This window comes from Arvicola amphibius, chromosome 8 (genome assembly GCF_903992535.2).
Source record: "Arvicola amphibius chromosome 8, mArvAmp1.2, whole genome shotgun sequence".
Lineage (NCBI taxonomy): Eukaryota > Metazoa > Chordata > Mammalia > Rodentia > Cricetidae > Arvicola > Arvicola amphibius.
Window position 1 is genome coordinate 80,733,074 of NC_052054.1, and position 72,089 is coordinate 80,805,162.

Consider the following 72,089-nt stretch of genomic DNA (forward strand, 5'->3'; position numbering starts at 1 on the left):
GGTTTAATTAATAATCTCTGGTAATGGAGGTTGTAAAGTATGACAGTCAGTATCTGAGTTTTACCTTGAGATAGTGTGAAAAGCTTTTTGCTATTTTTTAAATTTTTAGCCTAAGAACCAGTTAATCCTAATTTATTAACCTTTTAGTATTACTAGCAGTCCCTTTCTTACTAATTGCTAAAGACATCTGTTTTTTTTTTTTTTACAATTAGTGATTTTTGTTGTAATCTTTTCTAGAACATATTTTATGATGGCTGCCTAGTTACCCATTGACATTAAAACTCACTCCCCTCTTTAGGGTCTCTGTTGACTAACCCAACTGTCAGGGCAAGGTTGTAAAAATTCCTTTGTTTAGAGCTAATGCTTGGTGCCCCTACTATAAAAAGTGGGTTTAGAAACCAGCCTTTTGCCACAGCCTAACAAACACCATCTCTGGCTGTGGTTTCAGCTTGCTGATAAACTTTTGTGCCCTGTGGTGGTTTTTGTTTGTTTGTTTGTTTTTATTTTTAAGTTTGCTTCTGGTTTTCCTAGGATCTGGTTTGTAGAATAAAGTTTGCTTCTGGTTTATTAGACTTGGTGGTGTTCTCATCTTTGCGTGACCCCCTGAACCCAACAGAGCCACAGCAGAACAGCTCTGGAGGGGAAGAGCCACAGTAGGACAGCTCTGGAGGCTGGAGCTGCAATGGGACATCTCAGCCCTGGAGGAAAGGTGTCCTAACTTACCAGGAAGCCAAGATACCTTAAGCTGGGGTGTAGTGGGAGATGGCCTTCCTGCAGGACATAGCAATCCTCTTTTTCTTCTGGAGAGCCACAACAGATGAGATCTGCTCTGTTCCTTTAAGGGAAGTCCTAGCAGAGCTATCTGCTTCTTCTATGGCAAAGATGTGACTTCTTTTGCTAATACTCTACTAAAGTGGAAGGCCCTGCAGAAATGTGGAAATCTCCTCTGGCTCCTTGAAAAGTCGTTACTTTTTCTTACTCAGACCCCCTTAGGGAGCGTCTTGGCAAGGTTCTTCTGTTCTTCTGTCCTGGTCACACCTGCTCAGGCTCCCTAGGGGAGCATCTCAGCATGGTTTTCAGCTCATTCCCCTAAGGAATGTTCTAGCCAGGCTCTCCTATTCTATGCCAAATGAAGATTGTCACCCAAGGCTCTTTTGTGAAAGAGATTTATTTGGGAAGGAGGAGTCCAGGAGGATGGTTGCTTCTGCCAGGGAGAGATAAACAGCAGCCTCTAACTGAACAGCAGACAAGCTTATATAGGGCTTCTTAGGGGCGGAGTTTTCCAAGGGAGAGGAAGGATTGGTTAATTTCCATGCTCAGGGATTGATTAGTTTAGTTGCTCAGGAGCATAAATGGCTCTGATTCCATGGCCAAACTGTGTTTCTATCACTGGTTCTTTTTAGCCTTTTGAGTTTTATCTTAGGACCAGGGCATATGTCTTTTACTGACTCTGATTCTATGGACAAAGTGTGTTTCTTTGAAACTGGTTTCAGAGTCAAGGCATGTTTCTTTGGTCCTGAGCTCAGGGATAAAGATGTTTCTTTCCCTGGCTCAGGTCTCAGATCCAGAGTGTGTTTCTCACAGACTCTGGGTTCAGAGTCAGGATGCTGAATGATTGGTTGGTTTACCTGTTCCAGTTGCCCCTTTTACCCTACAAAACTTCAATCAACATGTACACACACACATATGCATATATGTATATGCATATGTGTGTGTATTAATCTAATAATTTTGAAATAATAGGTATATCTTAAGAAAAGTCTTGAAAAGAAAAGAAAAGAATTATGAGATTAGTGGCAATAAATACTTTTTTAATTTTGTTTTTTCTTCTCTCCCATAGTAGGTGGCTCTTCTGACATGAGACAGATTTTGGATTTTCCTTCAACAAGCATGCTTAGAGGGAGCCATGCTCCCACTCCAAATTCAGGTTCAATATTTGATTGAATTGGAACTACAGAAAAACCATTTGCATTTGATGTTTGTAGAGAACAGCTGAAAGAAACATTTGGGATGATTTAGTAAATGTTGTCCTTTTGTAAATGTCATATACCAGTAGGCCAATTTACTCCTTTTCTTGGGACATTTTCTCTTGTTAATTTGTCCTTTTCTTTCAGATGTCTCTTTTGTCCAGTGGTCTTCAGATTCCTTAGTTGGATGCCTTCATTCTCCTGGAAAGAGAAGAAAACCAACCAGCAAATAAACAACAATGACAAAAACCCTGCCCCAACCCTTTCTTTGGGGACTTCCTCTTTTGGCAAGTTATACCTGATCAGAGGAAAATCATTTGTTAGTCTTATAGGTTAGTTTAAATTGAATGGTCACACTGGTTAATGAAGTATCACCTCTTCTAATCAAGATGTCTTGCTTGTTCAAATCTAATCTTTATCAATGTTGATGCTATCCATAGATTTTCTTCTCCTGTGGAAACAAAAGCAAAACCTTTTCTCCATTTAACACATAACCCGATTTCCATTCTGATGTCAACACATTTTTAAAGTATAAAGGCTGATTTAATTCAGTAGTTTTCTTCTATTATCCAATGTCTCTCTGTAGTTATCCTTTTTCATCAGCATTTAGAAAATTTAAGGCTAATAAAGCATCACACAATCTATTTCTGGAGTTTTATCATCCATTTTTGTTTATTAAGCATATCTTTCAGAGTTTGAGTTGATCTTACTTTATTATTTTATTTATTATTAGTTAGTTAGTTAGTTTGTTTGTTTGTTTATTTATTTATTTGGTCTTCCAAGAAAGGTTTTCTCTGTGGAACAATCCTAGATTTCTGGATCTCATTGGGCAGACCAGGCTGGCTTCAAACTCAAAGATATCTGCCTGCCTCTGCCGTTGGGGTTAAAAGTGAGTTACACCACCACCCAGCCAATTAAGTCTTTCTATAACTGCTTTTCCTATAGGATTGTGTGGCTACCTGTAATATTAATTACTAAGAAATATGCAAAAGACTTTCATTTAATAGAGACATGGTCTGAATCATTCAGTCTTAATTTGTACAGGTATATCCATGAAACTCATGATTACAAAAGCAGCCTTTTCAGAACTCAGAGCAGTTGCCCACTGAAATACTGAATATGTATCTATGTAGTGTACTTATTTTAATTTTCCAAGCTTGGCAAAATGAAATATATCCATTTGCCAAATTTAATTTCTTTGAGTACCCTTTGGATTAATTCCTGAAGGTAGTGGAGTCTGGTTATACAAGAAACAAGGAGAACATTTTATAGTTTCCTTGACTTGTTGCTAAGTGATGGATTTTTTTTACAAACCCTCCTATTGACATACTGGTTTTTTTTTTTTAAATAAAATTCTGAGGTTCCTAGCATATTTCCTACCAACAGTCTGTCAATTTGATCATTGCCTTGTGCTAGAGGACCTGGTAGACCTATATGGGATCTAATATCTGTTATATATGAGGGATTATTCCTATTTCTGATAATTTCTTGTAACGGAACAAATAACAAAATTAATTCTGAATCATCTGAAATAAATGCCTCACTGTCGATATGTGAAATAACAAATTGAGAGTCAGTAACTATATTAAGAGGTTCTGAAAAATCTAATAAAATCATGAAAATATATAATTCTGACTTTTGGACAAAATCATAAGGCCTTTGAGCCATTTTATTCAAATTTCCTGATTTATATCCTGCCTTTCCTGATTTGTTTGCATTAGTATAGAATGTAGGAACTCCTGAAATTGGTGTTCCTCATACAATGTGAAGAAGGATCCAGTTAGTTCTCTTTATTAAATGGATTCTCTTGCTTTTGTGATACTTGTTGTTAATCTCTCACAAAATATTAGTGCCAGCCTATAAAGAGGAAATTTCAGCATTAGTAAAAGTTAGTACAATTTATGCTGGGTTTATTCCTGTTAATTGCCAAAGTTTCAATTTTCCTTTTAGAATCAACTCAGAAACCTTTCTACATATGTCTTTATTTTTTTTAACTCAGTTTGTGTGGCAAAGACAATCCATCCATTCTAAGATATTATCTTTTCTCTGTATTAAAATTCCTATAGGGAATGCATAGAAAATAAAATAATCAGAATGTGATCAAGTTCAGGATCCAAACAATCCACATGTACATCCTGTGATTTTTTTTTTTTTTTTACCAAAGTCAATCCTCTTTTAGCTTCAGTTGATAATTTTCTCGGGCTATTGAAGTCCTTGTCACATTGTAGGTTTTGAAACAAATCACTCAGTTCTTGAACTGTTAATTCAATTGTGGACCATAGCCAGTTAGAGTCTCTCAGCAAAATTTGAAAGTCATTAAGAGTCCACAATTGGTCTCTTTTGATTTGTATCTTTTGGGATGAATTTTTTTGTAAACCTATTATATATCCCAGGCAATTAGCAGGATCTCCTCTATGTATTATTTTAGGAGCAATTTGTAATCCTTGACAAGGCAAAATTTTCTTCTTCACACATTTTCTCTAAAACATCTACATTTGAATCAGCCAGCAAGATATCATCCACAGGATGGTAAAGTACAGATTGAGTAAACTGTACACAAATCATTTCTAATGGATGTCATACTAATATTGGCACTGGGTGGGGCTTTGTAACATCCTTGTGGGAAAAGTTTCCACTGAATTCTCTTATCAGCCTGAGAATTATTATAAGTAAGCTTTGTGAAGGCAAATTTTTCTCTATCCTTTTCTTGCAAATGATCAACAAAAAAGCAGTCTTTTAAATCAGTAATTATAATAGACCATCCTTTATGTAATAAAGACAGGGGAAATCCAGGCTGTAAAATGCCCATTGGCTGAATCACCTTATTAATAGCTCTTAGATCTGTTACCATTTTCCAGATTTCTTTTTAAGAACAAATACAGGGGAATTCCAAGGAGTGGCCAATTCTTTGATAGGTTGAGCATTTACCTGCTCCTGTACCAGCTGTTCTAAGGCCTGTGAATTTCCTGATGTCAAAGGGCATTGTTCCACCCAGGTAGATTTGTCAGTGAAGCATTTTAAAGGTACAGGTGTTGGTAGTTTTGAAAGATCAGCAACTGCTGTGCTCTGTTTTGTACAGCCTAAATATTTGGTGTCTATTCTTTATAATACCTTTTAATATTTTACCCAGAACATGTGTTAGTTTATGGTTTGTTTCTGAGGTTGGAGGAATGTTAATCTGTGCATTCCAAATCATGTCCCCATTAAGTCATTGCTATAATAACCACATTTGACTTTAATTTTTGTCTGTATCCTTTTGACTGTATACATTCAACCCATCTCATGCTTGTTTTACCTGAGATAAAGTTCCAGTCCCTAAAAGCTGAATATTTACATACTGAAGAGGCCAATTTGGATGTCAAGATTCTGGTGCAATTTTTGTTACATCTTCCCCTGTGTCTATAAGACCCTCAATTATAATGTCAGTTACTTGCATTTTATCTTTGCTCTTTGATCAATTATAGAAGTTTGCTTAAAATATTTGCTTTATGCTTTCTCCTGAAATTTTTGTTTTATCTTCTAATGTTGTTCTACCATCCAGTCAGTACGGGATTTTTTGTTATTGTTTTGTTTTTATAATAGGCATTAGGTCTTTTAATTGCTCTGGGGAGGAGTTTTTTCTACAGTAACAGGGAATAATTGAACCAAATTTGACATGGGGTCTGTGAGAGGTCCCAACAAGACATTTCCCAATAGCAGAGGATTACCATGTCTGTCTCTTGTTGATATGCATACATTGGTCTAATATTGGTCTTTGCTGCACCTTCTGCATACTTCAGAAGGGAGGGGCCTTCTGTTTGGATTATTCCTAGAAAATACATTGTTTCTAGGAATGTACTGCCTATACCCCCTTTTTAAGTGACCTTGTTTACCACAAATAAACTTATTGTTGGTTTTTCTTCAAGTCTCTGGAAATTACCTCTCCTATCCAAGTATCATCATGGTTATGAGATTCAGTATTGACTGTATCTCAGATCCGTTTCTGTATGGCTGTTGATAATGCCTTTAAAGATCTAATTATGCTTCTGCATTGTGAGTTAGCATGCTTTCCTTTTTTGGTTTTCAAGACAGGGTTTTATTATGTAACAGTCCTGGCTGTCCAGGAATTTGGTTTGTAGATCAAACTAGTCTCAAACTCACTGAGACTCACTTGCTCCTGCATCCAAAGTCTTGGGATTAAAAGAGTGTGCAACCACTGCCTGTCCATGAATTAGCATTTTTAAAGCCCAAAGATTCAATTATTATTTTTCTAGTTTCTGAATTTGGTATTGTTGAATTAATGCTGAAGTCATTCTTTGTATAAAACCAGTAAAGCTTTGTTTTGGGCTCTGTAAAACTTTAGTAAATGACTCAGTTTTGGCATCCCAGGATTGGTTTCACATGAGTTCATAGAAAGAAGACTAACAGACACCTTAAGTATGTATTGCTCTTTGGAGATTTCAATACCTCTAGCCCTTCTTCAGTGTTCAATGGTCCTAGCCTCATCTTTCCACTAGGTCTTCCACTGTAATTGAGGAACAGGTTCCAATACTGCTGTAACCAAGTCTTTCCAGTTTTGTGGGACAGTTCTGGTACTGACCATGAATTTAATATTTGCTGCACAAAGGCTGGATACATACCATTTTTTACTATTATTTCCTTAATTTTCTCAACTCTAACATTTCCACAGGAATCTAGTCAGTTCTTGCATACCTTTGGGGATACTGTTATTTGGCAGTTGTTCCCATAAGGTGACTTAATAAATTAAGGTTGGTTGTTTGACAACCTTGGACTGTTCTTCTCTAATTTTATAATGTAATGGTATAGTTGGTTCTCCTTTAAATTCATCTGTCTGTGTTTGAATATCTGTATTACCTGTTTTAATAAGATTTTCTAAGACTTGTAACTTGTCAATTATAATTCCACTATCTTCTTTAGCAACTAGTTGTAGGACTTGTTTTTATCACTAGCAAATTTTCTAGGTTCTGGGTCTTGGCACATATATCAACAAACTTTTTAAGGATTAAAACATGAATTATCAGACCCATAATGTTTATAATTGACATCATGTAAATCCCATCTAAGTTAATTATTCCCCCATTTAATTGTTCCATTTTGAAACCATCCATTTTGAAATCATACAGTGACCTTACTCTCTCCATCCTAATAGTGTTTCCCATTTTTACATGGGAAAAACTCTTATTTTGAACTAATTTCCCCCTCTAAGAATTCCCACATCTCAAAAAATCTGCTGACAATGAAGTGGTGAAGTGTGAGACTGGGCTGCTCCTGCCTAGCACGTCTGAGCAGAGAGCACAGGCAGTACACATCACTGCTCCTGCATAGCACGTCTGAGCAGACAACACAGGCAGTACACATCACTGCTCCTGCATAGCACGTCTGAGCAGAGAGCACAGGCAGTACACATCACTGCTCCTGCATAGCACGTCTGAGCAGAGAGCACAGGCAGTACACATCACTGCTCCTGCATAGCATGTCTGAGCAGAGAGCACAGGCAGTACACATCACTGCTCCTGCATAGCATGTCTGAGCAGACAGCACAGGCAGTACACATCACTCAGAATTTGGGTAACTGATCCTATCTCACTGGGGAACTCCAGATGTTAACCTGAGAATTGTGAGGAGAAAAAAAATCAAATTCACAACTGTTCAAGTAAAGCAAGCTGTATTTTGGGATGTAGCTTAGACTGGGCAGGTGCCTGTCTCACCTTAAATTGGAATTGGAAAGAGCGGCTCCTGCTGGCCTCTTGGAGTCCTGTTTACAGGAGAAAGTGTTCCAAGGGTGTTAGAAATTCCAGTGAAAGGGAAGAACAAGGGTGTGGGATATGCATCATGTGGGTGACTTTGCAAGTTCAGTGCAGGTTGAAAAACATGTTTTACAGTTTACATCAGATCTAAGAAACAGCAACTTATTCTCTTCTACGAACAGAAACCTTAGAATCTTTAACTTGCAAGTACTTAGCATGGGACAGACAGGAACCTGCCGCTTAACTACAAATAGAAAACTTAACCTGTAAAGGACAAATAGGAACATATTCTTAACTGTCTTAACTGCAAACAGAGCCCTTCACCTATAAGGTATATTATTCCTGTTTTGGTCTCACATTCTGCATGGAAATAGAATGAGAAAGCTCTCCGAGAGGCTCATGTCTCTTGGGTGCAAATAAGAAGTGGGGTCTAAATATATCAACCTCTGGATCATGTTCTCTTGAACGTGGTGTTTTTCTGCTTCGGCTGCTTCTTCTATAGAATTCCAATAGTAACATCTTCCCTTCTAGGCTGGCTAGAGGAATAAAATGTCGTAATGTCAGCCCCATACCACAAGTTCTGGCCAGTGTTCCCTGACCCGGAATCTCCATCTTTGCTTTCTGTCTGTGTCCTGGTTTCCTAAGGTTTCAGAAGAAGATAGAAGGGAAAAGTCTTCCTGCTGAGAGTGATGATTTAGGTAAGGGGTTCGAATTCCTGTGAGTTACTTATTAAACACAGCTAATACTAAAGGTTATTTATAAAATGAAATTAAATAAATTGTGTTGAAAACAAGACAGAGTGCCTAGGAATGTGGCACAACTGCATAGCACCTCAGTAAATAGAAGGCTTGAGGCTAGAGTTTGCATCATAGCATTTAAAACAAATGTCAAGGCAACACAAGCTCTGAACTCCATTTTCCTGAGCTCTGTGCTCTAGCAGTTGTTTAGTGTGATGCATTTGCTGGTTGAAACACTATATAATGACATGTATCTCAACTGCTGCTCAGTGGCATGTGTTGCAGCCATGACATTGGCCATCATGGATATATTTGTACTTTAGTCAAGAGCAATCAGCATTAATTAGAAGCACCTTGGCCCCTGCAATGCTGTTGCTAAGCCTTGATCCACAGCTCTGACCCCAACTCTCCTCACTCCTTTTGCTGATCCTAATCAGCTCTGAGAGGCAGTCAAGTCCAGGCAGAGATTCTTCTCCCCCAGGATAATAAGGAAACAGGTTTAGAGAGAAGCAGACAGAACCCATTGAGTGTCACATATAGAAACAATAACCCTGACTCTGCTGGTTTTAGTCATGGAGATTTTACTATGGATTCATGTGGAGGAGCTCAAGAGGACACATACGCACACACACACACACACACACACACACACATACACACACCATTTGAGTTAGGCATGTATGTCAGCAACATGGCAGAAAGGCAGTTACCTGATGGGAACAGAACTTTGAAGAAGTGAACTAGCCCAGTGTCCCACAAAAAGAGTATTTGGGATCTGATAAAAGACAAAGATGGAAGAGAATAAAAATAAAAACCAGAATAGAGGATTGTTACATCTTTATATGTGAGGATTTAAAAATTAGGCAGACATAACATAACCTCATTGTTGCCCTAAGGGACTGTATACCCTAGTTTTATTTGGGGGGGGTAGTTTTTGGTTTTATTTTTTGTTTTCTTTTTTTTTAATGATTGCATCCCCAAGAGATAGTCAAACATGGTTCTACCTGCCCATTGCACAGATAAATAAACAGATAAATGAACAGTGACCTAGAAGACATGAGTGATTTGGCAAAGGTCACCTATCTAGAGAATGGTAGAACCAATGCCAGGGCCTAGCTATTTGCCACTTTGGTGATGCTGAATCTGCCATGTTTATCACATGTTTCATTGTATAAGTTCAAGATAATGGCTGTATCTCTGCTCTAACCAAAACTACTCCTACTGCTCAGAGCTGGGCCAATTCCACACATGTCATGAGACCACCCCAGAGGTCAGCATGAAGAAAAGTCAAACTCTAGAGATTTCATTCTGACTCAGACCTGACACAGACCTGACTCAGACCTGAAGGGGAAGATGGTGAGCTTGGAGAAAGGAGAAGGCAGCAGATCCACAGCTCTCACTACAGGGATGCCTTAATTGGCCCCCAGATGGCAGTGCCTCATTAATGAACCATGTGAGAACTGGCTCATTTGGTAAATGAGTACTTCAAAATTTTTCAGGTTTTGTATCTGGAGAAGGAAGGAAAGGTGACCATGACAAGCAGTGAAATGACGTGGCCACAGGAAGGGGCTGGCAGGTGTCTGCAGAGAATGTCACCCCATGTACTTTGTTCTATATTCTTGAAAACTACTATAATTAAATTTTCTGTCCTTGCAGTAGGAAGAGTTAATGAGTGCTGTTTTTTATTGATTTTTATTGAGCTCTACATTTTTCTCTGCTCCCTTCCCTGCCTCTCCACTCTCCTCAACCCTATCTCAAGGTCCCCATGCTCCCAATTTACTCAGGACATCTTGTCTTTTTCTAGTTCCCATGTAGAGTAGATCTATCTATGTTTCTCTTAGGGTCCTCATTGTTGTCTGTGTTCCTGGGATTGTGATTTGTGGGCTGGTTTTCTTTGCTTTATGTTTAAAAACCACTTACAAGTGAGCACATGTGATGATTGTCTTAGTGAGTGCTTTAACTGCTTTATTGCAGTGTTTTGTTTAAAAGGAGCAGGCTGTGGTTTATTAATGTAGTTAAAAAGAAATCTAGTGAAGAAGAATAATGCTAAAAAGAAATCCCACACTAGCTCAGAAATGAGTAGAATAAAGGGTTATTTATTTAGGGGTAGGCTCACAGATCACAGTCCTCTGCACAGACAGGGAGCAGGAACCGAATCCAGCAGCCAGAAGCTTTACCTAGGCGTTTTTAGTATGAGACCACGATCAAGTGGGCTGATAACTGAAAGGCTACTGGCTGAAGGAGTTCCTACAGCATCTCCCTGTTTTGTTTAAGTAAGAGAGTTCTAAGCCTAATACAAAATTATATACAATAAGAACAAATATCAAGTATAAAAATTAGAATTACAACCAGCATAAACTATATCAAGCAAGAAACATGTGATAAATGTTTCAATAATTACCCAATCCTAAGGAGTCTAAGACTTGTATTAGAAATAACTTGGCCAAGTCATGAGAGGAAAGTAACTACAACTAGCTAGTCTTCAACCCCATCAAAGACCTGAGAAGGGAGATAATATTACTTGAGTAAACAGGAAGTTCAATCAAGCAACTCCTGAAATGTGTCATAAATGACAGAGACAACTGGCTACCTGGGCCATCACTCAAAGTCTCAATTGCAACATTGGAGCAGCCAACTTTAGCTAAGACCTGTAGTAACTGACAGACCATGTTCAGAGGCAGAAAAAATTTCAAAACCATCTTACCCTCTTGGCAAGATTTGACAGTCTTTTTTTTTTCCTTGGATCCTGCTTGTCCTGTCCCAACATGGTGCATTTTGTCAGTAGGGGTCAGTGCATGGGCAGTTCCTTGCCCAAAAGCCAGTTTGCCAAGAAGAAAACAGCTTTAATCAGAGTATTCAAGTGAAGTGTGCTCAACATTGTCTCAGGAATACATCGCTTCTGCTAGGAGCATTTATGTCTCACTCTAACAGAACCCTAAATTATTGAAATGCCATACTCTACAGCTCTTTGAAGTGGTTGGAGATTACCTTTCTATGCAGAACACAATCTCTATATATCTAAAGAACCTGATTAGTCTAACTAAAAGTATGACAAATATGAATGACTATTGACCTATAATTCTTAATACCTATATAGCTTAAAGACTAAGACTTCATATTAGAATATTAAACAGTCTTTAAACAAGTGTGCAACAAATGAGGACAATGACCTCATAATGTAAAAAATGTATAAGTATCTTGATCAGAGGTAGAAATATATAGTGCATTATGATACATTTATCCTAAAATTATGTTGGGGCAGCTAGCCCAATCCCTGCGTTCAGGGGCGTGGCTGCCCCAGCGGAGTAGCATACCCCTTAAATAGGATTGGTTCTCCCCTGCATACCTTCTGCTCCGCTGGACCCTTGGTTCTGTAAGTTTCCTTATTTTCCCTTGTATTAAAACTGATTTATTATAAAGGACTATCGTGGTTATTCCCTAACCCCTATAACCGCTGGTACCTTTACCACTACATTTGGCGCTCCAACGTGGTGACTAAATTCACTTACGTGGGGCAGAATGCGGCCGAGGGTCGCTCCGGCCCCGCAGCCGGTCGTTGGGAGTCCCACAAGCGCGCGTTCCCCCTCCCTCCCAGACGAAACCGCGGCTCGCTCCTGCGCTCCGCCACTGGCCTTTGAGAGCCGCACTCCTCCTCCCCCCACCTCAGGGCGCCGGGTTGCCCGCCAAATTGTTTGTGAAGCTCTTGTAGATACTCAATGTTGATATCAAGCTAGCAGATCGCTACCCACTCGCCCGCCAGCTGTTTGTGCAGCTTTTGCCGAGGTTCACCGTTGATTTTAAGGTACCGGAACATCGCCGCTGCTTCCCCAGCTACTGTGCTCTGCGCGGGACGCCATCTTTGGTTTCCCAAAACACGTGAAACTCGGGGCACTGCGCCATCTAGTGGCAGACAACGGTAATTACAGGTAATTTTTCATTTGATAAAAATCAAGCATTTAGATTGAAAATGTCTGATAATATCACTATTAAAGGATTCTATAATTTGTTTAATTACACGATGACTGAATTTTTGAGCGATACAGATATGGTTTCCCTTGGCTGGATATTTACAGGGCTTGGTATCTTCTTTATTTTTGTTTGTTTCATTACAACGTGGTTGGAAGATAAAAAGGAGATAGAGTCCTTACAGGCAGGAGCTAAAAAACTAAACAAGGACATAACTGGTTTGGAAAACACTAATAAACAGCTTGAAAAGACGGTTGCAGCTCTCGAGGAAAGGAATAATAGACTTTCCTCTGAGATGGCTTTGTTACTTGAGAAATTTGGAACTTTCGAGGAGAAGTTTGAATTTCATGAGGAAAGGAATAACAGATCTCTCTCTGAGATGGCCTTATCACTTGAGAGGAAAATGCAAGGTATGGAGTCAGGAACAGCGGATCTGAATCATAAGTTACAATCCCTGTCGGTAGAAACTGAAACATTATCTGAGAAGATTCGAACCATTGAATGTATTAACAAGACTTTATCAAAGAGCTATGAAAGATTGCTGGACAGAATTTCAATACAAGATGGCACCATTCATGCCATGAAAATTCTGTCCAAGGATGAGACGTTATCGGTGTTGGACAAACTTCATACCCTTGAATCCTCTATGAAAGCTTTGGAACATAATACTGGGCAAGAGATTGAGGCATTGCAGAAGGCAATGGTAAATAGATTTGAAAAGATCGAGGAAATTATGGACTCTCATGAACAGGAGCAAATAGTACAAAAGAAAGTCCCAACCCCATCGATAAATAGAACTCTCCGGGATAGCTTCAATAGAACTCTACCTATTTTCCCAGTGATAACTACAGAAAAGGTGACTGGTTCTAAAAACCCTAAGATCATCAAGGAGTATACATGGGAACCCATCCGTATGAATGATCTGAAAGAAATTAAACAAGCTGTTATGAATTTTGGGATGCATAGCTCCTTTGTTAAGGAGATGCTAAAGTCTTGGTCCCTTACAATTAACCCCACCCCTAGGGACTGGTTGGACCTAGTCTCAGCTGTTTTAGAGAACGGACATCAGTTGAGCTGGAGGTGCATGTTTAGACAAGAGGCTAGGCTTTTAGAACAGCAGGAAAGATCAAAGGGAGTTGACATCACCCTAGATCAAATTATGGGTGAAGGACTTTATTCTGATCCTCTAGAACAAGCTAATTATGATGAACCCACTCTATCCATATGTACTACCGCAGCCTTGAAGGCTTGGGACAGGGTTCAAGACCCAAGACAGAGAACGGAATCATATATCAGAGTTAAACAAGGCCCGAGAGAACCATTTGTTGAGTTTTTACATAGACTAACTAAAGCTGTACAAATAGGAATATCTGACCCAGAAGCAAGGCAGGTAATAATTGAGTCCTTGGCTTATGAGAATGCCAATGTAGAGTGCAAAAGGGTTTTGACGCCTCTAAAGATCAGATCAGCACCCCTGGAGGAATGGGTCTTACATACAATGAATATTGAATTGAATGAGCTTCACGCCGATACGTGGGTAGAAGAAGCCATTGCCAACGGTAGAAGGAGATATCAAAATACCAAGTGTTTTAATTGTGGCAGAATGGGACATATGAAACAGAATTGCAGACAAAGGACTTACAGAAATAATAATAATAATAATGCCTTTTCCAGGAATAACAGGAATAGAAGGCCTCAGCCTTCAGGGTTATGTAGGAGATGTGGGAAAGGTAGACATTGGGACAGCGAATGCAAATCATCAAGAGATAGGCAAGGAAATCCGCTGCAGGCGGGAAACGCCATAGGGGGCCTCTCACAGGCCCCCATGGCGAATGTGGTCCAGTCATTTCCCGTTACAACGGAGAACATGCCTTGTCAGGACAATTAGAAATCCCCATGTCTGCTGTTGGAAGCAAAAATAGCCCAAAAGATGAATTACGTGTATTTTGGCAAACTTCTATAAGTGATCAAAGACCAAAGTTAAGAGTGTGTGTAAATGGCATTTTCATTACTGGCCTGCTGGACACAGGAGCGGATGTTAGTATCATTACTCCAGAATCTTGGCATCCGTATTGGCCACTACAGGATGTAAATGTTCGACTTTTGGGAATTGGGACCCTATCTCGAGTAAGGCAAAGCACGAGATGGGTCGAATGCATCGGTCCTGAGGGACAGATAGGAAAATTAAGGCCATATGTAGCTAATATTGCAGTAAATTTATGGGGTCGTGACCTATTGCAGCAATGGAATACTCAAATTAACATTCCTGCTGCCTCTAGAGCATATATTTCTGAGGAAAACATCAAAAGGTATTACAGATGGCGAAAACCAGCCATTCGGGCTGTACAAGAACACAAACCAATGGATGCCCCTCCAGAATCACCAACGGCCCTACCTCTAAAATGGTTGACTGAGAAACCGATATGGACAAAACAATGGCCTTTATCTGAGGAAAAGTTGCAAGCTTTAGAACAGCTAGTATAAGAGCAATTGGATGCTCAACATATAGAAGAATCTACCAGCCCTTGGAATTCTCCTGTATTTGTGGTTAAGAAAAAATCTGGTAAATGGAGAATGGTGACGGATCTCAGAGCTATAAACAGGATTACTCAACCTATGGGCTCTCTGCAATCTGGACTTCCTTTGCCTTCTTTATTACCAAAAGGATGGCCTCTCATAGTTATTGATTTGAAGGACTGTTTCTTCACCATACCTTTACAAGAAAAAGATAGAGAAAAGTTTGCCTTCACAGTGCCTACTTATAATAACTCTCAACCTACCAAGAGATACCAGTGGACCGTCCTCCCACAGGGCATGTTGAACTCTCCTACCCTGTGCCAATACTTTGTGAATCAACCATTACAAATAATACGCAAGATGTTTCCCAAATCCATTGTTTATCATTATGTGGATGACATCTTATTGTCTGATTCAAACATGGATACCTTAGAGAGACTGTTTGAAGAGGTAAAAATAGTTCTACCTAAATGGGGATTACAGATTGCTCCCGAAAAAAATTCAGAGAGGAGATTCTGTTGATTATCTAGGTTATAGAATAGGTTTACAAAAAATTAAGACACAAAAGGCACAAATTAGAAGAGATCAACTGCAAACTCTTAATGACTTTCAAAGGTTGTTGGGAGACATTTCCAGCCTTCGACCGGCCGTTGGGATAACACCTGATATGATAATTCACTTAAACAAAACCTTAGATGGGGAAAGAGACCTAAACAGTCCCAGAGAATTAACAGCTGAAGCAGAAAAAGAACTGACAATGGTTGAAGAAAGATTGCAAGAAGCACATGTGGATAGGGTGAATCCAGAACTCAGTTGTATTCTCGTTATATTGCCTTCAAAAATTTTTCCTACAGGAATTTTAATGCAAAGAGATGATATTATCTTAGAGTGGATCTTTCTACCTCATAAGCCAAGTAAGAAATTAAAAACCTATGTGGAAAAGGTTTCTGAACTAATCATAAAAGGCAAATTGAGACTTCGTCAACTAGCAGGCATAGACCCAGCAGAAATCATAGTGCCTTTCACCGCTGATGAGATACGAAAATTGTGGGAAGATAATGAACCATGGCAAAGAGCTTGTGCTAACTTTTTAGGAGAAATTAATAACAACTATCCAAAAAGCAAAAGGCTTAACTTTATAAAGAGAACTTCTTGGATTCTTCCTCGAATTGTCCGTGATGCTCCAATAACTGGAGCCCGCACGTTTTATACTGATGCTAATAAATCAGGGAAGGCAGGCTACAAATCAGAAGACTTGAGCAAGGTGGAACAAAGTCCTTACGATTCTGTCCAAAAGGCAGAGTTATTTGCCATTCTTATGGTGCGAAGGGATTTTAAGGAACCTCTTAACATTATTACTGACTCACAATATGCAGAAAGAGTTATCTTACATATTGAAACTGCTGAATTCATACCTGATGATACTGAACTAACCTCATTGTTTATCCAGGTACAAGAAATGATCAGGAACAGACTTTGCCCTATGTATATAACACACATCCGATCCCATACGGGTCTGCCAGGTCCTTTAGCACGTGGCAATGCAGATATTGATCAGTTATTGATTGGTAGTGTGCTGCAGGCTTCCGAATTTCATGAAAAGCATCATGTCAATAGCAAAGGCTTGAAGAAAGAGTTTTCTATTACATGGCAACAAGCTAAGGAGATTGTAAAGAAATGCCCTACTTGCTCTTTCTATAACCAAGCACCACTGCCTGCAGGGGCTAATCCAAAGGGCACCAAAAGGAATGAAATCTGGCAGATGGATGTGTTCCATTTTGCAGAATTTGGAAAATTAAAATATGTACATCATACCATTGACACTTATTCAGGATTCCAATGGGCAACTGCTTTAAGCTCAGAAAAGGCCGATTCAGTAATCACTCACTTATTAGAAGTCATGGCCATCATGGGTATACCTGCACAAATAAAGACGGATAATGGTCCAGCTTATGTCTCTAGAAAAATGAAACGGTTTTTTGCCTATTACAATATTAAGCATGTTACAGGCATACCCTACAATCCTACAGGTCAAGCAGTCATTGAAAGATCAAATAGGACTATAAAGGATATGTTAAACAAGCAAAAGGGGGTGGAGAATACCCCCAGAAATAGATTACATAATGCTTTACTAACTTTGAATTTTCTCAACGCTAATGAGAAGGGGACAACGGCTGCAGAAAGACATTGGATAATGGAAAAGTCTGTTGAATTAAATCAACCAGTTTATTTCAAGGATGTGCTAACCTCACAATGGAAGCCAGGGGATGTGCTGCGTTGGGGAAGGGGTTTTGCTCTTGTCTCCACAGGAGAAGAAAAATCGTGGATACCATCAAAGTTAATAAAGGTTCGGTTTGAAGAGGAGAAGCCCCTTGGAAAAGAAAAATAACAATTCATGCACAAGGATGGTGAACATACTGATGGTAAGAGACCTATAGTTCGAGGGCAGGGTTCTTTTCTTATCCCCACAGGAAGACGCTCACCTTCAAAGGACCTGAGGGACCCTGGATACCTTGAATATTGATGAATTGGAACCAATTGCTACCCAACAAGGATCAGCATTAACATTGGGTAAGCTCTGTGAGTATAAAAAACAATTTTTGAATGTGTGTCAATATGCATTTCTTCATAGATATTTAGAGCTGGTTTCTTGGAGTTGGACTCTGGCCCAGTCCCTCTCCAATTCCAAGCTTGTTTATAAGAGATTTCTCAGAGTTTCTGTCTCAGGTTAGGAGTCAAATTATGAGACAGAATATTAATAACAATAATGTTGATAATGGTACCAATATATTTGCCTTCTTTGCCTTCATTCACATCTATGGTTGTCTTTAATGCACCTTTCATTGAAGATATGCACGTATACGTCTGTATGTGTCTTCGTAGATAATGCTTATCTCTCTTGCAACAAACGACAAAAATTTTTCTTCAGTAATCTTTGCAGTTTCCAGGATGAAGACGGGGCCCCGCGACATCAACTCCAACTGGTTATTATGACGTCATGTTTTTGTAGCGCTAATATTTGGCCTGTTTTTTGGTACCAATTGCACAGAACACTTTTGAATGGTGCACATTTTTGACAACATTCTGGCCTCATTTTCTAAAAAAATTCAGAGGCTGGACACATTTTTCCTAGATGAAATGTTACCCTGGGTATTCTACCATCATTTGCTTTCACAGGAACCCCTGGGAAGAAAAGTCGCCCCTATGTCAGCTGGAAGCAATCTTGGATGACGACGCCCCCCCTCCCAACAAAGTTTACCCTCAGGTTTAGGGACACTAATTGGTGGCTGGTATAGGGTGGTCGGGTTGTGGAAGGCTTTATATGGACTCAGGGGTATAAATTATGTGTATATATATATATATGTATATATATATACACACATATGTATATATATATAAATATATTAAAAAAGGGGGGGATTAACTGGTGATCTGAAGGAATAATTGATTTTTGTGAGTTATTGTTTTTTAAAAAAACTCTATGAGTGTTGATTCTTGTATATTGATATATTGAACATTGTATGAGAGTAAGATATTACCTCTGTTTGAAACAATTGTTATATTGACATTGTTTACTATATTGCAATGTACATCTCTACCTCTGATACTATTTATGTAATGACATTGTTTACTATATTGCAATGTACATTTCTACCTCAGATATTATTTATGTAATGACCCTGTTTACATTTGGAAATCATTGTCTTCATTTATTGCACAGTTGTCTATTCTATTAGTCATACAGTTACATAAGTGTTGAGAATTATATGTTGGTCATATTTACATTTAGGACAATCAGGTTTTTTAGACACATAGAGGTTGTATTTAGTATAGATAGCATAATCTTCAACCTCTTTGAAGAGCTGTAGAACATGGCCTTTAATCTAACCTAGAGTTTTGTATTTATGAGACACAATCACTCCTGGCAACAATGCTCTACTCCCAAGAGAACGTTGAGCACCAAAGACACTCCACTGGGAGTTTGTCTTCTACTTGGCAGAACTGGCTTTGGGGCAAAGAAAAGCCCATACCTCCATTACTGACTAAACTACGAAATATCCATAAGTGGATAAAACAGAATTGTCTTATCTTGCCAAGACAGGATAGGATTGTTCTACTAAAGGCTCCTTGCCGTTGTATAATGGTATGTCAGGTTTTTTCAGGCCTCAGGCAAAGTTGGTTGCCTCAACATTGCTATCAAGACTTCGTGTGGTTGCCCAGGTAGTCAATTGTCTCTGTCTTCTGTTGCACATTTTGGAAGTTTCTCGTTTGTGCTTCCTGGTTGCTTTGGTAATTTTACTCTCCTTCTCAGATCTTTGATGGGGTTGAAGATTAGATAATGGTAGCTACCTTCTAGATTATTTAGACTTCCCAAAGTAGAGTGATTAGAAAAAGTTTTTGTTATATACTCCTCGCCTGATATTATTTACTTCTTGTAATTTTATATGATCTGTTCCCATTGTATATAGTCGTATTTGGTTTCTGAATCTGTCTTATTTAGACAAAAGGGGGAGATGTTGGGGCAGCTGGCCCAATCCCTGCGTTCAGGGGCGTGGCTGCCCCAGCGGAGTAGGATATCCCTTAAATAGGATGGGGGCGCCGGAAGGAGCCCCGTTTGGTTCTTCCCTGCGTACCTTCTGCTCCGCTGGACCCTTGGTTCTGTAAGTTTCCTTATTTTCCCTTGTATTAAAACTGATTTATTATAAAGGACTATCGTGGTTATTCCCTAACCCCTATAACCGCTGGTACCTTTGCCGGTACATTTGGCGCGTACAGGATCTAAGAGACGAGAAAGCACAAAGCACCCAGTGAAGGTTGGTGCTGAAGGGCTATGCCCGAAGGACGCTTGAGTCCAAGAGATAATGAAGACCCCACTCGTGAGGAATGGCTGAAGGTGACTGTTGGCCAAAGGGGCAGCCATAGACCTGAAGGTGGTGGCTGGGGGTACCTTTGCTTCAAAGGACACCAGAGCATGCCAGATGATCCACAGTCACTCCCACGGATCCAGGGAAGCGTTTATGCCGACCAGAGGAAGGGAAACTCACTGATTGAAGCTGTTGTTGTACCCAGCAGACAAGTAGCTGGAAAGTGAGCTATTGTTCAGGGTCCCACATGCCTCACACAGCCAGCCCATAGGTGGGAGGGACCGCCAGGAGCACCTGCGAAGTAAGCTTGCAACATACAAAAATCCGCCAGTGTAATCCTTCACATAAACAAACTGAAAAAAAAAACCCACATGATAATCTCATTAGATGCTGAAAAAGCCTTTGACAAAATCCAACACCCCTTCATGATAAAGGTCTTGGAGAGATCAGGGAATGCAAGGGACATTCCTAAACATAATAAAGGCAATGTACAGCAAGTCAACAGTCGACATCAAACTAAATGGAGAGAAACTCAAAGCGATTTCACTAAAACCAGGAAGAAGACAAGGATAACCACTCTCTCCATATCTGTCCAATATAGTACTCAAAGTCCTAGCTAGAGCAATAAGACAACAAAAGGAGATCAAGGGGATAAAAATTGTAAAGGAAGAAATTAAACTTTTACTATTTTCTGATGATATGATAGTATACATGAGTGATCCAAAAAATTCTACCAGGAAACTCCTATGGCTAATAAATACTTTCAGTAATGTGACAGGATTCAAGACTAACTAAAAAAATCGGTAGCCCTCCTAAATACAAATGATAAAGGGGCTGAGAACGAAATCAGAGAAACATCACAATTCACAATAGCCACAAAACACATAAAATACCTTGGAGTAACTCTAACCAAACAAGTGGAAGACCTGTGTGACAAGAACTTTAAGTCTTTGAAGAAAGAAATTAAAGATGACACCAGAAAATGGAAAGATCTTCCATGCTCAAAGATAGGTAGAATTAACATAGTAAAAAAAAATAAATGTCAATATTACCAAAAGCAATCTACAGATTCAGTGCAATACTCATCAAAATCCCAGCACAATTCTTCACAGAACTTGAAAGAACAACATTAAATTTCATGTGGAGAAACAAAAAACCCAGTATAGCCTAAACAACCCTGGACAATAGAGAAACATCTATGTGGAGGCATCACCTTCTGTGCTTCACACTCTACTACAGAGCTACAGTACTGAAAACAGCCTAGCGTTGGCAGAAAAACAGAGAGAAGGACCAATGGAACCGAATCCAAGATTAATTAATATTAATCCACACACCTTCGAGCACATGTTTTTTTTTAACAAAGAAGCTAAAAGTATAAAATGGAAAAAAGAAAACATCTTCAACAAATGGTGCTGGCATATTGACATGTAGAAGAATGCAAAGAGATCCATGAACAAAACTCAAGGACAAATGGATCAAAGACCTCAATATAAATCCAACCACACTGAACCTGATAGAAGAGAAAGTGGGAAGTATACTTGGAAGCATTGGCACAGGAGACCACTTCCTAAATATAAACCCAGTAGCACAGACACTGAGAACAACAATTAATAAATGGGACCTCCTGAAATTGAGAAGTTTCTGTAAGGCAAAAGATATGGTAAATAAGACAAACTGGCTGCCTACAGAATACTTCACCAACCCTACATCTGACAGAGGGTTGATCTCCAAAATATACAAAGAACTCAAGAAACTAGACATCAAACTACCAAAAAGATCCAATTAAAAAGTGGAGTACATATCTAAACAGAGAATTCTCAACAGAAGAATCTCAAATGGCTGAAAGACACTTAAGGAAATGCTCAACATCTGTACTCATTAGGAAAATGTAAATCAAAACAGCTCTGAGATATATACTGATCAGAATGGCTAAAATTAAAAACTGATGACAGCTTATGCTGGAGAGGATGGAGTAAGGGGAACACTCCTCCATTGCTGGTGGGAGTGTAAACTTGTACAACCATGGGATAATAGATTGGTATGAACTTACACTAATAATAATAGTGAGTAATAGAGTGAATACTTGTGAGTTATTATTTATAGACAATTATATTGGTATAGACTCTGGTATATTGATACAAAGTTAAATTATATTGAATATTGTATGCATGCATGCTTCTACCTCTGTATAAAACATTTTATATAGATATATATTTAGCATATTGCAATGTACATTTCTGCCTCTTATCAAAATACTTACACATTGTTTACATTTGGAGGTCATTATCCTCATTTATTGTAGTTTTTATCATCTTAGTCTTTAAGTTATATAGGTATTAGGAATTATAGATCAATAGTCATCTATGTTTGTCATACTTATAGTTAGACTAATAAGGTTCTTTAGAAACAAAGAAATTATATTCTGCATAGATAGACAATCTTCAACCACTTCAAAGAGCTGTAGAAAATGGAATTTAAATAACTTAGAGTTCTGTTGAAGTGAGACACGATTGCTCCTGGCAGCACCGATCTATTCCCAAGAAAATGTTGAACACCAAAGACACTCCAATTGGAGCTTGTTTTCTTCTTGGCAAAAACTGGCCTTTGGGCAAAGAAATGTTCATACCTCAACCACTGACAAGATATATAGTATCCGGAAATGGATAAAAAGGACTGTCAAATCTTGCCAAGACAGGGTAAGATGGTTTTGAAAATGTTCTGTTAAATACTCTAGGCCTTAGCCAAAGTTGGTTGCTTCAATGTTACAAATGATTCTTGAGATGATTGCCCAGGTAGCCAGTTGTCTTTGTCATTTGTTGCACATTTTGGAAGCTGCTTGATTGCACTTTCTATTTACTCAAGTAATATTATTTCCCTTCTCCGATCTTAGATGGGGTTGAAGACTAGATAGTTACTTTCCTCTCATGACTTGGCCAAGTTATTTATCTTACAGGACTTAAATTAATTAGGATAGGATAACTACTGAATATATTTGTTCTTATTGTATATACTTTTGTATTAGGCTTAGAACTCTCTTATTTAAAGAAAAAGGGGAGGTGCTGTAGGAAGTATTACATCTTGTATTTGCCTGCCTACTGGGGTGTGGCCTCTTATACTATTTATGGGGAAGCTGAAGGTGTGTGCCCCCTTCTCTCTCATTCCCCTTGCTCTCTTCCAGCTGGCTCCTTTTTTGGATTGCGTGATTCAACCAGTCAAGCGGAGAATTCTGATTTGTGAGTTTACCCCTTAATAAATGACTATCTATTTCTCAATTCTGAGCTAGTGTGGGATTTCTTTTAAGCGTCCGACCACCATAACAATTGTGGAAGTCAGTATGACAATTTTTCAGAAAATTAGGAATCAATCTACCTCAAGACCACTTTTGGGCATATACCCAAAAAAAGCACACTCACAAGGACATTTGCTTAACTATGTTCATAGTAGCATTAGTCATAATGACCAGAATCTGTTTTGTTTTGTTTGTTTTTTGTTTGTTGAGACAGGGTTTCTCTGTAGCTTTGGAGCCTGTCCTGGAACTAGCTCTTGTAGACCAGGCTGGTCTCAAACTCACAGAGATTTGCCTGCCTCTGCCTCCTGAGTGCTGGGATTAAAAGCATGGGCCACCACCACCCGGATAATGGCCAAAATCTGGAAATAGCTAGATGCCTCTCAATCCGAAGAATGGAAAGAAAATGTGGTACATTTACACAGTGGAGTACTACACAGTGGTAAATAATAATAATAATAATAATAATAATAATAATAATGGCATCTTGAAATTTGCAGGCAAATGGATGGAACTAGAAAAAAACCATTCTGAGTGAGGTAACTGAGACCCAGAAAGTCAAATATAGTATGTACTCCCTCCTAAGTGGATATCAAACACAAAGCAAAGGACAACCAGCCTACAGTCTACAACCCCAGAGAAGCTAGAACCCTCATCAGAAACAGATGGAAGCAGGTGCAGAGATCAACTAGCCACTAGGTGGAGCTCCCGGAGTACAATCGAAGAGAGGGGGGAGCTGAGCGATAAGATGAACAAAAGGGTCAAGACCGTGATGGGAAACCCACAGAAACAGATGACCAAAACAAGTGGGAGCTCACTGACTCTGGACTGACAACTGGGGAACCTGCATAGGACCAAACTAGGCACCCTGAATGCAGGTGACAATGGTGTGACTTGGGCCGCACACGGGGCCACTGGCAGTGGGAGAAGCATCTAACCCCACTGCATGAACTATGGAGAGATACCTTGCTCAGCCTACACAGCAGGGTGGGACTTAGTCCTGCCTCAATGAGGTGATAGAACAGACTCCATTGACTTCCCAGGGAGTCCTTACCTTTTCTGAAGAGCAGATGGGACAGGGAAAGGTGGGGCAGCAGGAGAAGAGGAGGGGGAACTAGGATTGGTATGTAAAATGAAAAAAATCACTATAAGATCTCTATACGACTATTGTTTCCATTTTTAATTTTGATTTTTTTATATTTATTTATTATGTACATAATGTTCTGTCTGTGTGTATGGCCACAGGCCAGAAGAGGGCACTAGACCCCATTACAGATGGCTGTGAGCCACCATGTGGTGCTGGGAATTAAACTCAGGACCTTTGGAGGAGCAGGCAATGCTCTTAACCTCTGAGCCATCTCTCCAGCCCTTAATTTTGATTTTTTAAAAAATATTTTATTTTATGTGTTTTGTCTGTATGTATGTCTTTGTGAGGGTGTCAGATCCTTTGGAACTGGAGTTACAGACAGCTGTGAGCTGCCATGTGGGTGCTGGAAATTGAATCCAGGTCCTCTGGAAGAACAGTCAATATTTCTTTTGTGGGTTTTTTGTTTTGTTTTGTTTTTCTAGTCAGGGTTTCACTGTCTAGCCCTAGCTGTCCTGGAACTCGTTCTGTAGACCAGGCTGGCCTCGAACTCACTGAGATTCACCTGCCTCTGCCTCCAGAGCGCTGGCATTAAAGTTTGCGGGCGCCACCACTTCCTAGTACAACCAATATTCTTTTTTTAAAAAAATATTTATTTATTTATTTATTATGTATACAATATTCTTCCTGCATGTATGCCTGAAGGGCAGAAAAGGGCACCAGACCTCATTACCAATGGTTGTGAACCACCATGTGGTTGCCGGGAATTGAACTCAGTACCTTTGGAAGAGCAGGCAATGTTCTTAACCACTGAGCCATCTCTCCAACCCCCAATATTCTTAACTACTGAATCATCACTTGACTTTTCGAGACAGGGCTCCTCTGTGTAGTCCTGGCTGCCCTGGAACTCACATTCACATACCAATTAGAAATACAGCAGAGACAGGTGGATTTTTGCATTCAGAGCCAACCTGGTCTACATATTGAGCTCCAGAACAGCCAGGTGAAGCACAATTGATGAAAACTCAGAGAGATAAATTGGGGTTCAGCCTGAAGGTCACCTCTACCTCAGTCTGAAATGGCCATCCTGCCTCCAGGAATCTCGGAATGAGACTGAGAGCTTGTCTCCTCCTGTCTTATATTCCTCTCTAGGGCTGGGATTAAAGGCATGCACTGCCTGGTTTCTATGGCAACTAGCGTGGCTGCTGGGATTAAAGGTGTGTGTTACCACTGCCTGGTCTGTAAGGCTGACTAGTGGAGCTGTTTTACTTTTCTGATCCCCAGGCAAGCTTTATTTATTAAAACACTAATGAAATGCCCCTACAGCCAGGGCTCTACAGAGAAACCCTGTCTGAAGAAACAAAACAAAAAAGCAAATGAGAAAGAAGGAGGGAGGGAGAGAGAGGAAGGTCCACGCCCACGCTCGTCTCACTTCCTCCCAGAGTGCCTCCTGTTAAGAGCCAAGATGGCTTGGTGGTCCTTTCCCTGAGTTCCATCCCAGGACCCCATCTAGTACAACTGACATCTGCGAGCTGTCCTCTGACCTCCACAGCCAGGCCATGGCTCATGCACTGTGGCAGGTGACTCAACACACATAAATAAATACGTTTTAAAAAGTTTATTTCATTTTTATTATGAGTATGTGTGCCCATAATATAATGGGTGTGTACACAAGAGTGCAGATGCCCGCTGAGGCCACAAGAGGGCATTTGATCCCTGAAGCTGAGGACGCTATGGGCTCTGAGCTGGCAGGATCCACACTCACATCTCAGCTTCAATGCTAACAAGCTCTGACTGAGACCCACATGACTTGGGATATGTGGCCGTTCTTCAGGCCCATGTCCAAACTCTGGTAGAAAGACCAGTTAGGTCAGGTGAGAGGAAGCATGGCTGGGGATGCCTAGGAATCCAAGACCCTTTCCCTCAGCACAGCTCAGCAATCAAGCTTTAAGTTCCATAAACTTATAAACTGAAGTAAAATAGAAGTGGGTAACTGTCCCAAGTGTGTCCTCAGTCACCACCACCATAATCAGCACCCCAAGCCTGAAGGAACTCTCTATCATAAGAGAGTATCTGCTCCAGTGGGGTCATGCAGGGGTCATTGCCTGTGTGGCAGGCAGCGTCAGTTGGGGGCGGGAGACTGTGTGGCAGCCCTATGGGTAGCAGTTAGTGTAAGGGGAATGTGACAGGTGTCTGTGATACCAGTGCGTACACAGCAGACAGGTGAGGGGACACTGGGTGTGGCTGAGGACAGTGGCAGTTGGACACAGGCGGGCGTTTGACATTTGAACAGCTATCACTGCCGTCATTACCCTTCAGCTTGGGGAGATACCCCCGTGGTATGGGGACCAGAGAAGGAAGACTGGACAGAGGAATGGCCACCTGCTCCCAGGGGGTCGTTTGTGCACCCGAATCGACTTCATAGCCCATACCTCAGATTGTTTTTCAGATGTATTTATTTTGGGTTCACGTGTATGTCTGTGAACCATGTGTTTCCACTTCCAAGCAGAGGCCAGAAGAGGGCATCAGATCCCCTGGGACAGGTGTTAAAGCCAGCAGGATGTGGGCACTGGGAATTGAACCTGGATCCTCATAGAGGAGCAGCTGGCGCTTTTAACTACTGAGCTGCGTCTCCAGACCCAGGTCCTACATCTCTGAGCTGCAGTTCCCAGCCCTGCCCAGGTCTCTGAGCCCAGAGTAAACCCCACCCAGTGGGTCTCCTCAGACTTAGGTCTGTCTCTGCTTTAGGTGACTTCTCTGAAGCACTGCCAGATCACTGAAGGTCAGGACGAGTCCCTGCCCTAGTGTCTCCTCCCTACACTTAGGCCCATGTCATCTAGGGCTCCCCTGAACCTCACTTTCTCAGGAAGAAACCTTCGTGTGGCAAGCTTTACCCACTAAGCCCTCTCCCCAGCCCCTTGTTTATATTTTTGATAGAGGCTCTCGCTACACAGCCCAAGCTAGACTCAGTCTGCCAGCAATCAATCCCCATCTGGGTCTCTTGAGTGCCAGGATTCAAAGTGTATGCCACAGTGACAGCTTGTCTCTCTCTCTTCGTGTCATTCTCAGACCCTCAACCTCGCCAGCCTCCCTGCCCCCTTTCTGCACAAATACACACACACACACACACACAGCACACACATCAGCAATAAGCCAAGCACTCATGGGTCTGTGTCCCTGGGCATGAACCCGGCTCCACTACACACATGTAATTTGGCATACATGAACAAGTTTGATGTTTGTACATATGAACCCATTTCTAGGCCTTTGCACCCCACCTGTGGCTCCTCTGTTTGACTCAGTCTGAACTTGGATGTGTTAACCAATGGGAGACCAAGTGTTTGCTCTGAACCCTTTAGACACTGCAAAGGAAAGAATGGTCAGCCACGACTAACCCTGGCCTGGCGACCTCACTACCTATGGGGTAGACAGTGTCAAAGGGTAAGTGATTCAGATACATGGAAGTCCAACACTGACCAAAGGCACAGCTGGAGTTGCCAGGTGCCCACGTCAGAGGAGGGCAGCTGCGTTTGGCAGAGCGGGACGCTCCTGCCAACTTCCAGGCTGGGAGCATGGCTCTCACACTGCCTCCTCAGCACTAATCGCCACCAGGTCATGGCAGCTCAGGAGGCATTAGAGACGCGGCGGCTGGAGAGGGAGCCTGGAGAGCATGACAGAAACGGGGGTATTCAGGGAGCTCTGACAGGCCAAGCTCTGAAGGCTTTGATGAGGAAAACACAGGACTAGAAGCAGCTGCAGGCATTGAGAAACGCGTGTGAACGGAGCCTGCGGTAAGACAGCGGCTGCAGAGAAAGGACAGCACCGCTAAATTAAAGCCACGGTTCCACACGCTTTGACAAGGCATGGCGGTTCCATGGTCTGAGGACTCGGTCCAGGCAGTATAGGGAGGCCTGGCGACCAAGATGAGGCAGATGTGGACCGCTCCTGTGGCTGAAACCGTAGGGCCCATCTCCGTTTTGGACTCAGAGAAACAAGTGGGAGGCGGGCCACATGGAGGAACCACGCTCCAAATGAGAGGTAGAGGGGATGCAAACATAACAGTCAGATATCTTCGCAACTAGCTAGAGAAGGCTAAGCTGGGGCCGGGGACCTGACCCAGTGAGGGCTGGGAGTGTGACTGTGGTAGAGTGCTTAGCTCAAATTCAACAGGGTCTAGAGAGTTGGAGTGTGGCTCAGTGGTAGAGCCCCTGCCTAGAGTCCCCCAGTGAGGGGCAGGGATGTGTCTCGGGGGTAGAGCATTTGTCTAGCAGCATGTGGAAATCCAGGGGCTCCATATCCAGCACTTGAGTGGAAAAGTGAACAAAAATAAGTAACTGAGTTAGTCTCGCCAGAAGGTGAGCATCCTATTCCTGAAGTTTATCCTTTGGGTCCTACTGGGGTCATTTGCTCTAGGAAGAAGCCACTCAGGTTGCTGTCCCCATCTTTTTTTTTTTCTCATTTTTTTATTAAAAATTTCCATCTCCTCCCCTCCTCCTCCCCCTTCCCTCCCCTCCCTTCCACCAATACCCCCACTCCACCCCTCTCCAAGACAAAGAGCCATCAGGGTTCCCTTCACTATGTTAAGTCCAAGGTCCTCCCAGCTCCCCCTAAGTCCAGGAAGGTGAGCAACCAAACTGACAAGGCTCACAGTGAGCCCGTCCATGCTGTAGAGTTCATGCTCATTGCCATTGTCCTTGGTTTCTCAGTCCTTCTCCACCGTCAGCCGCATTCAGAGAGTCCGGTTTGGTCCCCTGTTCCATCAGTCCCATTCCAATTGGACTTGGTGGTCTCCCGTTAGATCTGTCCCACCATCTCAATGGGTAAACGCACTCCTCACGGTCCTGACATCCTTGCTCATGATCTCCCTCCTTTTGCTCCTCATCAGGACCTTGGGAGCTCAGTCCGGTGCTCCTATGTGTGGCTCTGTCATTCTCTTGAGTTCCTTATATATTTTAGAGATCAGACCTTTGTCAGTTGCAGGGTTGGTGAAGATCTTTTCCCAGTCAGTAGGCTGCCTTTGTGTCTTAGTGACAATGTCCTTTGCTTTACAGAAGCTGCTCAACTTCAGGAGGTCCCATTTATTCAATGTTGCCCTTAAAGTCTGTGCAGCTCGGGTTATGCATAGGAAACGGTTCCCTGTGCCCATTTGTTGTAGAGTACTTCCCACTTTCTCCTCTATCAAGCTCAATGTGTTCAAATTAATATTGAGGTCTTTAATCCATTTGGACTTGAGTTTTGTGCATGGTGATAGATATGGATCTACTTTCATTCTTCTACAGGTTGACATCCAGTTATGCCAGCACCATTTGTTGAAGATGCCCTCTTTCTTCCATTGTGTACTTTTGGCTCCTTTATCAAAAATCAGGTGTTCATAGGTTTGTGGTTTAAGATCCGGGTCTTCTATACGATTCCATTGGTCAACTTCTCTGTTTTTATGCCAATACCAAGCCGTTTTCAATACTGTAGCTTTGTAATAGAGTTTGAAGTCAGGGATGGTAATGCCTCCAGAAGAACCTTTATTGTATAAGATTTTTTTGGCTATCCTGGGTTTCTTGTTTTTCCATATAAAGTTGATTATTGTCCTCTCAATCTCTGTGAAGAATTTTACTGGGACCTTGATGCTGTCCCCATCTTTAGGCACACTTCCCGTGGTACCAAAAACAGTTTTAAGCAGCTAGGTTGTTTGCTTTCTCACACCACCAGGGGGCGCGCTATTCCCAGCCCTCAGCGCGGGAACCAAAGGTACCAGTTTCTCTACTGTTCAGTCCTATGCGGCCTGGTCTCTAGTTTGACAGAACAGAAACTGGAGAAAGCTACATGAAGATTAACATGAATGCAGTCAGTTTTCAGAGAAAGACTGGGAAACCTTTCCCCTGGCATCATCTACACACAGTGCATGAGCAGCGATCATACACAAAAAGCCTGTACACCAAGAGGTGGGAGGCTGTGGGGCTCTTTCCTCAGCTCACGAGCCACTTCTGTTTCCCCACCAAACATAGAAGGCACACCCTTTTCTTCATCTCTCCTGGTGGCTGCTCGGATTATCACCTAACCTGTACTGCCTACCTTAAACTCTAATTAAATTATCCTTGGGCTTCCTTCTGAGTCCACTTCTTCCTCTTTTTTAAAGATTTGTTTATTATGTATACAGTGTTCTGCCTATGTGTATGCCTGTAGACCAGAAGAGGGCACCAGATCTAATTTCAGATGGTTGTGAGACACCATGTAGCTGCTGGTAATTGAACTCAGGATCCCGAGTCCATTTCTAAACTTTTATTATGTTGGTTTTTCAAGACAGGGTTTCACTGTGTATCTTTGGAACCTGTCCTGGAACTTGCTCTGTAGACCAGGCTGGCCACAAACTCACAGGGATCCACCTGCCACTGCCTCCCAACGGCTGGGATTAAAGGCATGCACGTTACCATTACCTGGCCCATTACTAAACTTTTAAATTGAGATGAAGAACCCTAAAAGGGAAGCCTCAGTTTCCCTGGCAACAGTAGTGCTCAGTTCTGCCAAAGCTTTCACAAACTTTGGTCCAGAGGTTCTTGCAGGAGGCTCGGAGATTCAAGGCCAGCCTGGGTTACCACAAAGGGAGACCCTGACTCGAAATAAACAATTAACAAAACCAAAGCCACGCCACACCCAGCACTGACAACAAAGGATTCTGGCCAGGGTGGCACACAAGCATAGGTTCAATGTCTTCATTAACCAGCCTCAAAATCTTGCCAGTACTTCACAGTACCAGGAAGTACTCTCTCTCCAAAGAAAATCTAATTTACATCTGCCCTGCCTGAAGCTCACGAGGTCCCTTTCCCTAAGATGCTGACACTCCACGCCACACTGAAATCTGAAGCAGATGTGGCGACATTCTAGAACTCATGGAAAAACAGTTAAAACTACAAATGTCCTTAACACCGCCACTCTAGCTACGTGGTACAGGCCGTGTCCTTACCACCGTGGTACAGGCCGTGTCCTTACCGCCGTGGTACAGGCCGTGTCCTTACCGCCGTGGTACAGGCCGTGTCCTTAACATCGCAACTCTAGCTACGTGGTACAGGCCGTGTGCGCACATGAATCTGCTGTGACTAAGATAACACCCAACTTGGTCCAAGTTTTTAGAAGAAAACTATGTTCTTTTAAAGAAAATGCAAACATCCTCTGGGAGGGGGAAACTTAATTTAAGTCAAATCACATGGTTTTGTGGTAGAGCCGGATACAGTGTGCACAGATGCTCCCCGGAGTCGCAGGGAGCTCTGGTGGGCTCGCTCTCTGTGCCTGGGATTCGTTCAGGGTCTTCTGAGGTTGAGGATGCTAGAAAGGCACCACCCCTGCCAGGATCCAGAGAGGCAGAGACCTGTGGCTGAAAATACCCATCAAGGCCAAACCTGGTGTTTCCCAGGTGTCACTGGCCTGGCTGTGATTGCACACAAATAAGGCACCCTTCCCCCATGGCACCAAGGCCCTCCAAGCCCTGCCTCTGGGAGCTGAGGCCAGGCGGAGGAAGGTGGCCTATCCCAAGGCTGCAGGGTGCGGGTGTCCTGGAACCCAGCAGGGGAAGTGGCTTGAGGCACAGAAGGTGAATAAATAGAAGTCGCTTATTTGTCGCGGGGGTCCGGCCCCTGCGGAAGGGACAGCAGCTCGGTGGAAGGGAGAAGACAGGAGCGTGGGTCACCCTTCTCTCCGGATGGCTGCTTCTAAGAGCTCAGTCACATGCACAGCGGGCGAGAAGAACGGGCCCTGTCCGAGGCGCCTCAGGTGGCACCGGCAGCAGTGCTGCTCAACCATGGAGACCACAGTTCAGAACCCTGCACCCACAGAACAAGCCAGACTCCCAGACTCCTCTTAACTCCATTTCCAACTCTGCACTCCACACAGAGATATGGATACCCCCACATGTACAAATATAACTTTAAATTCAATAACAACAACAACAAAGTAACAGCCAACAGCCAGGTGCAGGAGCCATATCTATAATCGCAGGATTCCAGAGGCAGAGGCAGAAAGTCAAGGTCTAGGCCAGCCTGATCTACATAGCAAGACTCTCTCAAAGAAACAAGAGAACAAAATTCTGAACACATCTAGCAGACTAAACCCAGTAGGAGACTGGGCTTGAGTACAGCCTGGGCTATGAAAATAATTCCAAAGACTGCAGATCTAGCTCAGCAAGAGTTCTAACCGCATGCACTGGACCCGTGTGTTCCAGTGCAGACACACAGCAAATTCTAGGACAGCCAGAGCTGCTGTGGATAATCTTTTTGTACACTGTGAAGATGTGTCTTTGCCAAGGAGTCTTCTGATTGGTTTAATATGGAAACGAATGACCAATAGCTAGGCAGGAGAGAATAGGAAGGATTTCTGGGGAGAGAAGATGAGTACTGGCCATGCACAGACACCAGAGAGAGGCCTCTGGCGTAGCGTGTTGGACATACAGATGGAACAAAGGTAAAAGCCACATGGCAGAACAAAGATTAATAGAAGCAGGTTCATCTAAGTTATAAGAGCTATTTGGGGTAAAGGCTAAGCTAAGGCAAGCTCTCATAATTAGTAAGAAGTCTCTGTGTCATTATTTGGGGGCTAGAGGTCCAAGAAAGTCAGATGAGAAACCTTACTACACTTTGCACTGGTGGGGGTTCGTCAGCTGACCCTTTTCCCTGTCACTCTGTGGATCTATCAGGTTTATACCCTAATATCTGACTCCTGAGCTTTATTTATTAATTAATAAAACAATAAAAGAAGTGGTTATATTTGGCATGCAACATGTGTCATGACCACATGAACAGAAGTCATGTCAGCCAACTGTCACCTCAACCGTGGCCACCTGGGACTCCCCGCAACACATACAGCAATTGGCTGTCACTTGCATGAACTCTGGGGAGTGGTCAGCAACTTCCCAGAGCTGCTGCAGTAAATGTGGCTCCCAATGCTACCCGCCAGTGTGAGGCTGGGCTCTCAGTAAACAGAGGAGGGCTCTGCCACCTAGCAGTTCAAGCTTTGGTCCCCTGGTCAGAGAACACTACAGATGCTTAGGAAAGCCAGGTTTAGGCCGAAAAAAACCTCTAAATAGGTACAAAATACTTTAAGGTGTGTTTAAATGCTAAAGAAAGAAAAAAAATGGGCATAGACAGTCATAGAAAATAGTTTAAACATAATAGTCTTTAAAAAGAGTAATATGTGTGTGTGCGTGTGTGTGTGTGTCTGTGTGTGTGTGTGTGTCTGTGTGTGTGTGTGTGTAGCTACATAAGGATGAAAATAGACGGGGCATGTGGAACCTGTATGTTGCTTTGTTGACTTTGAACACTAATAAGCTAAAATCAACACTGCTGATAGACACTGGGTTATAACAAAAAACTGCTAAATGAAACCAACCTATATATTTTAAGAATGTCTTAACTTCAAAATGAAAATCAGGAAATATGTTGATTTGGGGGAGAGGTTATATCTTTGTTCATGGTCAGGAAAAGACTAAAAGCAAGTTAGATTCACGGATCTCTTTCTGAAAATAAAAGAGCAGGATATATGAATGATAAAATAAAAGGGTAAATTAATTGAATCTACTTTTAAACTAAAAAAAGCAATTACTAGTCTTAAATATTTTATGTTGGTATAGATCTTTGTATACTGATACAAATTTAAAGTTATTTTTGTTAGAACATACTGTATATATTTTCTACTGTTGTTTTAGGTATTGTACTGCAGTTCATTTTAAAATATAAGTTCTAGCCCTTAAAGACTATTATTACAAACTGTTTAGGATAATTTTAAAAATGTAGATTACTAGTTAGTCATCTATAACAATAAAACTTATAGTCATGTAGATATGTTTTCAAGAGATAATTTTTTTGTTTTTTGTTGTTTTTCTTTTCTTTTTTTGATTTTTTTCTTCAAGACAGGGTTTCTCTGTGTCACTTTGTTGCCTGCCCTGGAACTAGCTCTTATAGACCAGGCTGGCCTCGAATTCACAGAGATCCTCCTGCCTCTGCCTCCCGAGTGCTGGGATTAAAGGTGTGCATAACCACCGCCTGGCCTGATAATTGTTCTTACTATATAGTTTTACTGTGTTAGACAGAGTAAAACTTTATTTTAGACAAAAATGGGGAAATGTTGTGGATAATCTTTTTGTACACTGTAAAGATGTATCTTTCCCAAGGCACTTTCTTTTTCATTATTTTTTATTTATTTTATGTGCTTTGGTGTTTTGCCTACATGTATGTTTGTTTGAAGGTGTTAGATCCCCTGGAACTGGAGGTACAGATAGTTGTGAGCTATCATATGGATACTGGGAATTGAACCCAGGTCCTCTGGAGCAGTGCTCTTAAACACTGAGCCATCTCTCCAGCCCACCAAGGTGTCTTTTTATTGGTTTAATAGAGAACTGAATGACCAACAGCTAGGCAGGAGAGGACAGGCAGGATTTCTTGGGAGTCAGGGGAAGATGAATCTAGGTGCAGAGAGATGCTAATGAGAGGCAGAGCAAGCCAGATACACAGAATGGAAGAGAGGTAAAAGCTACATGGCAGAATGTAGATTAATAAAAGCAGGTTAATCTGAATTATGAGAGCTAATTGGGAAAAGCCTAAGTCAAAGGCCAAGCTTTCATAATTAAGAAGTCTGTGTCTCTATTTGCAGGCTGGTAGTCCAAGACAGTCCAACAAGAAAGCTTACTACACAGGGCTACACAGTAAGGCCATATTTCAAAAACCCACACAAACAAAGAAAGTGGGGGGAGGTGAAGCTTGGTCCCTTGTCCATGGAGGGGTGGTTGAACTGCCAAAGAGGCTTTGGTTCTTTGGTCAAGGGGACTTCAGAACCTTGACCTCCTTTTTTTTAAATACATGTATTATTGTTGTTGTTGTTTTGGTTTTAAGAAAGGGTTTCTCTGTGTAGCCCTGGCTGTCCTAGCCCTCACTCTGTAGACCAGGCTGGCCTGAACTCAGAGATCTGCATGCCTCCCGAATGCTGGGATTAAAGGTGTGCCACCACCACCTGGCTGCATGTATTATTTGTATGTGAAGTGGCTGCCATGGCTGCCTGTGGAGGTGAGGACAACTTGCAGACTCAGCTGTCTCTTCCACCACGTGGGTCCGAAGGAGGGTCCCGCCCCTGCTCCCACCCAGCTCGGCCAGCAACACAGTGCAGACTCACCAGGAAGTCCTCCTGGCAGTACACTTTCTCACCCACGTTATAGAAGGCCTTCCCGCGGAGTCGTCTCCCTGGAGGGGAAGGGGTGGGGGGGGATGGAAGCTGACACAGGGAACAGAGCCTGGCTGAGTGTCAGCACTCACCGCCCACCAATGAGAAAATGAACTACGGACATCTCCAAACACCCTTCATCTGTTTGTGTGTGCTCCTTTATGTCAGAAGAGGGCGCCGGATCTCATCACAGATGGTTGTGAGCCACCATGTGGTTACTGGGAATTGAACTCAGGACCTCTGTAAGTGCAACAGACATGCTCGTAGCTGCTGAGCCATCTCTCCAGCCCCTTCTACACATCTCTTCAATGCTATGCTGCTGTTATAAACATGTCAAGCCAGAACAGTGTCTCATACCTGTAACCCAGCATCCCATAGGTGAAGGCAGGGCCCCAAAGGCTGAGGACAGCCTGGGCTATAAAGGAAATCCTGCCTCGAAATACCAAACAATAAAGTTAGGTGTGGTAGCACATGCCTGTAATCCCACTTGGGCTGTGGACGCAGGAGGAACCTCAAATTCAAGGTCATTCTTGGCTACAAAGCCTAGCTGGAGGCCAACCTGGCCTCTCTTAAGCAAAAACAATATTTCAGAAAAAAAACCCTACATGTATACTTTTTAAAAAGGCAGTATTTAAATCAATAATTATAACAGACCATCCTTTATATAATAGAGAAGGCAGAGGAATTACAGACTGTAAAGTGCCCACTGGCTGAATCACCTTAGTAATGGCTCTTAGGTCTGTCACCATTCTCCATTTTCCAGATTTCTTTTTAAGAACAAATACAGGAGAATTCCAATGGCTGGTCTATTCTTCGATATGTTGAGCATTTACCTGCTCCTGTACCAGCTGTTCTAAGGCCTGTGAATTTCCTGAAGTCAAAGGGCATTGTTCTACCCAGGCAGATTTGTCAGTGAAGCATTTTAAAGGTAGAGCTGTTGGGACTTTTGAAACATCAGCAGATGCTGTGCCCTGTTTCTGTACAACGTGAATGGCCAGTGACCGTTCTTTATAAGACCTTGTAATATTTTTCACAGAAACATATGTAATTTCATGGTTTCTTTCTGAGACTGGAAGTTTTCCTCTGTTGTAGCCATTCACGTACCCATAAATTCATTGCTATGTTAGCCACATGTGGCTTTAATTTTCTCTCTGTTTTTCTGGCCCTACACATTCAACCCATCTTATGCTCCCCCTTCACCAGAGAAAAAGTTCTAATCCCTAAAAGTTGAACATTTACCTCCTGAAGAGGCCAATTTGGATGTCAAGATTCTGGTACAGTTATTGTTACGTCCTCCCTGTGTCTGTACGACCCTCAATTACAATGTCATTTGTTTTTCTGTTTAGTTTTGGTCTCTGATCATTCACAAAAGTCTGCCAAAACATTTATTTCATGGTTTCTCCTGAAATTTTTGTTTTCTCAAAAATTGACCCCTAGCATCCAGAGCAGTATGGTTTCTAGTATCTATTTTTTTAAATTGGGTTATACATCTTTTTCTGTTATCTTCCTTTTTCCCCTCTCCCTTTCTAGCCTCACCTGTGCCCCCCCCCACACACTCCCAATTTACTTAGGGGATCTTGTCTTTTTCTCTTTCCTATATAGATCCTTTTATGTCTCTCTTAGGGTCCCTATTTCTTTCTTTCTTTTTTTTTAAAGTTATGTATTTTCTATATATGAGTGCTCTATCTGCATGTACCAGAAGACGGCATCAGAGTCCACTATAGATGGTTGTTAGCCACCATGTGGGTCCTGGGAATTGATTTCAGGATTTCTGAAAGAGAATTCAGTAATCTTAACTACTGAGCCATCTCTCTAGCCCCCAATATGGTTTTTAAAAATAGGCATTAGGTCCTATAAATGTTCTGGGATGAAGTTTCCTTCAACCAAATTTGACATGGCCCTCTGAGAGAGGCCCCCAGGCATTTCCTGATGGCAAAGGGTTACCCTGTGTCCGTTGTTGATCTGCACACACTGGTCCTTGTTGGCCTTTGCCACATTTTCTGCCTACTCCAGAAGGCAGGGGCATTCTGTTTGGATTAGTCCTAGAAAAAACATTGCTTCTAAAAATGCCCAGCCTAGAAAAATCCCTTTTCAGATGACCTTGTTTACCACAATGAAAACATCTGACATTTTGTTTTTTTCTTCAACCTTCTGGAAATCACCTCTCCTATGCAAGTATCTTCAAGGTTATGATTTCAATACTGACTGTATCTCAGATCCATTCCTGTATGGGTACTGATGTATCAAACCGATAATATTTATAATGGCCAATACATAAATATCATCTAAGTTAATTATCCCCTCTAACTCTCTCTATCCTAACAGTGTTTCCCATTTTTAGATGTGGAAAAAACTCTCTCCCTTGTTAAAAAAAACAACTAATCACCCCTTTAAGAGTGCCCAATTTTCTTACCAAATCTGCTGATGATCACGGTAAAGTCTGGGGGCGGCTGCCTCTGCTTAGCATGTCTGAGCTAAACCGTGTACATCCTGGCTGAGAACAGCTGCCCTGACCCTGGGTCAGCAGAGGGGTTCCAGGGAAGGCCCACACTTGTGGGGAGAAAAGGAGTCAAGCCCCCAGTGATCTGCAAGGGAAAGGTGTGAAATCAGCCATGCGTGTGGCAGGAAGTGACAGCACAGAGCTACCGGAAGGCAGAGCTGGTTGGCGCTGAGGGGCTAAATCCAGAGGCATTTGGAGCCAAGTGCCTGTGGGGTGTGGGACTTGTGGACATTTGCTGTAGAAACTGCTATAGGAAAATCCAGACTTGCTCAGAGGACTTGGGGAAGAAAGGGAAAGCCAGACGGAGATGCGGTGACTCCCCAGCGAAACACAGTTCTAACCCATGAACATGACAACCTGTCTGTCTCTGTGATCCCATCTCAATCTGAGAGGTGAGTCCAGTGCTCCTAAGCGGATCCCCAACCCCCTGCCTTGCTCCTAGCAATGCTCCCACCATCCCTGAACTTTTTCCTTTCCCAACAGAACTAATTTCTACATCTATGTACATATAGGTCACCAAAATGGGGTGTCTCCAACAGGAACGTCTGTCCAGAACTCCAGACGCACACTCAATACCTTCACACAGAGTTCTCTAGAACAGCTCAGATTCAGCATGGCCCCAAACCTACTTCTTTTTTGTTGTTTGTTTGCTTTATTTTTTAAGACAGGGTTTCTCAGCATAGTCCTGGCTATTCTGCAGCTCACTCTGTAGGACAGCATTAGACTCAGAGATTCAACTGTTTTGGCTACTCAGTGCTGTAAGGTGTGTACCACCATTGCCTGGCCCAAACCTTCTTCGTAACATACTTTCTAAAAAAAATTATCCCGCCAACCTTGCCTCTTCATCTGACAGCATTTCCTTCCTTCCACTGACTCACGACTCTCCTTGGTTTGTAGGTATAAAAAGCTGGAGATGGCTCAGTGGCTAAGAGATTGGCTGCTTTTTCATGGGTTCCAGTTCGATTCCCAGCAAACACATGACAGCTCTATGGTCTATACCTTCAGTCTCCAGCTACCGAAGCCTTTTTCCGGTCTCTCGGGGAGCTGAACGTTACTTGCACAGACATACATTCGAACAAAACACACACACACAAACACACACACACACACACACAAATAAGAGTATCTTCAGCTCACCATGCCACCGGCGCCCTCAGAATCGAAGTCCCTGGGCTCATCCGCTCCGTCTCCCATCTCTCCAGAATCGCATCTTCACGCTTCTCAACACGTGGATCTTGCTGTAGAGAAAACTTCTCCAGCCTCCCTTACACTGGGTGACAGACCGGGACCTCCCCCAACCAGGCTGCCCAGCCCCTATCAGCCCGGTGAGGCTGAAAAGACCTGGGCAGGGGCTGTCGCTGACCTCAGATGAGCGCAGTGCAGTCTGCAAGCTCCGCCCGGGGCCACAGCACCATCCCTGGCCGAGTCAGTCAGGGCGGCCGCCACCTGTAGACTCGGAGCTGAGAGAAGCTGCTCTGGCTGGGACTCAGCGAAGTTCCGCTGCCCCGTGCCGGCCGGTCCCGCTGTCACCTATGCGGTGTATTCTCGAGTATCCTCGAGTCTCCCAGTTACTTAACCTAGAAGGCAGCACGAACTCAGACTCACAGATCGCCTACACTTAAACCTGGCACAAGCGATGCCGGAAGTGCCTCCTCTGACGCAAAGTGCTGAGGCTTCTGGGTAATGTAGTATCCTCAAGCCATGACCCTTCATGAGAGAACACCCTAAAGCTGGAACATGGGTATGCACAGACACTTGGCCAGCAGCCTCGCTGGTACCCCGAAGTTCTGGTCTCGCTCCTGCAACAGGGGACATCGTACTGTGATCGCCGTGGAAAGGACTGCAGCCAATCACAAAAGTGTAGCGAGTTCTTATTTCAGATATTCTCCAATGCTACAAAATCAGATTGCACAGGACCAGATTTGTCTGACCCAAGAATTGTGTTCACCTGACGACCTTTGAGTTAATAGTATTCCCTTATTTCTATTCAGATGTATGTGAACTGACCCTTTATAAAGTCAGTTGTGGGGCTGGTGAGATGGCTCAACAGATAAAAGGTACCTGCTCACTGCCCTGAAATTCTGAGTTCAAACTCTGGGACCTACAAGGCAGAAGGAGAGCACCTTTGACCTCTACACACACACACACACACACACACACACAAATGACAAAGTAAGGCGTGGTCCCAGAACCCTGAGACAGCTGGCCACATCCCAGCTGTGGTCGGGTTTTATAGATGGGACCCAGAGGCCTAGAGGAGCGTTTTAACTCACACACACTACAAATACACAATTGGCCATTGTCCCAAGCAGTGGGAAGAAGGCACAAATTTTGCTGTCTGGAGCCTGTGTGATCCTCAGCAGACACTCGGCCTCTCTGGCCCTTTACTGTTCCATGTTTCTGGGGAGTTCATTTGGGGATGTCATGTATATGCCCTATGGACCATGGCCCCTGAAAGTGACAGGCACTCTGGCTGTGGTGACTGTGGTCCCCTAATGTGTTCTGCAGGGGCATTTTTCAGAGCTGCAATTCAGTAGTGACTGTTCAAAGTACCACTGTTTGTCCCTGCCATGTCCCAACCCACTTAATGCACATCCCCAAATCCAAACAGTCCAGCCTCCCTGTGAATTGCAAGGCTTTTATTGTTGGAACCCTGTTTTTAGACACCTGGAGGGTACGGGTAGGGCTTGCCACATTTTTGCAGGTGAGCAGGCAAGTGGATTCCTTGAATCTTCTGGCAAAGATGGAATCAACAGAGAGGGTAAGCTTCTATTTTTGCCTGAAAAGAAAAAGGTGGCAAAGCTTCAGAGGTGAAGGGGATCTCAGCAATCATATATGCAACACCATTTCAGAGGGACCTGCCCTCTGCAATAGCTCCTGGGTCAGACTTAGCCCAGGGAGTCTCCTCTCCATTCTGTCTCCAACAAACCACATCAGGACAAGCTTTGTAAACAGCCTCCAATCCAGCCTGATGGAAGGGCCAACTGTCTTTGAGACACCATGGGCACATGTGGGGCAGAATGGAGAAGCAGCTGGGGAGGGTCTGGCAGGGCACTAGGTGAGCCTGAAGGCAGCTGTGGCCCCACAATGAACTGATTGCTGTCACATGATGACCTCAGAGACATGCAGCTGGGTTGTTGACAATCCCACCAGTTCTAGGGATAAGAGGGGAGTCAACCAGAATACTCCAGCTGAGTGTCCCATGCCTGGATTCTACACAGTGACCTCGGAGATCCAGAGGACAACAAAAAAGATGAGTGTTTGGGGGTGTGGTGGTAGACTTAAAAAGTTAGGATAAAAATTGCAGACTGGAGAAGGGGTGCCAGGCACAGATGTAGCTGGACTCGGGAGTCTAGGCCAGAGAGCCTGATGGAGGCCCAGTGGTACCGTGGGGGCAGGGATTCTGGGGAATCTGGTCTGGCTTGACTGAGATGAACAGCCAGTATCCTTCCTGCCCCTTCTCCTGATATCTTTCTGGATTCACAGAGAAGGTGCAGTGCTGGGGAATAATGCAAGCTCCATCCCTAAGCTGGGGTGGGCAGGGGACACAGGCTCCTGGGCCAGACACACAGAGAACTCACCACCAAACTCTGTGCATTCGCCTTGTCTTCCTCTGTGAGCTTGTTATCAGCACATATCTTCAGATTTTCAGCAACTTCCAATGTGGCAGAGTCATTCCTGTACTGGCTCACGAAATCCACATAGTCAGGCACAGATGGGCCAAGAAAAAGAGCAAGCTCCTCCTTCAAAGCAGGGCAAATGCCACAATCTGGAACACAAAGAAAAGGTGAAAGCCTTACATCAGAACACAGATGTCCTTCCTGGGGAGTGAGGGTGTGAGAGCCCTGGAGACCCTGCATCCCTGATACCAAAGCCTAGTACCGACTTTACCCTGAGGTCACCCACATCCTAGTACCCACTTCCCCCAGAGGTCAGGAGCAGGACAGCCCCAAACATCACGAGAACACCAGTGAGCTTCATGGTAATGGTGGCAGGTGCTCCTACCCAGCTTGGGCCCCTTTTGTAACTGCCCTGGGCTGCTCAGGAGGCAGGGAGGGGCTGGGTCTGAGCTCTCCAGGCCCCTCCCAGAACTCTGCTTGAACCTCCCTGGGGCTGTGTCAGGGGGAGATGTGTGTTTTGGCAGGAGAGTAAGATCCTGGTCAACAAAGGCCCAGGTTCAGCCTGATCCCCTTCTTAGTGCTCTGCTTAAGGTCACATGTCCTGTGAAGACCCAGGAAGTGATAAGCAGGGAGAAGACAAGGTCCCTCCATCTGGCCTCCAGAGTGAGCCTCTGTTACCCTGTCACACCAGGGAACAAATGTTTATTAAAAGCCTCCCTAGTAGTCAATGTCTAGGGTAGACCAGACTGCTGACCACTTGGGGACCCTGCTCTGACTGTGTCCGTCCCTGCCCCCGTCTTTCACTTGCTTTACGGCTCCACTGAAGCCGACTCTAACCCGAAGTCCTCCTGCTGTCAGAGTCATCTTCAACTGCGTCTTTTCGTTGTTTGTTGTTATTTTGTTTGTTTTGCTTGTTTTGTTTGATGTTAGGGTCTCTCTCTATACATAGCTCTGGCTGTCCTGGAAGTCACTCTTTAGACCAGGCTGGTCTTACACTAACAGAAATTCACTTGCCTCTGACTCCCGAGTGCTGGGATCAAAAGTATGCACTATCCAGCTAAACTTGACCTTTTACACCCTTTGCTGATGTTTCTGGTTTTTTGCAGACAGATTCTTGCCCAGGTTAGTTTTGAGTTCATAACCCTGAGAATGGAGTGTGCCTCTCTCTCTCTCTCTCTCTCTCTCTCTCTCTCTCGCTCTCGCTCTCTCTCTCTCTGTGTGTGTGTGTGTGTGTGTATGTGTGTGTGTGTGTATGTGTGTGTGTGTATGTGTGTGTGTTTGGTATGTGTGCGTATGGCGAATTCTGCTTTCCCTGGGCCTGGTAGGAAGCATTGTTAATATTCATTAACACTGCCTGATGTGGTGTCCAATACTTTCAATTCTAACACTCTGGATCCAGAGACAGTGGACAACCGTGAGTTGGAGGTCAGCCTCGTCCCCAAAGCGAGTTTCAGGCCAGCCAAAAACACACTTTAAGTTCATACTGCAAGTGGCTCGTGTTCATTTTCTCATAACTAAGCACAGACGCCTCATTTGGAACAATCTGACCCCCTAATTTGTCACGGCCTGATTTTCTTGATCCAGTTGCTCTGACTTTCCACCAGGAACCAAGCATGGCGGCCCTGATGGCAGCACCAGCCACTTTGAATACTCCCCAGATTCCTTGAGAAAACTAGAGGGCAATCTCAGCTGGTTAAGCCAGATTCTGAAGACACAGCCTAACTTCTGCTGGTTCAGAGGGTCTAGCAGATTTTCAGTATCACAGAATCAAAGATGACTCTTCAACAACTTCTACCTGAGTCAGACGGGAAGCACCCTGCGTCCCAGTGGCCCAGCAGAGGGGGCTGCTAAGAGGCAGGTTGTGGTAGGTAGTGCCCCTCTGGCCTATGAAGGGCAGAAGCCCAGACCCATTCACTGGGCAGGAACACATGTTCACACTCTCTCCACTGGGACTGACATTGTAGGCCACATGAAAGGTTTCTGTCTTTTTCCTTCCCTACTTTCAGCAGTGTGGGCTGAAGGGACAGTGACAGTGATGGAGAAGGGGACAGGGGAGCAAATGCAGAGGCAGGGGAATGACATTGAGTGGTCAGCAGGCAAGCACTTGATGTGTGCTAGCTGAGCATTTGACGGAGACAGGGCAGGAAAAGGAAGGGTCACAGCAAGAGAGGGCAGAGAGCAGAGTCTGAGGAAGGATCAAAGGGGACAGATCCAGAGGACAGAAACTTCAGGACCTGTTTGACAAAGAGGTGCATGGAGCTATGGCGTCTTTAGACACAAGAGCCCCACCAGGGCCAAGAGCCACAGCACTGGTGAGTGCCAAGGAGGTCTGACTTCCTGCCCATGAGGCCTGGGTCCCATGCTGGAGTGAGGCCCGTTCACTAGAGCGTTCCTCCTGCTGCTGCTCCCACCTGCTATCTGCTTCTGCTCCCTGCTGGGACACATGGAGGGCAATGAAAGCTGCCCAGTACAGCAGCTGGATTGTGCCCCTTCCTGCATCCATTTCTACCTTTGTGAGCAAAGGGATCCCAGACAGTTAACTGGGGACACACCTGCCTCAGCTTCCCAAAGTGGAGATTATATGTGGGAAGCACCAGTCTTCCCCTCATTTGTCTGGACTCTGCCAGTCCCCTGACCATTCTGTGTGCCCTGAAACTGGCACTCATCATTACCCTGGCCTGTTTGTCATCCGGAGCATCTCTGTACCAGGTATGGCATCACTTCCCCATAAGCATGACCCCAGGGAGAGTCCAGGCCTCAAATGCTCTGCCCTCATGTCTGATGTGCTCACCCTTCCCCTGGCTGGGAGATTTGATGCTTGATTCTCCAGACTGCATCCAAAACCACCAAATCAGAGGGACAGCCTGCTATGGTGTACACATGGCTAGGCTGCACCAAACCCTACCTTGCGGCTTGGTCCCAAGTGTGGCAGGTCAGAGGCAGTGCATGGTGTGTGGCTGTAAAGCATGTGCAGCCTCTGCTCTCCTACTATCTCCCACCAGCCCCACCTCCCCACCCCTCACGCTGCCCTTCTGCTCTGCACCAGGAACTCAGACAGGGCAAGGCACTGGGTGGATGTGGCTGCTCTGTCTTGACTTTCCAGACTCCAGACCACGAACCAAGTTAACTTCTTTCCCATATATGTATCCTGGGTGTTTTGTCACAGCAACGGAACACGGATTATACACCTCAGTGCACCTGGACCCCTCTTATCTAAGAACACACCAAACTTACCAGAGCACTGGGCTCTAAACCCTGTTGTCATTTCCCTAAGTCCCCTTTCATTGTCTGATTTTGGTGTCCCTTAGCTGTCTAAGGGCTCAGGAGAGCAAGGCATGTGCCACTCTATCCCAGGGACAGCACAAAGGAGATCATCAGAGATGCTGGGTAGGTGGGTCGAAGGTCTTGTTCACTTCTCTCAAGTCCATAAACAAGACCTTTCTTAAGACATGAAACCAACAGCCAGGCAGTGGTGATGCACACCTTCAATCCCAGCACGTGGGAGGGAGACAGGCAGAGCTCTGTTGAGTTCAAAGCCAGAATGGTCTACAGAGTGAATTCCAGGACAGCCAAGACTATTTCACTGAGAACCCCTATCTTGAAAAACCAAACCAAACCAAAACCAAAAATCCATGAAACGAACAGTATCTTCCCACATAGCCTAGGCTGGCTTCAAACTCTCAGCCTCCTGGCTCCACTTCCCTGTTTACATTTTACAAGTGCTTATAGAATTTGTCTGGTATTGATTTTTGAAAGGAAAGAATCTAAGTGTCTTGATAAGTCAGAACTAAGTAGTTCATGGCTCTCACTTTGTCTCCATCAGCGATGACAGATGAAGTTTGCCAAAGACTCAGAGAACCAAGAACCTTCTGACTTACTGGTTAGCTGAGACAAACAGGATTTGCATCCGGTAACTGTTTTGGAAAAGAGGTGCCAAGCGCCAAGGCCCACTTATGAGCTGTCTACTCTGTCCTGTGTTCCTTGTGCTTATGACCTTGCAGGTCCCGAGGGCTGTTGAGACCTGCACAATATCCCTGCCCAGCTGAGGCCTTCTCACTCTTGGAAGTATTAGGAGTGGAGACGAGGGCGTACTGTGGCTAAGATGTGTCTGCTGCTGGGTGACACCTGTAGCCCTCTGCTACCTGTCAGAGCTGGCATCAGGCTTTTTGTAGATCTCACAGAGGTTAAGACCCTTGACCCCACATGTCAGAGGACACAAGACATGTACACATTTCCTCAGTGATTGGAACTGCCCACTAGAACCATTAATATTCTCTGACAAGATACCTCTACTCTTTTCCCAGCTCCTCATGGTTTCCTATTTCTGTTCATGTGTGTGCATTTGTGCTTGTGAACTCACACAAATGCTCATTTGTGTGTGTGTGTGGCTACATGGTATGCTGTCTAGTTTTAAGTCACCTTGACACAAGCTAAAGTCATCAGAGAGGAGGGAACCTCAATTAAGAACATGTCTCCTCATGGTAGTGCTGGCACATGCCTTTATTCCCAGTATTTGGGAACCAAAGGCAAGGATTTCATTGATTTTTGAGGCCAGCCTGGTCTACGGAGAGTTCCAGGATGGTCAGGGCTACTCAGAACCCCAGTCCTGAAACACCAAAAAAATAAGATAAAATAAAATAAAAAGAAAAGATAAGAAAAAGAAAAAAATGCCTGCACAAGTTTCAACTGCAGGGAAGCTTGTGAGGCATTTTCTCTCCCCCACACCTCAGACAGATTTTTTCTGTGTAGCCAAGGCTGTCTTGGAAATCACTCTGTAGACCAGACTATTCTTGAACTCAGAGATTCGCCTGCCTCTGCCTCTCTAGGGCTGGAATTAAAGGCATGTACCACCAACACCTAGTCAGGCATATTTTTATTAGTGATTAATGGGTGATGGCTCAGGCCATTGTTAGTGGGGTCATCACTGAGCAGGTGGCCCTGGGTTCTGTAAGAAAGCAGACTGAGCAAGTCATGGGGAAAAAAAAAACAGTAAGCAGCACCCGTCCTGGGCCTCTGCATCAGCTTCTGCCTCCAGGTTACTGGCTGCTGGAGTGTCCTGACTTCGATGTTGAATGGTTCTGCAAGGATAAGTCAAATAAGCCCTATCCTCCTTAATTAGCTTTTGGTCATAGTGTTTAATCACAGCAATAGCAATCTTTTTGTTTTTTATTTATTTATTTATTCCTGATAGGGTTTATGTAGTAACTTCTATCATGGAACTCCCTTTGTAGACCACGATGTCCTTGAAGTCACAGAGATCTACCGGCCTCTGCATCCTGAGTGCTGAATTAAAGGCATACACCACCAGGACCAGCTGAGAAAAAGCCATCTGATCTAAAGCACATGGCATACATATGTGTATGCACATGGCAGTCAGAGATAGACAATCAGGTGCCTTCAGTTGCTCTCCAACATATCAATGTGTGTGTGTGTGTGTGTGTGTGTGTGTATTTAATTTTGATTATGTGCCTGGGGATTTTTTCTGCATGAATATCATATGATCTGTCTGCGGTGCCTGTGGAGGTTGGAGGAGGGTGTTGGATCCTCTGGATTGGAGTGACAGATGGTTGGGAACTATCATATGGGTACTCGGTCCTCTTAACAGCTGACCACCTTATAGACAGGGTCACTTACTGAACTTGGAGTTTGCTAATTCAAAAAGATTGGCCGGCCAGTGACCTCCAGGGGTGGACTCCCTAGGGCTGGGACATTGTGTGCTAGTGTGCCTGGCTTTCCTATTGCATTCTGGGGATTGAAATTCAAGTATTTATGCTTACACAGCAAGCACTTCCCTGCCAGATCCGTGCCCCTGGCCATCTTGCTCACATTGAAGGACTGAAGGAAGTAATTGGAACATCTAGAAATACTCATGATTTCTTTTGGAAGAACACTGTCATTCATTCATATTTATCTGCTCATCTAACCATGCATGCCAGCATGGACTCATGTTATTTCACAATTCCTTTATACCCCAATAAGGGTGTTATTTCGTTTGTGGTTCAAATTGTTGAATATTGACCATTAGGAGCTCGTTTAGACTCCCCTGTGCCATTTCTCAACAACAGTATTCATATGTGTGCATTCATGTACTTCTGTGTGTTTGTGTGCTTCTGTGCATATGTATGTGTATGGGAACAGGTGTCCTGGTGTGTTTGTGTGTACATCAGAGGACAATTGCTGGAGTTTGTTCTCTCTTCCAACCATGTGGGTTCTGGGATTTGAACCCAGGTCAGCAGGCTTAGCAGCAAACACCTTTAATCACTGAGCTATCTCAACTGCCTCCCACCCTACTGTTTGAGACCAAGTCTGTTATTGAATCTGGAGCTCCCATGGCATTGGTGGAGCCACCACACTCGGCTCTTTACAGCGTCCTGGGGATATGAACTCACATCCTTAGGCTTGCATAATGAGCACTTGTCCACTGAGCCATCTCCTTAGTCACTCCATTTTTGTGCGTGGAGCAGTGGATTAACCTCAGGGCTTTGCACATGCTAAGAAACACTCTACTAGTGTGTTAGTGAGCTAGTGACAAAACCCAGATAAGAAGCAGCTTACTGCTTACAGTTTGCAGGGAAACAGTTTATGACAGCGGAGCAGGCATCGTGGGGCAGGCATGGAGGGGCAGGCATGGAGGGGCAGCCATGGTACAGGAACTCGACACGGTTGATCACATCTACAGTCAGGAAGTAGAGAGACGTGAATGCCCAGCTGGCTTTCTCCTTTCCTCTTTGTCTATTATCCTAGTCCACGCTGGACACATAAAGTCAGACATCAGTTGACCTAGCCTCTACACTCCCCATCAATAGCATTGATTCCATAGTGATTCTAAACCCAGTCAGGATGACCAGCAAGATTAGCCATCACATACAGTAAACCTCCTGTCTCTAGGAATGATTAACACTGTGCCCTGCTAACAATGTCATTTGTGCCGCCATCTTGTTTCTGAGGGTAGTAGATTGAATTAAACTTGAGAGAGTCCACACACACAGCACTGCCCGGGGACAGTGGAGCGCTCTAGTTTATACACGGCCAGTCCACAGTGACCTGTGGGGCTGTGACAATGGGGAGTTCATGGCACAGTGAGGAATCCCTCCCTCTACTGCTATCTGCTGTAACCACATTGACTCTACTATTTAGACCTCTTTGAGGCCTGCTTCCTGGTGGAAGTGAGACAGTCAAGAGCAGGATGGCAGAGATGAGCTCCCGTGGTGGGGAGGGGGAATTTGCAGCATGATGCGGTTGGTAGAACAAAATCATCACCAGCCCCTGAGGATCCAACGTGACCAAACACACTGGGACTACCCTGGCTGGCAGTCACTAAAGCCCCAGATCTTTCCCCCACATCCTCAGAGGTCTAGACCAAAGGATGTAGCAGCTAAGGTGTCCAACTGTCCCCACTATGGCCCCTCAGATACACACACTTCTACCCAGATCTTGAACTCAGGCAGATGCAGTATTCTGGGCAGTTGGCTGTCTACAGTGACAGAAACCCTCCTTGACCCCTGTGGTTTCCACCTCCAAACTTGACGAGGACATGCTTGGAGCCAGGAGAGGAAAAAGTAGTAACAGTTGAGGCAGGACAACAGGGCATTTGTCTCAGCACGTGGCTGCTTGGAAAGGTCAGCTCTAACCATCTTCTGCCAAAGGTACAGCCACTTCTGTACAGAAAGTGAGCACACAGGTGTCTCTCCAGTCATTCGTTTTTCAGAGTGGGAGGGGCTCCTAAGCTCACTCCCCCATGCAAGTGGGAAGGGGATCCATAGGTGCCAGGTTCTTGCCCAAAGGCATTGGTAATTCCTGGGAGGCAGGTATAGGGGTGGGGTGGGCGGGACTGGGCTCAGGGAGACAGCAGTTTATAAGGCAGCAGGATCTGTTCTGAGAAGAGCATTTAACACTCACTCTACACCATGAAGGGGACGCTGCTTCTGCTGGCCTTGCTGGTGACCGGGGAGCTGGGCTTCCAGACAAGTGAGAAGGGGAACAGATGGCCTTTCTGACCCTTGCTCACTCCTTCTCCCTTCCTTATGGGTCTGTTTGGAGATCTAGGGGACCCTTGGGGGGTCATTAGCCATCTGAAAAAGACCCTTGAAATTTCCTTCTCAGGATGGCTACAGTTGGGATGGGTGGAGTGGGGAGACGGAGGTGAGGTGGTGATAATGGACCCTTAGTTGCACGTACAGTTGAAGCTAGTCATGTGTGGGATTTATGTGAAGGTCAGATGTGCAGGCTGGTACACTCATACATGCCCCTTCTGCTGGGTGTGTGTGTCCATGGAAACTGTGTGCTGTGTCTGGGAGACAGCAGCCTTTGGGAGGGCAGGACTGTGTGGAAGGTTCAGTTAAGATTTTTTAGAAGTGGCAAGAAACCCAGAGCCTCCATTTCAGCCAGCCTGGAGCTCCTTTAATGATGCCCTTCTGTCTGTGTTTGCAGCGGAAGCATGCATTCCTTTCTTTGAAGTCTATGCTGCAGTCTCCATTGGTAACACGAAAATATTGAATGCCGTCCTTAACAAGTTTGACCCTACTGACGGGGAAAGGAAGGCTATTGAAAAAATCATGGATTGCTTCAATGATGCAGGAGTGAAAGGCAAAATCCTGAAAACCAAATTCATGGTAACCTCCTCCCCACCCTGATTCTCCCTGCACCTTATGGTAGAATGCTGTGTAGAAATATTGCAGGCCACCAGTCACGTGTGTCAGGGAATGGACACCAGAGCACCCAACCCTTGCCCACCCTAGCACATGTCCATGCAGCATGCAGGTCCAAGTTCCTTCAGAGTGCTCCTCAATGATGGGTGACCATTGGGTTCTCATCACAGCAGGGCAGGCAGGGACACAGGAGAGTCCTTGGTCTGGATCTGCACAGGGAGGGCACCCTCAGCTATCCTCTACTGTAAGGTGCCTGAAGCTTCTGTCTACTGGCCAGGGTCACCTTCTCTGGAGCCTTCCTTAACTCTTCTCTCCTGTCTCAGATGGAGCCCTCCTTCCACTGGCTTCCTCAGAGCCACAGCCAGAACCTTCTTCCATGGCTCAAAAGTAACCACTACCAACAGAGAGTGCCCATGGTTACTCACCCCAGCTGCTCCTGTCTCCCTTAGTCTCTTATTTAAGCATAGCTGGATTACAGAGATGCATATTTTGAATATTGCATCTTTCACTGTCTGTCTCCCAAAGTATTTTTAGTTTGGGCGTCAGGTCCTGCAAAACCACAGCACTCTCCAAGAAGGAATTTCTTCCAGCACATCCACACAGGGACGTATTTCTAACATGGCCATACTGACAGCCAATGTGCTGACAGATTTCCTCAGTTAGGAGACATCATCAAAGCTAGAACTCAGCCATCTTGTCCCCTCTCCAGACCTAGCCCCCATCATGCTTTAGGGAACTTCTCCCTTCAACCCCGCCTGGCTAGGGCAGCTTTTCAGACTCCTCCTGACAGCTGTGGAGGAGCTGCAGCTCCCTGGACAGAGTCTGTTGCTGGAGCCCTGAATCACTGTAGGGGATTTATTTCCTGGGCAGAGGGAGCAGCCTCATAATGGGTGACTATGGAGACCTGCTGGGGGTCTGCTCCTTGACTGTAACCACCTCTGCCCCTTTCTGTCTCTTTGTTTATCAGGAAGCCATTGTCTTCAGCCAAGAATGTAGAGCATACTATAAACAAGACACCATAGACAAAATCAAGGCATTACTTTCCAAACTTAACTTGAGTGGGAAATGATGACTTATCCGAGAGACACCGTGCTGCCCTGTCCTCTTTCCGTCCTGAAGTTGGAATCCAGACACCTGTCCCCTCCTTGCTCAGTCTGTTCATCTGGTTCAATAAACACCTGCAGCTCTGCTCTGGGTCCCATGTCTGTGTGTTGTACAGGCGTCATATGATGTGTTCAGATCTAGGAGACAGAAAAAGGACTTGGGTAGACATTCAAAGCAGGGCAACTGCCACTGACTGACTAGGTATCATTGGAAGACCTTGCAATCTTTTTGCTATGTAGACCAGGCTGGCCTCAAACTCACAGAGATCCACCGATCTCTGTCTCCCAAGTGCTGCGATTAAAAGTATTGGCCCCTAGCACACAAGGTTCACTGCAGCTTTGTGAGACTGTAAGGCAGTAGTTGTCTGAGACTAAAGGGCATGAAATCAGCCACAGGTCTCATCTCACGCTGCTAGGATAGGAACAAGATGCACAGCTACTCACCTCCTATGTCGCCTCTGGGTTTATCACAGGGAAGCTCACTCCTTATAGGTCAGACTATTACAGTGCGGTAACTCAGAAGATGGCTTGGTGTGCTCATCAGATTCTCTTGGTCTGCCTGTAAAGGTCATCATTTGTCATAGCTTCGTCATGTAGTAAGTGCCAGGACAGCCAGGGCTACATAGAGGGACCCTGCCTCAATAACAAAAACAAAATTAATAATAAACCAAAAACTAGAAATAAGGAAAGGGTTGAATAGATGTGCAACTAAAGAGAAGAGAGAAGGTCTGGGAAGAAGGTTCAATGGGTAGAGTGCTTCTGTACATTTCTGGTGACATGAGTTCGAATCCCGGAAACCATCTAAAGTCAGACTTGGAAACATATGTCTGTAATTCCAGTTGTCTTGCCAGAAGATGAGAGGAGATAGGTGAATGCCCAGAATTCTGGAGTCCAGACAACCACAGAGACCTGTCTTAGACAAGGTAGGTGAGGAGTGACACCCCAGATTGTCCTTTGACCCCCATATGCACACTGGCATGTGCATGTATGCTCTCTCTCATACACTCACACACATAACATCCAGACAACAAAAAGGAGAGAAATGGCAAGAGGTAAAACCACAAATCATGAACAACATTAGTGATAAGGGAGATACAAAATAACAGCACAACTAATGAGATCGGCAAATATTGAGAAGAGCAATTGAGCAGAACAATGTTGGTGAGCATGTGAGGGATGAGTCATACGGACAGGACACAGTTTGTCAGTGTGTAAGATTAACATGCACGTAGCCTTTGACCAGAGGGCCGTGTTCATCGGTTTCCGTATGTGACAGCTCTAATGCTTCCTATGGACGGCTGGCCAGTCTTAGGAAGTCCACAGGGCCTCTCCAAGAACACAGCTCTCATGGGCAAACTAGTGACTCCTGCGTGCACAGACTGGCTTCTCCTTTTATCACCCAAGCCAGTGTTTTTCCAAACCAACACCACAGGACCACACATGGCTATAATCTGAAACCTGTCAGGATTATTCAGAACAATAAATCCTATAACTGTTTACTATGCCTGTGGAATCCCAATCAAAGGATGAGGGCTCCTGATCAACACGGGTCTCTCATGAGGCCGTGTGGCATGGTAGCCACTGCTATTGGGACATGTAAGCACTATGTTCTCTCACTGCCGACCTTCCTGTGCTATCAATCATGTCTCGAAGGGAAATACTCATGGGTAAAATGAGACACCCAGGCCATTGATGCCTGGATATTAACCCACCGGAGACACTAAGAGGTAAATGTGCATAGCAGCTTCATTTAGAACGGTCCTAATTGAAAGAGATCTAATTGTCTCTTAACAGATGGGCAAACAATGGAGTAATAATGCAAGAGAAAAGTGCCTCGTAACACAACAATCAAGTGCTCATATTCTAATGGAGAAATCTTTAGGATCATACATGAATGAAAGATGCTTATTTTATATTGAGGTTTATTGGAATGGCAGCTTCTTAAACCTCTCAGAATAAGAAGGAACAGTACAGCATGAGAAACTGACTAAAATGGGTTCTGAGAGTGAACAACTCAGCTTCTGCGCGTCTTCTCATCAGGGCCCATTTATTTTTCCAGTGTTCTCCCCTATGCTCTCTTGATATTCTCTCTATGTTTTCAATCCCACAAGGTTTTAGTTCTATACCTGCACAGACACAATTAACAATTCTTTGGCCATAGCAAGGATACCAGGCATGCGTTTCCCAGGGCAACAAAAACAGAAGTCTGCCAGGTAGTGGTGGCACACGCCTTTAATCCCAGCACTCAGGAGGAAGAGGCAGGTGGATCCCCATGCGTTTGCGGCCAGTCTGGTCTAAAGAGTGAGTTTCAGGACAGACTGTAAAGCTATACAGAGAAACCCTATCTCCTAAAACCAAATAAATAACTAAATCAAAAGAAAGAAACCAGATGAGCCTGACAAAGCAGGTGCTGGCCCCCTTGCATACGTCTCAGAGGGGGCATGGCTGTGGGATGCCTGGGCACATCTGAAACTGATAGAGGAAAGGGCCTATGTTTTGTAGGAGGGGAGGGGAGGCTTTGTGTGTTAAATACATTTGTGTGGTTAGGTAAGATCGAAGTTTGTAGTTAGTAAATATAGACAAAGAGGAAAGGAAGAACCTGGCGGTGCTGTGCAGTCTGCTCTTCTGCTCCAGTGGCGGCTGGGAACCCAGCATTTGTGGAAGCCAGCGTAAGCTGTGGGAGGGCACAGGATGGCACTGGATCTGTGTTGGCATTTTTGCCAATTTTTCCTGAGTGCAAAGAATTTCCTTTCTCTGCAGTCTTTTTGAGAACTCAAATCATTCAGTATATATCCAGTATATCAAGATCATATGGCCAATGAAAGGTCATCCAGTATAACTGCACATGGCAGAGTTATGCCCAATTTTTGATTAGTACACTACTGAGGTTTTCTGGGGAGGAGCCCCACTATGGAGAAGGGAGTACTATGGGTTGACAAGGGTTTTACAGAAATGCCAGTGGCCATTCAAAGGCAGTCACCAAAGCCTTGGAATTTGGGTGCTAGCCTAGTGACTGTCAGCTGTGCTCTCACTGTGTAATACCTGCTCCACAGTGATTTTATTTCCATGGACTTCTGAAAGACGAAAGCAAATGCAGAGTCAACTCAGTCAGTGAACACGGATGGGCGGTCAGGAGAAGAGTTAGTATACGGGGAGAGGAAGAACATTAGGAGCAGTGAAGATGCTCATCGTCACGACTGCAGTGGTGAGTTCATGGGTTTGTACATCAAATTACACTTTAATTATACATAGCATGGGACACATCAATTCAAGCTCAACAGAGCTTTAACAAAAGAAATGGTTCAGAAGAAATGGAATGACTAAAAGCACAAAAATAAGGATTTCCTCTATATTGAAAAACCAGAAAGTTTGCCAAATGCACTGTTGTGCTATGCTCTTTAGGAGAGAGTCCTACTTTGAAGGACACAGAGCATCATGAGCAATAAAGATTGACTTTAGTCCTAGGTCACACACATGGACGGGCATCTCTTTCCTTTCTTCACTTTATCGCCCACATAGCCCAGGCAATCCAGTAAACATTAGATCATCTACCATTGCTCTGAGTATCTACAGAGAAACATCCAGGGAAGGCCTGAGACTGTGTGTGTGCCCTCACCTCTCACAGCTGCAGTGAGCAGAGCATTCCAGAAGCACATTTAGATGCTGACATTCTTAGATTTTTCTGCTCCCATTATTACTAATCAAACCCAGGGTATGGATGTATTTGTGGCAGACTGTAATGGGCTCATTCCATGCCTGCAGCCCTCATGGGATAACACATGAGTACACACCAGAGTACTCCCTGAACCCAAATCCTTTCTTCAAAGTGAATTTTCTAGTACCAAAGAAGGAGAAGCCATGACTTAAGATCTCCTTCAGTGTGGATTCTTTGGTGTTGAAGGAGGCTAGACTTGTGGGTGAGAGTTTCCCATGTGCACAGCACCCATATTGTTTCTGTCCAGTATCACTTCTCTGGTGTTTATATCTGGTCTTTGGTAGTCCAAAGCTGATCTTTGGGTGGAGTTTGTCACCTTAGTGACACTCGCTTAGTCTAGGTAGAATCATCATTGTGGGGCCCCATCCACATTTTTAGACTTCAAAGGTCACTGTTAGACATGGTCATGTGTCACTGCAGAAAAATTAAACATTTTAAATGCCATATACAGCATATTTTAAGAGGTTACTGGCACTATTAAGGAAAGGCATGGGGCTTCAGGATACATTGCCTGGAGGTACTAGGAGACAGTGGACAAATACAATGGTTTAATTAATAATCTCTGGTAATGGAGGTTGTAAAGTATGACAGTCAGTATCTGAGTTTTACCTCGAGATAGTGTGAAAAGCTTTTTGCTATTTTTTAAATTTTTAGCCTAAGAACCAGTTAATCCTAATTTATTAACCTTTTAGTATTACTAGCAGTCCCTTTCTTACTAATTGCTAAAGACATCTGTTTTTTTTTTTTTTTACAATTAGTGATTTTTGTTGTAATCTTTTCTGGAACATATTTTATGATGGCTGCCTAGTTACCCATTGACATTAAAACTCACTCCCCTCTTTAGGGTCTCTGTTGACTAACCCAACTGTTAGGGCAAGGTTGTAAAAATTCCTTTGTTTAGAGCTAATGCTTGGTGCCCCTACTATAAAAAGTGGGTTTAGAAACCAGCCTTTTGCCACAGCCTAACAAACACCATCTCTGGCTGTGGTTTCAGCTTGCTGATAAACTTCTGTGCCCTATGGTAGTTTTTGTTTGTTTGTTTGTTTTTGTTTTTAAGTTTTCTTCTGGTTTTCCTAGGATCTGGTTTGTAGAATAAAGTTTGCTTCTGGTTTATTAGACTTGGTGGTGTTCTCATCTTTGCGTGACCCCCTGGACCCAACAGAGCCACAGCAGAACAGCTCTGGAGGGGTAGAGCCACAGTAGGACAGCTCTGGAGGCTGGAGCTGCTATGGGACATCTCAGCCCTGGAGGAAAGGTGTCCTAACTTACCAGGAAGCCAAGATACCTTAAGCTGGGGTGTAGTGGGAGATGGCCTTCCTGCAGGACATAGCAATCCTCTTTTTCTCCTGGAGAGCCACAACAGATGAGATCTGCTCTGTTCCTTTAAGGGAAGTCCTAGCAGAGCTATCTGCTTCTTCTATGGCAAAGATGTGACTTCTTTTGCTAATACTCTACTAAAGTGGAAGGCCCTGCAGAAATGTGGAAATCTCCTCTGGCTCCTTGAAAAGTCGTTACTTTTTCTTACTCAGACCCCCTTAGGGAGCGTCTTGGCAAGGTTCTTCTGTTCTTCTGTCCTGGTCACACCTGCTCAGGCTCCCTAGGGGAGCATCTCAGCATGGTTTTCAGCTCATTCCCCTAAGGAATGTTCTAGCCAGGCTCTCCTATTCTATGCCAAATGAAGATTGTCACCCAAGGCTCTTTTGTGAAAGAGATTTATTTGGGAAGGAGGAGTCCAGGAGGATGGATGCTTCTGCCAGGGAGAGATAAACAGCAGCCTCTAACTGAACAGCAGACAAGCTTATATAGGGCTTCTTAGGGGCGGAGTTTTCCAAGGGAGAGGAAGGATTGGTTAGTTTCCATGCTCAGGGATTGATTAGTTTAGTTGCTCAGGAGCATAAATGGCTCTGATTCCATGGCCAAACTGTGTTTCTATCACTGGTTCTTTTTAGCCTTTTGAGTTTTATCTTAGGACCAGGGCATATGTCTTTTACTGACTCTGATTCTATGGACAAAGTGTGTTTCTTTGAAACTGGTTTCAGAGTCAGGGCATGTTTCTTTGGTCCTGAGCTCAGGGATAAAGATGTTTCTTTCCCTGGCTCAGGTCTCAGATCCAGAGTGTGTTTCTCACAGACTCTGGGTTCAGAGTCAGGATGCTGAATGATTGGTTGGTTTACCTGTTCCAGTTGCCCCTTTTACCCTACAAAACTTCAATAAACATGTACACACACACATATGCATATATGTATATGCATATGTGTGTGTATTAATCTAATAATTTTGAAATAATAGGTATATCTTAAGAAAAGTCTTGAAAAGAAAAGAAAAGAATTATGAGATTAGTGGCAATAAATACTTTTTTAATTTTGTTTTTTCTTCTCTCCCATAGTAGGTGGCTCTTCTGACATGAGACAGATTTTGGATTTTCCTTCAACAAGCATGCTTAGAGGGAGCCATGCTCCCACTCCAAATTCAGGTTCAATATTTGATTGAATTGGAACTACAGAAAAACCATTTGCATTTGACGTTTGTAGAGAACAGCTGAAAGAAACATTTGGGATGATTTAGTAAATGTTGTCCTTTTGTAAATGTCATATACCAGTAGGCCAATTTACTCCTTTTCTTGGGACATTTTCTCTTGTTAATTTGTCCTTTTCTTTCAGATGTCTCTTTTGTCCAGTGGTCTTCAGATTCCTTAGTTGGATGCCTTCATTCTCCTGGAAAGAGAAGAAAACCAACCAGCAAATAAACAACAATGACAAAAACCCTGCCCCAACCCTTTCTTTGGGGACTTCCTCTTTTGGCAAGTTATACCTGATCAGAGGAAAATCATTTGTTAGTCTTATAGGTTAGTTTAAATTGAATGGTCACACTGGTTAATGAAGTATCACCTCTTCTAATCAAGATGTCTTGCTTGTTCAAATCTAATCTTTATCAATGTTGATGCTATCTATAGATTTTTCTTCTACTGTGGAAACAAAAGCAAAACCTTTTCTCCATTTAACACATAACCCGATTTCCATTCTGATGTCAACACATTTTTAAAGTATAAAGGCTGATGTAATTCAGTAGTTTTTTTCTATTATCCAATGTCTCTCTGTAGTTATCCTTTTTCATCAGCATTTAGAAAATTTAAGGCTAATAAAGCATCACACAATCTATTTCTGGAGTTTTATCATCCATTTTTGTTTATTAAGCATATCTTTCAGAGTTTGAGTTGATCTTACTTTATTATTTTATTTATTATTAGTTAGTTAGTTTGTTTGTTTATTTATTTATTTATTTGGTTTTCCAAGAAAGGTTTTCTCTGTGGAACAATCCTAGATTTCTGGATCTCATTGGGCAGACCAGGCTGGCTTCAAACTCAAAGATATCTGCCTGCCTCTGCCGTTGGGGTTAAAAGTGAGTTACACCACCACCCAGCCAATTAAGTCTTTCTATAACTGCTTTTCCTATAGGATTGTGTGGCTACCTGCAATATTAATTACTAAGAAATATGCAAAAGACTTTCATTTAATAGAGACATGGTCTGAATCATTCAGTCTTAATTTGTACAGGTATATCCATGAAACTCATGATTACAAAAGCAGCCTTTTCAGAACTCAGAGCAGTTGCCCACTGAAATACTGAATATGTATCTATGTAGTGTACTTATTTTAATTTTCCAAGCTTGGCAAAATGAAATATATCCATTTGCCAAATTTAATTTCTTTGAGTACCCTTTGGATTAATTCCTGAAGGTAGTGGAGTCTGGTTATACAAGAAACAAGGAGAACATTTTATAGTTTCCTTGACTTGTTGCTAAGTGATGGATTTTTTTTACAAACCCTCCTATTGACATACTGGTTTTTTTTTTTAAATAAAATTCTGAGGTTCCTAGCATATTTCCTACCAACAGTCTGTCAATTTGATCATTGCCTTGTGCTAGAGGACCTGGTAGACCTATATGGGATCTAATATCTGTTATATATGAGGGATTATTCCTATTTCTGATAATTTCTTGTAACGGAACAAATAACAAAATTAATTCTGAATCATCTGAAATAAATGCCTCACTGTCAATATGTGAAACAACAAATTGAGAGTCAGTAACTATATTAAGAGGTTCTGAAAAATCTAATAAAATCATGAAAATATATAATTCTGACTTTTGGACAAAATCATAAGGCCTTTGAGCCATTTTATTCAAATTTCCTGATTTATATCCTGCCTTTCCTGATTTGTTTGCATTAGTATAGAATGTAGGAACTCCTGAAATTGGTGTTCCTCATACAATGTGAAGAAGGATCCAGTTAGTTCTCTTTATTAAATGGATTCTCTTGCTTTTGTGATACTTGTTGTTAATCTCTCACAAAATATTAGTGCCAGCCTATAAAGAGGAAATTTCAGCATTAGTAAAAGTTAGTACAATTTATGCTGGGTTTATTCCTGTTAATTGCCAAAGTTTCAATTTTCCTTTTAGAATCAACTCAGAAACCTTTCTACATATGTCTTTATTTTTTTAACTCAGTTTGTGTGGCAAAGACAATCCATCCATTCTAAGATATTATCTTTTCTCTGTATTAAAATTCCTATAGGGAATGCATAGAAAATAAAATAATCAGAATGTGATCAAGTTCAGGATCCAAACAATCCACATGTACATCCTGTGATTTTTTTTTTTTTTTTACCAAAGTCAATCCTCTTTTAGCTTCAGTTGATAATTTTCTTGGGCTATTGAAGTCCTTGTCACATTGTAGGTTTTGAAACAAATTACTCAGTTCTTGAACTGTTAATTCAATTGTGGACCATAGCCAGTTAGAGTCTCTCAGCAAAATTTGAAAGTCATTAAGAGTCCACAATTGGTCTCTTTTGATTTGTATCTTTTGGGATGAATTTTTTTGTAAACCTATTATATATCCCAGGCAATTACCAGGGTCTCCTCTATGTATTATTTTAGGAGCAATTTGTAATCCTTAACAAGGCAAAATTTTCTTCTTCACACATTTTCTCTAAAACATCTACATTTGAATCAGCCAGCAAGATATCATCCACAGGATGGTAAATTACAGATTGAGTAAACTGTACACAAATCATTTCTAATGGATGTCATACTAATATTGGCACTGGGTGGGGCTTTGTAACATCCTTGTGGGAAAAGTTTCCACTGAATTCTCTTATCAGCCTGAGAATTATTATAAGTAAGCTTTGTGAAGGCAAATTTTTCTCTATCCTTTTCTTGCAAATGATCAACAAAAAAGCAGTCTTTTAAATCAGTAATTATAATAGACCATCCTTTATGTAATAAAGACAGGGGAAATCCAGGCTGTAAAATGCCCATTGGCTGAATCACCTTATTAATAGCTCTTAGATCTGTTACCATTTTCCAGATTTCTTTTTAAGAACAAATACAGGGGAATTCCAAAGAGTGGCCAATTCTTTGATAGGTTGAGCATTTACCTGCTCCTGTACCAGCTGTTCTAAGGCCTGTGAATTTCCTGATGTCAAAGGGCATTGTTCCACCCAGGTAGATTTGTCAGTGAAGCATTTTAAAGGTACAGGTGTTGGTAGTTTTGAAAGATCAGCAACTGCTGTGCTCTGTTTTGTACAGCCTAAATATTTGGTGTCTATTCTTTATAATACCTTTTAATATTTTACCCAGAACATGTGTTAGTTTATGGTTTGTTTCTGAGGTTGGAGGAATGTTAATCTGTGCATTCCAAATCATGTCCCCATTAAGTCATTGCTATAATAACCACATTTGACTTTAATTTTTGTCTGTATCCTTTTGACTGTATACATTCAACCCATCTCATGCTTGTTTTACCTGAGATAAAGTTCCAGTCCCTAAAAGCTGAATATTTACATACTGAAGAGGCCAATTTGGATGTCAAGATTCTGGTGCAATTTTTGTTACATCTTCCCCTGTGTCTATAAGACCCTCAATTATAATGTCAGTTACTTGCATTTTATCTTTGCTCTTTGATCAATTATAGAAGTTTGCTTAAAATATTTGCTTTACGCTTTCTCCTGAAATTTTTGTTTTATCTTCTAATGTTGTTCTACCATCCAGTCAGTACGGGATTTTTTTGTTATTGTTTTGTTTTTATAATAGGCATTAGGTCTTTTAATTGCTCTGGGGAGGAGTTTTTTCTACAGTAACAGGGAATAATTGAACCAAATTTGACATGGGGTCTGTGAGAGGTCCCAACAAGACATTTCCCAATAGCAGAGGATTACCATGTCTGTCTCTTGTTGATATGCATACATTGGTCTAATATTGGTCTTTGCTGCACCTTCTGCATACTTCAGAAGGGAGGGGCCTTCTGTTTGGATTATTCCTAGAAAATACATTGTTTCTAGGAATGTACTGCCTATACCCCCTTTTTAAGTGACCTTGTTTACCACAAATAAACTTATTGTTGGTTTTTCTTCAAGTCTCTGGAAATTACCTCTCCTATCCAAGTATCATCATGGTTATGAGATTCAGTATTGACTGTATCTCAGATCCGTTTCTGTATGGCTGTTGATAATGCCTTTAAAGATCTAATTATGCTTCTGCATTGTGAGTTAGCATGCTTTCCTTTTTTGGTTTTCAAGACAGGGTTTTATTATGTAACAGTCCTGGCTGTCCAGGAATTTGGTTTGTAGATCAAACTAGTCTCAAACTCACTGAGACTCACTTGCTCCTGCATCCAAAGTCTTGGGATTAAAAGAGTGTGCAACCACTGCCTGTCCATGAATTAGCATTTTTAAAGCCCAAAGATTCAATTATTATTTTTCTAGTTTCTGAATTTGGTATTGTTGAATTAATGCTGAAGTCATTCTTTGTATAAAACCAGTAAAGCTTTGTTTTGGGCTCTGTAAAACTTTAGTAAATGACTCAGTTTTGGCATCCCAGGATTGGTTTCACATGAGTTCATAGAAAGAAGACTAACAGACACCTTAAGTATGTATTGCTCTTTGGAGATTTCAATACCTCTAGCCCTTCTTCAGTGTTCAATGGTCCTAGCCTCATCTTTCCACTAGGTCTTCCACTGTAATTGAGGAACAGGTTTCAATATTGCTGTAACCAAGTCTTTCCAGTTTTGTGGGACAGTTCTGGTACTGACCATGAATTTAATATTTGCTGCACAAAGGCTGGATACATACCATTTTTTACTATTATTTCCTTAATTTTCTCAACTCTAACATTTCCACAGGAATCTAGTCAGTTCTTGCATACCTTTGGGGATACTGTTATTTGGCAGTTGTTCCCATAAGGTGACTTAATAAATTAAGGTTGGTTGTTTGACAACCTTGGACTGTTCTTCTCTAATTTTATAATGCAATGGTATAGTTGGTTCTCCTTTAAATTCATCTGTCTGTGTTTGAATATCTGTATTACCTGTTTTAATAAGATTTTCTAAGACTTGTAACTTGTCAATTATAATTCCACTATCTTCTTTAGCAACTAGTTGTAGGACTTGTTTTTATCACTAGCAAATTTTCTAGGGTCTGGGTCTTGGCACATATATCAACAAACTTTTTAAGGATTAAAACATGAATTATCAGACCCATAATGTTTATAATTGACATCATGTAAATCCCATCTAAGTTAATTATTCCCCCATTTAATTGTTCCATTTTGAAACCATCCATTTTGAAATCACACAGTGACCTTACTCTCTCCATCCTAATAGTGTTTCCCATTTTTACATGGGAAAAACTCTTATTTTAAACTAATTTCCCCCTCTAAGAATTCCCACGTCTCAAAAAATCTGCTGACAATGAAGTGGTGAAGTGTGAGACTGGGTGCTCCTGCCTAGCACGTCTGAGCAGAGAACACAGGCAGTACACATCACTGCTACTGCATAGCACGTCTGAGCAGAGAGCACAGGCAGTACACATCACTGCTCCTGCATAGCACGTCTGAGCAGAGAGCACAGGCAGTACACATCACTGCTACTGCATAGCACGTCTGAGCAGAGAGCACAGGCAGTACACATCACTGCTACTGCATAGCACGTCTGAGCAGAGAGCACAGGCAGTACACATCACTGCTACTGCATAGCACGTCTGAGCAGAGAGCACAGGCAGTACACATCACTGCTACTGCATAGCACGTCTGAGCAGAGAGCACAGGCAGTACACATCACTGCTACTGCATAGCACGTCTGAGCAGAGAGCACAGGCAGTACACATCACTGCTACTGCATAGCACGTCTGAGCAGAGAGCACAGGCAGTACACATCACTCAGAATTTGGGTGACTGGTCCTATCTCACTGGGGAACTCCAGATGTTAACCTGAGAATTGTGAGGAGAAAAAAAATCAAATTCACAACTGTTCAAGTAAAGCAAGCTGTATTTTGGGATGTAGCTTAGACTGGGCAGGTGCCTGTCTCACCTTAAATTGGAATTGGAAAGAGCGGCTCCTGCTGGCCTCTTGGAGTCCTGTTTACAGGAGAAAGTGTTCCAAGGGTGTTAGAAATTCCAGTGAAAGGGAAGAACAAGGGTGTGGGATATGCATTATGTGGGTGACTTTGCAAGTTCAGTGCAGGTTGAAAAACATGTTTTACAGTTTACATCAGATCTAAGAAACAGCAACTTATTCTCTTCTACGAACAGAAACCTTAGAATCTTTAACTTGCAAGTACTTAGCATGGGACAGACAGGAACCTGCTGCTTAACTACAAATAGAAAACTTAACCTGAAAAGGACAAATAGGATCATATTCTTAACTGTCTTAACTGTAAACAGAGCCTTTAACCTATAAGGTATATTATTCCTGTTTTGGTCTCACATTCTGCATGGAAATAGAATGAGAAAGCTCTCCGAGAGGCTCATGTCTCTTGGGTGCAAATAAGAAGTGGGGTCTAAATATATCAACCTCTGGATCATGTTCTCTTGAACGTGGTGTTTTTCTGCTTCGGCTGCTTCTTCTATAGAATTCCAATAGTAACATCTTCCCTTCTAGGCTGGCTAGAGGAATAAAATGTCGTAATGTCAGCCCCATACCACAAGTTCTGGCCAGTGTTCCCTGACCCGGAATCTCCATCTTTGCTTTCTGTCTGTGTCCTGGTTTCCTAAGGTTTCAGAAGAAGATAGAAGGGAAAAGTCTTCCTGCTGAGAGTGATGATTTAGGTAAGGGGTTCGAATTCCTGTGAGTTACTTATTAAACACAGCTAATACTAAAGGTTATTTATAAAATGAAATTAAATAAATTGTGTTGAAAACAAGACAGAGTGCCTAGGAATGTGGCACAACTGCATAGCACCTCAGTAAATAGAAGGCTTGAGGCTAGAGTTTGCATCATAGCATTTAAAACAAATGTCAAGGCAACACAAGCTCTGAACTCCATTTTCCTGAGCTCTGTGCTCTAGCAGTTGTTTAGTGTGATGCATTTGCTGGTTGAAACACTATATAATGACATGTATCTCAACTGCTGCTCAGTGGCATGTGTTGCAACCATGACATTGGCCATCATGGATATATTTGTACTTTAGTCAAGAGCAATCAGCATTAATTAGAAGCACCTTGGCCCCTGCAATGCTGTTGCTAAGCCTTGATCCACAGCTCTGACCCCAACTCTCCTCACTCCTTTTGCTGATCCTAATCAGCTCTGAGAGGCAGACAAGTCCAGGCAGAGATTCTTCTCCCCCAGGATAATAAGGAAACAGGTTTAGAGAGAAGCAGACAGAACCCATTGAGTGTCACATATAGAAACAACAACCCTGACGCTGCTGGTTTTAGTCATGGAGATTTTACTATGGATTCATGTGGAGGAGCTCAAGAGGACACACACACACACACACACACACACACACACACACACCATTTGAGTTAGGCACGTATGTCAGCAACATGGCAGAAAGGCAGTTACCTGATGGGAACAGAACTTTGAAGAAGTGAACTAGCCCAGTGTCCCACAAAAAGAGTATTTGGGATCTGATAAAAGACAAAGATGGAAGAGAATAAAAATAAAAACCAGAATAGAGGATTGTTACATCTTTATATGTGAGGATTTAAAAATTAGGCAGACATAACATAACCTCATTGTTGCCCTAAGGGACTGTATACCCTAGTTTTATTTGGGGGGGGTTGTTTTTGGTTTTATTTTTTGTTTTCTTTTTTTAATGATTGCATCCCCAAGAGATAGTCAAACATGGTTCTACCTGCCCATTGCACAGATAAATAAACAGATAAATGAACAGTGACCTAGAAGACATGAGTGATTTGGCAAAGGTCACCTATCTAGAGAATGGTAGAACCAATGCCAGGGCCTAGCTATTTGCCACTTTGGTGATGCTGAATCTGCCATGTTTATCACATGTTTCATTGTATAAGTTCAAGATAATGGCTGTATCTCTGCTCTAACCAAAACTACTCCTGCTGCTCAGAGCTGGGCCAATTCCACACATGTCATGAGACCACCCCAGAGGTCAGCATGAAGAAAAGTCAAACTCTAGAGATTTCATTCTGACTCAGACCTGACACAGACCTGATTCAGACCTGAAGGGGAAGATGGTGAACTTGGAGAAAGGAGAAGGCAGCAGATCCACAGCTCTCACTACAGGGATGCCTTAATTGGCCCCCAGATGGCAGTGCCTCGTTAATGGACCATGTGAGACCTGGCTCATTTGGGAAATGAGTACCTCAGAAAGTTTCCAGGTTTTGTGTCTGGAGGAGGAAGGAAAGGTGACCATGACAAGCAGCGAAATGACGTGGCCACAGGAAGGGGCTGGCAGGTGTCTGCAGAGAATGTCACCCCATGTACTTTGTTCTATATTCTTGAAAACTACTATAATTAAATTTTCTGTCCTTGCAGTAGGAAGAGTTAACGAGTGCTGTTTTTTATTGATTTTTATTGATCTCTACATTTTTCTCTGCTCCCTTCCCTGCCTCTCCACTCTCCTCAACCCTATCTCAAGGTCCCCATGCTCCCAATTTACTCAGGACATCTTGTCTTTTTCTAGTTCCCATGTAGAGTAGATCTATCTATGTTTCTCTTAGGGTCCTCATTGTTGTCTGTGTTCCTGGGATTGTGATTTGTGGGCTGGTTTTCTTTGCTTTATGTTTAAAAACCACTTACAAGTGAGCACATGTGATGATTGTCTTAGTGCTTTAACCACTTACAAGTGAGCACATGTGATGATTGTCTTAGTGAGTGCTTTAACTGCTTTATTGCAGTGTTTGGTTTAAAAGGAGCAGGCTGTGGTTTATTAATGTAGTTAAAAGGAAATCTAGTGAAGAAGAATAATGCTAAAAAGAAATCCCACACTAGCTCAGAAATGAGTAGAATAAAGGGTTATTTATTTAGGGGTAGGCTCACAGATCACAGTCCTCTGCACAGACAGGGAGCAGGAACCGAATCCAGCAGCCAGAAGCTTTACCTAGGCGTTTTTAGTATGAGACCACGATCAAGTGGGCTGATAACTGAAAGGCTACTGGCTGAAGGAGTTCCTACAGCATCTCCCTGTTTTGTTTAAGTAAGAGAGTTCTAAGCCTAATACAAAATTATATACAATAAGAACAAATATCAAGTATAAAAATTAGAATTACAACCAGCATAAACTATAACAAGCAAGAAACATGTGATAAATGTTTCAATAATTACCCAATCCTAAGGAGTCTAAGACTTGTATTAGAAATAACTTGGCCAAGTCATGAGAGGAAAGTAACTACAACTAGCTAGTCTTCAACCCCATCAAAGACCTGAGAAGGGAGATAATATTACTTGAGTAAACAGGAAGTTCAATCAAGCAACTCCTGAAATGTGTCATAAATGACAGAGACAACTGGCTACCTGGGCCATCACTCAAAGTCTCAATTGCAACATTGGAGCAGCCAACTTTAGCTAAGACCTGTAGTAACTGACAGACCATGTTCAGAGGCAGAAAAATTTTCAAAACCATCTTACCCTCTTGGCAAGATTTGACAGTCTTTTTTTTTCCTTGGATCCTGCTTGTCCTGTCCCAACATGGTGCATTTTGTCAGTAGGGGTCAGTGCATGGGCAGTTCCTTGCCCAAAAGCCAGTTTGCCAAGAAGAAAACAGCTTTAATCAGAGTATTCAAGTGAAGTGTGCTCAACATTGTCTCAGGAATACATCGCTTCTGCTAGGAGCATTTATGTCTCACTCTAACAGAACCCTAAATTATTGAAATGCCATACTCTACAGCTCTTTGAAGTGGTTGGAGATTACCTTTCTATGCAGAACACAATCTCTATATATCTAAGGAACCTGATTAGTCTAACTAAAAGTATGACAAATATGAATGACTATTGACCTATAATTCTTAATACCTATATAGCTTAAAGACTAAGACTTCATATTAGAATATTAAACAGTCTTTAAACAAGTGTGCAACAAATGAGGACAATGACCTCATAATGTAAAAAATGTATAAGTATCTTGATCAGAGGTAGAAATATATAGTGCATTATGATACATTTATCCTAAAATTATATCAATATACAAAGTGTCTTAAGCAGAGGTAGAATCATTCATGCATATAATATTACAAAATATTTAAACCTAGGTGTACAAATATTGTAAACAGAAATAGGAACATATTCAATATAATTTGAATTTGTATCAATATACAATAATTTATACCAATGCAAATTGCCTATAAATAATAGCTCACAACTATTCACTCTATTACTCACTATTATTATTAGTGTGAGTAGGCTATTATCTCATCGCACTTCCCTCTTTTTTTATTTATTTTTTTATTTTTTTTTCCTCATGGTTTATTTTTTTTATATTTAAAAATTTCCATCTCCTTCCCTCCTCCTCTCCCCCTCCCTCCCCTCCTCCTCCGCCTTCCCTCCCCTCCTTCTCCCCCTTCCCTCCCCTCCCCTCCACCCATACCTCCCCTCCCTCCCTCTCAAGGCCAAGGAGCCATCAGGGTTCCCCACTCTATGCTAAGACCAAGGTCCTCCCAACTCCCCCCAGGTCCAGGAAGGTGATCGACCAAGCTGAGAAGGCTCCCACAGAGCCCGTCCATGAAGAACAATCAGAGCCCAGAGCCATTGTCCTTTGCTTCTCAGTCAGCCCCCGCTGTTGGCCACATTCAGAGAGACGGGTTTGGTCGCATGATCCATCAGTCCCATTCCAATTGGAGTTGGTGATCTCCCATTAGTTCTGTCCCACCGTCTCCATGAGTGAACGCACCCCTCTCGTTCCTGACTTTCTCCCTCATGTTCTCGTTCCTTCTGCTCCTCATCAGGACCTTGGGAGCTCAGACCAGTGCTCCAATGTGGGGCTCAGTCACCTTCCCCATCTGTCGCCAGCTGGAGGTTCCCTCACGGTCCTGACTTTCTTTCTCATGTTCTCTCTCCTTCTGTTCCTCATCAGGACCTTGGGAGCTCAGTCCGGTGCTCCAATGTGGGGCTCTGTCATTTTCTTCATCTATCGCCAGGTGGAGGTTCTATGGTGATATGCAAGAAATTCATCAGTATGGCTATAGGAACTGGCCTTTTCAGGCTCCGCCTGCCTCTGCCTCCCGAGTGCTGGGATTAAAGGCGTGCGCCACCACCACCCGGCCCTTCCCTCTTTTTTTAAAAGAGATTCCTAGTACTAGATAATTTCCACTACAACCACCGACCTTATACCAATCATAATCAATCCCTAATTGATATCCCTAACCCTAAGGACAAACTTTGTTAGGGACTTCATCTTCTATAACTACTTCCAGCTTTCAGAGGGGTGGTGGGCTTTCTGTGGGATCCTGTGGAAGTAAAATGATGGTTCAGTTTCAAGATTATTGTCTGGTATAATTGCAAATAGTCTCTGAGTATTCGGTAGGGTTTTTCTGAGGTTCCTATTTGCAGTTCTGGCTAGAACGTTGTAGAAAAGGTGCACAATTTGAGCTAACCAAGTTGGAACCATGTTGAGCAGCTGGATTTTATAGTAATGCTATCAGCATCCTAATGTCATATCAACCAGGTGGAGTCATTGTTGAGGGGCCCCATCTTCTTCCTGGAAACTTCAAAGAATACTGCTGGAAAATTCATTGTCCATTGTGTAAAACTTAAACATATATATATATATATATATATATATATATATATATATATATATATATATATGTATATATGTGTGTGTGTGTGTGTACGATAGAGAAATATGTATGAAGAAAAATAAATTTTTTTCTAAATTCTTTCTTCTTTCTGACCCATACCAGATGGCTCCTGACTTGAGAAAGAAAAGAATTTTTCTTTTAACAACATGCTTGTATTTAGAGCAGGACAAAGCCATTGTCCAACTCCAAATCCAGCTTTGATTTTTCAGGGAGTCATGACTATTATGTTAGTAGGTAGTGTATATGTGTGCGTGTATGTGTCATATTCCTTTTTACTTGGTGATCCTTTCTGAATATTTGTTTTTGTCCTCTTTAGGCATCAACACATCCAGGGTCTCTTGACTTTTTGATGATGTGTATTTTTCTGTAAAGACAAAAACAGAACCTTGCCCCCATCCTTATGAGGTTTTCTTACCACTTGTATGGTTATCACCTCTGTGGATGAGCTGTCATTTCTCTTTTTCAAGAGGTTTCTCTTTTTCAAACCGAATCTTTATTAATTTTGGTGGTATCCATAGCTTTTCTTCTCCTGTGGAAACAAGAGCAAAACCCCTTCCCTAACATAGCACATCTCCTGATTTCCATTGTGAAGTCAACACATCCTTGAAATGCACTTGCTAATTTAATTCAGAATTTTTTTCTATTATCCAATGTCTCTCTGTGCTGTCGTTCCTTTCTCATTAGCATTAAGAAAATTCAAGGTTAATAAAGCATTATGCAATCTATTTCTGGGGATATTTTCCATCTCTTTCTGTTTGTTTAATATATCTTTTATAGTTTGATTTGCCCTTTCTATAACTTCCTGACCTGTAGGATTGTTTGGTATACCTGTAATATTCTTTATATTATAATAAACAAAAAACTTTCATTTTCTTAGAGACATGTACTAGACATAAATAAATAAATAAATCTGTCTTTATTTGTGCAGGTATACCCATGATGGCCATAACTTATAATAAATATATGATTACTGAATCAGACTTTTCTGAGCTCAAAGCAGTTTAAAGCCTGAATAAGAGTCAATGGTGTGGTGTACATATTTTAATTTTCCAAAATCTCCAAAGTGGAATACATATATCCTCCAGATTTCATTTCTTTGAGTACCTTTTGGGTTATTCCCTGCATGTAGTGGTATTTGGTTATAGAAAGAGCAAGTAGGACAATTCTTTATAATCTCCTTGGCTTGTTGCCATGTAAAAGAGAACTCTTTCTTTAAACTTTTGCTATTGACATGATGTTTCTTATGAAATTCTGAGGCCTGCAACATGCTTCCAATCAATAATTGATCAATTTCTATGTTACCTTGTGCTAGAGGAAGACCTGCATGGGATCAGATGTGTGTTATGAATATGCAACAAAGCCTATTCCTGATTATGTCTTGAACCTGTATGAATAATGAAGTCATTTCTGTACCATCTGGTATAAATTTAGTGGTTCCAATATGCAAGACAACTCTTTCTGCATATTGCTGTTAGAGGAGCTGCTTGTTTGTCTCAGCTGCCCAAATATCATAGACCCAAAATAATCACACAAAACTGTATAAATTGAATCACTGATTGGCCCATTAGCTCTAGCTTCTTATTGGCTAACTGTTACATCTCAATTTAACCCATCTCCATTAATCTGTGCATCACTACAAGGTCATGGCCTACCAGCAAAGTTTCAGCACATCTGTCTCTGATGGTGACTCCATGGTATCTTCCTGACCCTGCCCTTTTTCCTCCCAGCATAGAGCCTGGCTTTCCCCACCTAGTTCTGTTCTTTCTTGCCATAGGCTCAAAGCAGTTCTTTATTCATTAACCAATAAAAGCAACACATATAAAGGACTTCCCACAACATATTGTGAATTGTTAACTATATTGAGAGGTTCTTTAAAATCCTTTAATACTATGAGAATAACATATAATTCTGCCTTTTAGACAGAATTATAAGGGCTTTGTTCCACCTTACTTAAATTTTCTGATCTGTAACTTGCCTTCCCTAATTTACTTGTATCAGCATAGAATGTGTGGACTCCAGTTATTAATGTGTCACATACAATCTGGGGAATGGTCAAAGTAGTTCTCTTTATAAGGTTAATTCTATCACTTTTGAGATAATTGCTATTAATCTCTCCTAAAAAAAATAGCACAAGCTCTTTGTCAAGGTTCATTGTCTTCCCATAATTTTTTAATTTCATCAGTAGTAAAAGGCACTATAATCTCTGCTGGGTCTATTTCTGATAGTTTACAAAGTCTCAATTTTCCTTCTATAATTAATTCAGAGACCTTTTCCACATAAGTTTTTAATTTTTTACTTGGTTTATGTGGTAAAAAGATCCATTCTAAGATAATATGTTCCCTTTTTATTAAAATTCCTGTAGGGAAAATTATACCCATGTTCATATAAATCATGTCATGTCTCTTTTTATACCCACGTTCATGTGTTCTAAAATAAAATATTTTTACCTATAGGTATTTCATATTCATTTTTATGTCCTGTAATTCAGAATTATAAACAATTTTTATGATGTTAAATGTTTTTAAGTGCTTCTTTGAAATAGTCAACAAATACCAATCAAAAAAGTAAATTAAACTTGCCAATATCAAAGATGAAAAATGAAACAAAGCTGTACAGCACCTGAGTAAATAGAATGCTTGAGGCTAGAGTTTGAATAAAACTCTAAAACATTAAAAACATTTTAAAAAATGAAGGCAACACAAGCTATGAACTCCACACATCCTGAAGACCAACCCCATTTCCCTGTGAACTTTATTCTAGCAGTTGTTTAATGTAATGCATTTGCTGGTTGAAATGCTATATAATAACATGTAATCTCAACTGCTGTTCAAGGGCATTGTTGCAATAAATGCTTTGGTCACAATTGGTGTATTTACACCTTTCTAATTGGCACTAATCAGAAGCACCTTGGCCCCTGCAGTGGTATTGCTAAACCTTGTTCCACAGCTCTGACCGCAACTCTCCTCGCTCCTGTTGCTGATCCTCATCAGCTCTGGAGAGGCAGTGGAGTCCAGGCAGAGAGGCTTCTCCACCAGGATTAATGAAGAAATAGAGGTTCACAGAGAAGTAGGCAGTTCTGTGATTGAGTGTCACATAT

General features: G+C 42.6%; 1 protein-coding gene and 1 long non-coding RNA gene across 3 annotated transcripts; both read right to left on the minus strand.

The window, feature by feature from the left end:
• Positions 1-35,314: 35,314 nt before the first annotated feature.
• Positions 35,315-39,499, minus strand: LOC119821185. 2 transcript variants are annotated; one of them, XR_005286587.2, is made up of 3 exons: positions 39,000-39,499; positions 37,776-37,947; positions 35,315-35,382 (listed from the first exon to the last, which is right to left on the minus strand). It is a non-coding gene; the product is annotated as an uncharacterized LOC119821185 (long non-coding RNA). The 2 variants fall into 2 exon arrangements; XR_005286588.1 differs by lacking the exon at positions 37,776-37,947.
• Positions 39,500-40,795: 1,296 nt separating this feature from the next.
• LOC119821891 (major allergen I polypeptide chain 1-like) lies at positions 40,796-41,843 on the minus strand. Its single transcript, XM_042055611.1, has 3 exons — positions 41,783-41,843; positions 41,444-41,631; positions 40,796-41,017 (listed from the first exon to the last, which is right to left on the minus strand). Exons 1-3 carry the CDS (start codon positions 41,841-41,843, stop codon positions 40,796-40,798), a joined length of 471 nt encoding a protein of 156 aa, XP_041911545.1.
• Positions 41,844-72,089: the final 30,246 nt, after the last annotated feature.

Bases quoted from the DNA above. Each gene is read 5' to 3' on its own strand.
- LOC119821891 (XM_042055611.1), bottom strand. From the start codon at position 41,843: ATGAAGCTCACTGGTGTTCTCGTGATGTTTGGGGCTGTCCTGCTCCTG. The intron at 41,632-41,782 runs GTGGGTACTAGG...TTTGTGTTCCAG, and splicing joins GCTCCTGACCTCTGGGGGAA to ATTGTGGCATTTGCCCTGCT. The intron at 41,018-41,443 runs GTGAGTTCTCTG...TCTTATCCCTAG, and splicing joins CGAATGCACAGAGTTTGGTG to AACTGGTGGGATTGTCAACA.